The sequence below is a fragment of the Cnephaeus nilssonii genome (assembly GCF_951640355.1).
Source record: "Cnephaeus nilssonii genome assembly, chromosome: 20".
In the NCBI taxonomy this organism is placed as follows: Eukaryota; Metazoa; Chordata; class Mammalia; order Chiroptera; family Vespertilionidae; genus Cnephaeus; species Cnephaeus nilssonii.
This window is the reverse complement of record NC_137091.1, coordinates 35,151,411-35,215,198: the sequence shown is the minus strand read 5'-3', so window position 1 is coordinate 35,215,198 and position 63,788 is coordinate 35,151,411. Positions and strand designations below refer to the sequence as shown.

General features: G+C 52.5%; 4 protein-coding genes across 9 annotated transcripts; all 4 read right to left on the bottom strand.

Annotated features, from left to right (window-relative positions):
• Positions 1–3,797: 3,797 nt before the first annotated feature.
• On the bottom strand, positions 3,798–15,025 carry MAG (myelin associated glycoprotein; the record flags this gene model as incomplete). The annotated part of the gene is made up of 9 exons (XM_079759550.1): positions 3,798–3,962; positions 4,975–5,068; positions 5,788–5,884; positions 6,468–6,755; positions 11,174–11,434; positions 12,609–12,866; positions 12,954–13,250; positions 14,441–14,809; positions 14,980–15,025. 9 exons carry the CDS (start codon positions 15,023–15,025, stop codon positions 3,798–3,800), a joined length of 1,875 nt encoding a protein of 624 aa, XP_079615676.1.
• A 6,624-nt stretch (positions 15,026–21,649) lies between these two features.
• On the bottom strand, positions 21,650–25,044 carry HAMP (hepcidin antimicrobial peptide). 2 transcript variants are annotated; one of them, XM_079800742.1, is made up of 5 exons: positions 24,910–25,044; positions 23,266–23,327; positions 22,753–22,886; positions 21,919–21,978; positions 21,650–21,837 (listed from the first exon to the last, which is right to left on the bottom strand). In XM_079800742.1, the coding sequence occupies exons 2-5, from the start codon at positions 23,291–23,293 to the stop codon at positions 21,733–21,735; spliced, it is 327 nt and encodes a 108-aa protein (XP_079656868.1). In that variant the 5' UTR covers positions 23,294–23,327; positions 24,910–25,044; the 3' UTR covers positions 21,650–21,732. The 2 variants fall into 2 exon arrangements, with proteins under 2 accessions (XP_079656868.1, XP_079656867.1); XM_079800741.1 differs by having other exon boundaries at positions 23,266–24,953.
• A 48-nt stretch (positions 25,045–25,092) lies between these two features.
• Positions 25,093–35,384, bottom strand: USF2 (upstream transcription factor 2, c-fos interacting). 2 transcript variants are annotated; one of them, XM_079800739.1, is made up of 10 exons: positions 34,587–35,384; positions 34,266–34,312; positions 34,039–34,157; positions 33,800–33,919; positions 33,143–33,293; positions 32,935–33,022; positions 32,586–32,644; positions 26,088–26,182; positions 25,853–25,981; positions 25,093–25,759 (listed from the first exon to the last, which is right to left on the bottom strand). In XM_079800739.1, the coding sequence occupies exons 1-10, from the start codon at positions 34,646–34,648 to the stop codon at positions 25,670–25,672; spliced, it is 960 nt and encodes a 319-aa protein (XP_079656865.1). In that variant the 5' UTR covers positions 34,649–35,384; the 3' UTR covers positions 25,093–25,669. The 2 variants fall into 2 exon arrangements, with proteins under 2 accessions (XP_079656865.1, XP_079656864.1); XM_079800738.1 differs by having other exon boundaries at positions 33,719–33,919; positions 34,587–35,366.
• Positions 35,385–35,754: 370 nt separating this feature from the next.
• Positions 35,755–49,767, bottom strand: LSR (lipolysis stimulated lipoprotein receptor). Of its 4 annotated transcripts, none has more exons than XM_079800729.1 (10): positions 49,559–49,764; positions 48,092–48,436; positions 42,815–42,934; positions 40,756–40,812; positions 40,078–40,224; positions 37,309–37,470; positions 37,103–37,162; positions 36,879–37,010; positions 35,981–36,594; positions 35,755–35,893 (listed from the first exon to the last, which is right to left on the bottom strand). In XM_079800729.1, exons 1-10 carry the CDS (start codon positions 49,665–49,667, stop codon positions 35,858–35,860), a joined length of 1,782 nt encoding a protein of 593 aa, XP_079656855.1. In that variant the 5' UTR covers positions 49,668–49,764; the 3' UTR covers positions 35,755–35,857. The 4 variants fall into 4 exon arrangements, with proteins under 4 accessions (XP_079656855.1, XP_079656856.1, XP_079656857.1 ...); XM_079800730.1 differs by having other exon boundaries at positions 37,103–37,159; XM_079800731.1 differs by lacking the exon at positions 40,756–40,812 and having other exon boundaries at positions 49,559–49,761.
• Between the last annotated feature and the right edge of the window lie 14,021 nt (positions 49,768–63,788).

Genomic DNA, 63,788 nt, shown 5'->3' with positions numbered 1-63,788 from the left:
CCAACCAAAGTAGAACTTGGAGGGGAGAGGGGGGAGAGTGCTTTTCTAAATGGGCGCTGGCACCACTGTCGTTTGGCTTTGTAAGGTTCTGGTGTTCAGTTTCTCTTCGTTCTTGATCGGATATGAGCCTTACGAAGGGAGGTTCTGTGGCCTTAACACTCACAACTGATGAAGGCTGGCTGACGGTTAGACTGACACAGTTCAGAAACTAGTACAGAAAGAAAAGTTTAAAACAGACGTACTTCAAAAGAGGAAACTCTGGGATGCTTAAATTAAGCTTTAGAAGCCAAGACAGGCCTGGCCCTCCAGGCTGCACAGCTGAGCATTAAAGCGATTCGTCTTTCCATGCTCGGCCACTCAAGAACTGGCACTTTTTTAAAATAGAAAAATGGGTGTTATTTTTATTTACTTCTTTCTTTTTTTTTGTAAAGTGACTTTCAATCTTCTGTTTGAGGTTCAGGGTGATCCTGTGTCTGCACTTGTGTACAATAATTAGTTTCACTCTCTGATTTATCTGCTTGCAGTTCGGGTGGGCTGTGCACTGAGGATTTCTTCATTTAATGCATTGCCGTAACAATGCTAATAAAATGGCTCTTTCTTTAAAACAAAACAAAACAAAAAAACTGGTTTGGTGGTAATGAACTCCTCTTCTTGTGTAGGAAGCTCTTTATCTGTCCTTTAAATGTAAATGATAGCTTTGCTGGGTAAAGTAATTTTGGTTGTAGGTCCTTGCTTTCATCACTTTGAATATTTTGTGCCAATCACTTCTGGCCTGAAATGCTTCTGTTGAGAAATCAGCTGACGTTCTTATGGGAGCGCCCTTTCAGGTAGCTGTCCCTCTCTTTCTGCTTTTAAGATTCTCTCTTTGGCTTTAATCTCTGCCATTTTAATTATGATGTGTTTTGGTGTGGGCCTCTTTGGGTTCATGTTGTTTGGGGTTCTCTGTGCTTCCTGGACTTGTGTGTGGGGTTTTCCTTTACCAGGTTAGGAAAGTTTTCAGTCATTTATTTATTCAACTAGGTTCTCAGTCCCTTGCTCACTCTCTCTTCTCCTTCTGGTACTTTATGATATGAATGTTGTTATGCTTGATGTTGTCCTAGAAGTCCCTTAAACTGCCCCCCCCCCCTGCCAGCCTGGTTGCCCCCAACTGCCCCCCAAGCCTGGTTGCCCCCAACTACCCCCCTGCTGGCCTGGTCACCCCCAAGTGCCCCCCTGCCAGCCTGGTTGCCCCCAATTGCCCCCCCCCCCCCACCTGCCGGCCTGGTTGCCCCACACAGCCTGCTGTTCGGTCATTACTATTACTGTGGTGGTGTCCTGGACAATTTGCATATTCCTCTATTATTAGTATAGATGTCCTCTTTTATGGTTACTATCAGTTTAAGTTCTCACTGAGTTTATCTATTCTTACCCTAAGTTTCTTGAGCATCATTATAATTATTGTTTTGAAAGCTGTATCAGTTAAATTGCTTGCTTCCATTTCATTTAGGTTTTTTTCCTGGTGATTTCTCTTGTTTTGACATTTGGAGTATATTTCTTTGTCTCCCAATTTGGCTGCCTCTCAGTATTTGTTTCTGAATATTAGATAGATCTGCTATGTTCCCAGTCTTGGCATGGTGGCCTTATGTAGCAGGTGTTTTCTGGGCTTGGTGGTGGAATCTCCCTGATCACCTGCACTACGTGCTCTAGGAAACTTGAGAGGATTATGTGAGCCTCTGGTTGAGTCTTGACTGCTGTTGGCCCGTAGTCAGCCCAGCTGACTATGAGGATTGACCCTGACCACAGTGTACGAGCTACTGTGAAGGGGCTGACCCCACATAACAGAATTCATCCCAGCAGCCCTGGTGCCTGCCGAGATCTCTCTTTTGATGTGCTGGTTGTAGAGGTAATTGGGTCATACTCTGATGTGGTCTGAATCCTGCCACCAGGTGTGTTGCTTCTGAGGCCTCTTGGGAGGGATCCAGGTGCAGTTCAATGTCAGGTCCTTTTTGTGACCATCCCTGGGCTACCTGTTTGGAGCTACAATGCAATCCACAGTTTGTGGCTGCCTCTGCTTGGCCTGGGTAGAGGGAGGGGCCACGCTACATAATAAGACCAGCTTCCATTAGCATCCAGCTGGTCAGCAAAGGACCCTAGACACATGAAATCCTAGATTCATCTCCTCCTGCTGGCTGGCTGTTAAGCTCCGTCATGAAAAAAGCCTCTGGGCGGTACCCAAGTTGCATGAAGTAGGTTCTCAGTGAGTGACCAGGTAGGGGCGAGTGGTGTTCACCAGGTACATACAGATTCAAACTCGGCACCAGTGCTGGGTCTGAGGCCACGCAGCGGAAGTCTCAGGATACACCAAGGCCACCTGCCACCTTCCAGGGACCTGTGGACGTTTGTGGTTAGGCAGGGTCTCAGGCAGTCATCAGGGTGAGATCAGCAGAGTTCATCCGGCCGAAACAGAGCCATGTGAAGGGAGGGCTCTGCACAGGATCAGTAGTGCTCTTTGGGTGTGCACGGGGAAAATGGCCCCCGCCCTAGAGCCACCCAACGCAGTCTCTCCATGTGTCTGCCCAAACCATCTCGAGAGTCTTCCAAGAGAGTCTGGACCACAGTCCCAGGTTGTCCACAGCCAGCTGACAAATTTGCAACCTCGACAGGGCGTGGCCCCGGGAAGTCAGGAGGTAGGGTGTGGCTAGTAAATCTCCTATGAGGGTGCCACTCAGGGACTGGCCTTCTTTAAATGCTTGACAGGTTTTATAGAAAAAGAAGAACGGGGTCAAGAGCCTGGCCACACCATTTCCTAGCTTCAGGACCCTGGGAAAATCACCCAGCTTCTCCTAGCCCCAGTGTGTTCATCTTCACAGGGTTATCCTGGGAGTCCCTTCCCAGGACAGCCTGAGCTTCCTGAATGGGCTCAACGCACAGCCGGAGCCTAAATAATGTTTCTTGAACCAAATGGAGTAAAGTTCGAAGACGGAAGTGGCGGAGCGAAGCATGAGTGTGAAGGAAGGCAGTCAAACCAACACAGGCTCATGGAAAGGCCTGGGGTCGCCCCTGACCTCCAGGGCACAAGAGGGCATGTCAGTGAGTGAGGGAAGCCAGCCAGGTGTGGGACAACAGGAAACGGTGGGAACTGTGGCCAATAGGGAGCCCCTAACCCTTCTCTCCCAGTGAGTCACAGCTGTGGGGGTCAAGTACAAGCGCAACCCTGTCAGTTGCTCTGACTGTGGCGGAGGCGGGAATGAGGGTTGTTATGTGAAATGAACCAGAAGTCAAATAAGGCATGTTGTGAGCCAGATCCAGCCCACAGCTCAGAGTGGGAGCAACTTAATGGTGGTTGGCCTGGGCTCAGGGCTAGAATCCCCGGGCCTTGCCCACACCCAGGGCCCAGCAGAGGGAAAGGAGGGGGATGGAAGTCTCCCGCAGGGACAGGTCAGAAGTCATCAGGATCTAGACAGGCATTTGGCTTTGGGGCATTTATTCCATGTCCCTTCAGTATAGACCCCGGGGCCAGGTGTAGGGGAGGAGACCAGGCAGGGGATAGCAATAAATAACACAGACAGACAAAACTCCCCTCCAGACAGATGAGGTTAAAGGAGGTTAGAGGAGAGCCACACTGTGAGGATGTGGTGCTGGCAGGGTAGGGGCAGCTGGGAAGGATGGGGGGCCAGACCCCTAGGACCTTGCTGTCACCTGCTCCCTCCCGCTCCTGCCTCGGCCCCCAGTACTGTGGGGAGGCAGGGAGCCCTCAGCCGGTGTGGGCCAGGGAGGGCGCTGAGAGGGTGGTGGCCACGTAGGCTGCCCCAGCTCCCTCACTTGACGCGGATTTCAGCATACTCGGCCAGCTCCTCTGTCAGGGTGTAGCTGTCCTTGGTGGGTCGTTTGCCCAGGTCCGAGTGAGAAAAGCTCAGGTCCAGCTCTGGGTGCTCCCCCCGAAGGCCCAGAAGCCTCCTCTCAGATCCCAGGCGCCTCTGACTCTATGAAGGGAACCAACGCATTAGAAGGGTCCCGTTCCACCTTTTCCAGATGCAAAAGCTGGCGTCGCCAGCACCCCATACCTCCAGCTGAGTCCCAAAGCCCCATGTGAATCTCTTTTCTCAAGGACCGCCCCCCCCAGCCCAGCCAGCCCCACAGCCCCCACGTCCCACTCTGGAACCTTTTCCCATGCTGATCCCCCTTCACAGCACCCTCCTCATCGCTTAGCCTGAACGTTGCCTACAAATTCAATGTCTTCAGGAAAACTTCAACATAGGAATTTGGGGGGAGGGGGGGAGCACAATTCAATCCATAACATCTTTCCAGAGTAAAGCCACCTGGTCAGATTTCACCTTTCCAAATGTTTGTACATGTCCCCCCTCAATCTTGGTGATCGTGTAGGTGTGGCTTTGGCTTCCCCTTCATGCTTCCTATCCCCCCCTCCACCCCGCCCCCCCCCCCCCAATACACACACACATAAGCCTTTGGACAGACACATAGAACAACGGCCAAAGACAGACAGACAGAAGGGAGTAGCAGTGGGACAGGATGGACAAGGCTAGGAGCGCTGGGCAGGGCAGACTTAACCGGGGACCATCTTGGACTCCTGACAGGGATGCACACATATGCATGACAGCCCCAAGGCCCACCGAGGGCCCAGAGGCAGGCACACTGAGGCCCCCCGGAACCTACCTCCTGGGCGCTCATTCCAGGGTAGAGACCACTCTGGACTATTGGAGAAGGAAATGCTGTCATAGACCTACATGAGATGCTGTCATAGACCTACATGAGGGCTTCCCTTGGGCCTGAGCCCCATAGTCCCCTTCACAGTCTCAGCCTCAGCACCCCTCCCAGCCGAGGTCCAAGCCAGCCCTCCACACTTCCTCTTTGTCCCCGCTGAGGGGCATGGCCTCCCCTCCACCCCTTGGCCTCCCAGGCCTCTCCTAGGACCCCCGTGTCCCTGACATTTAGGGTCTCCAACTAGCCTGGAGCCGCAGGGTTCTTGGCCCTCACCTTCTCCGGTGCCCCCGAGATGCGGAAGTCGCTGCTGAACAGGACTGGGGGATTGTCCCCTGCGGAGAAGCTGGGGCTCTCTGTCACGTTCTTTCTGTTGGGCAGGAAATGCGAGCCCCTGTGGGACTCCCAGGTCTTCCTCCCCCTCCCTTTCTATACCCTCGTCTACCTTAGGAATTTGGCCCAAGGGACCCGAGTTGATCCCACCCATCTCTCTAAGATGGGGCAGACGGGCTCTTCAGTGGCCAGCCCTTCCTGTCCACCACCGTCCACCCCTCCCCTGTTTTGTGGCCCCTGGTCTCTACCACTTTTCAGGACCCCGCCTGGCTTCTCCGGGTTCTCTTCATTTGCTCTGGGTCTCTCTGTCCCTCTTGCTGCCGAGATATGGAGCAGGGAGATTAACTCATTCTCAGTGGAGCCACAAGGAAGAAAACAGCAGCCCGGTGGTGGCAGGTGGGTGTGGTTTGGGCTGGGGAGCATTTGTGCTGCCACAGAGGTGTGTGGTCACTGGCACTTCTGGAACCACCTGTAGGGGAAGCTGGCTTCCCCATCCCACCTCTTGGAGGGCAGGAGGGCAGGGGGAGCGACGGGAAATGACTGGTGGAAAGTGCTTGGCTCGGGCGCGGGCACACGCTGACCTGTAGTGGCTCACGGAAGCAGGACTCCTTTCTCCGCCATCCAGCGGAGCATCCTCCGAGCAGAATGCACCCTCCCACCTACACAGGGCTGCCCTCCCTTGCCTAGCCCGCAGCCTCCCTCCCCTCCGTTAGAGTCTCTCCCCGCCCCCAGGGCCGGCCCCGGTGCGGCACTCACTTTCTGCGCGTCTGGGTAATGTAGCAGACAATGGCAATCAGGATGGCAAAGGCGACCACGGCTCCCACGGGCCCAATCTTAGCCCACATCAGGCGGTCTGAGGACAGAGAAAACCCAGGGGCCCTCAGACTGCTGGTGGGCCGTGAACACGCCTGGGTTCTTGGGAGACAGACTGGGACGTTAGCGACAGTGAAAAGTGTCTGTATAGCTGGCACATCCTTCACTGACTGACTAGCCTGGAGGGCCTGGGACGGCCCAGTACAGTCTAGGCCAGTGATGGGCAACCTTTTGAGCGTGGTGTGTCAAACTTCGCCAAAAAACTGAGCATGACTCGGGGAGTGTGTCACTTTGAGGAAAAAACTAACTCCAAGACTCTAGTCGCAAATGTTTCATCCTCAGGAGCAGCCAATGTTTCACCCTCGGCCTGCGGCCGCGTGTCATCAGAAATGGCTACGCGTGTCAGCGCCGACACGCGTGTCATAGGTTCGCCATCACTGGCCTAGGCAAACTCAGGGCGGCCTCTCCTTCCCGTCCAGAGGGACCGCTTTACCAGACGATCCACCTGCGTAGCCTGACCCAGGCTCGGTGGCTGATGGTCAGTCAGCCTTGGGGAGAGGGGCCTGGACCCAGGAGGAGCCCCCTCTGTCCCTGTGGCTCCCAGCCCCAGCCCCGCCACTCACGGGCTCCCTGGAAGGGCAGCTCCAGGCTCTTGGTGCCGTAGAGGTTGCGGGAGGTGCAGATGACCCGCGGCGGGGCCTGGGCCTGCCCCCGCAGCGTGAGGATGCTGGTGAGCAGGAGGCCGCTGCGCTCCGAGTACACGAACTCCCGCTCCGTCTCGTTCACGGTCACGTTGCGCGAGGGCAGCTCGAAGGCCACAGAGGGCTCCGGGTTGGACTTGACCACGCACAGGCACTGCACCGTGTCGCGGGCCGCTGCGCAGTGGGACTCCAAAAGGATCACAGGAGCGACTGCAGGGGCAGAGGCGGGCGGAGAGGGCTGGAGGCAGCCGGGAGCCAGGACGCCCCGGCTGAGGGCCCGGAGCCCGCGCAGCTGTCCTCGGGGCGAGCTGCGTCTTCTCCTTCACACCATCCCTTTACACGTCTAGCTTTGCCCACCTCGCAAAACTTAAACCGCATCGCGGGCTCCCTGCTCCAACCTATCCTCCACTTGCTCTGCGTCACTTAGAATGAAATCCAGCTTATTCGCCTCGGTCTGCAAGACCCCGCGGGCCCGAGCCGCACTCTGACCTCCGTGTGTGACCCTGAGAGGCTCGTTCCTCCCCGGTCGCACCGGCCTCCTTGCGTTTCTCGCGTTCGTGGAGCTGTTTCCCGCCCAGGTATTTTGATTCTCCCTCAGCCTGGGACACTCCCTGAAGGCACCTTCCCAACTCACTTCTTCGCTCCATGAAGGTTCTACTCAGACCACTCGGATACGCTCTCCTTCTTCTACCACCTCGCTTCACGGACATCACTCCGGTCCCTCATTCCTACCCGGGTTACCCATGGAGACGGCTTGTCTCCCTCTTCCATCAAGACGGGCTCTTAGTCTGTCTCGCTCTGTCGCCCACACTTCAATCGTGTCTCTCGTGCAGCAGAGCTTATGGGGTGGCCTATTGAGTTCTGCCGCTCCCCTTTCAGGCCATCCTGCAGATGGCCCTGCTGACGCTCCGGAGCCCCCTTGCATTCTGGCCCGCCCTCACGAGAGTCCCAGTGCCACTCGAACCCAGCACCACCCTCCACCCAAGATTCTGTCTGTTGAGCTTGGCTGTTCTGCCATTTGTATTTTTTTTTTGAATGGTACAGGTATGATGATTTTCTTTCATTTTCCAAAATATGAAATTATCATCGAAATGTGAATGCTGCTTTTGAAAACTATATATTCTCGTTCCCTCCTGGAGAGCCGAGCACTCCCCTCTGCTCACCGTAGCCTGAGTTCTGGTTCTCAGTTCTGCCCCAAACCCACGGACACAGGGGCCAAGGACCCTCGGCTCGCCAGCCCCACTTCACTAGTGTTTTCAGTTTCCAACAAAAGGATATGCAGGTGACAGTGATGAGCCAGGGAGTCATGGGACCAGATACATGCACAACAGAGATGGTTCTAATCAGAACCTCAATGCGTACACATGTCTAAGTCTAGTAAATCAAAAGTTGAATACCCCCAATTCTGCTTAGGCAGGCATACACCATGCTTGCTCTAGTGTTAACAAATTAACGCACTACAAAATAAACCAATAATGACAAACCTGAACGGACAATAACTAAATTTTTAAAAAACCCTTTCGTTCAAGACTGCACCAGGGACAACGTCTGCACCCTGCCTGCATGTGCTTAGCATTTTCGAAGCTTTGCCAGCAGCCGGGGACACCCCAATCGACACTAGACAAACCCCAAGTGGCCATCTACTGGCTGGTGGCCTCAATCAGGCCCTCAGCATCCTTGGGCCTCCAAGATGGAGTTCTCAATTATGCAAACAGGGACAATGGTCCTTAACTCCCAGGGCCTACAGGAACTCTGAAGATAGGCCCATGGTTGGGCCGTAAAGACAAATTAACATCCGCCCGAGGGCTCCTGATTAGAAAAAGAGAAGCATTCCAGCAGAGGGAGCATGTGAGCAAAGCCTTGGCTTCTGAATGCAGAGCGGACATCCAGCCTGGAGCCCAAAGGGAAGATGAGTGGGAACCGATGAGGCTATCTAAGACTTATGGAACACACAGGAAGTGTCAGATGCTGTGGAAGATCACCATCGTTTCCATAGCTTCATACCCAACTTTGGAGGAAGATACTCTTATCACACTCATTTTCCAGAGGAAATGATTTAGGCTCAGTAAAGGTGAAGTCTCTTGTCGGAGATGGTGCCGTAAGGCAGAGAGAGAGCTGGCATATAGACCCAGGTGGTTCAGCTCTTGGGTACTTGATACCAGTAACATTTCAGTTTTCTTCTCTTAAACTGGTTTGGGGTAAAGCACAACAGTCCCCTCTCCCAATCACATCGTTGTGAGAATAAAATTGCCAATACAGGCAAAAAGCTCAGACTTGTTGCTTGCATATTGCAAACACTCTGTTAAGGGTGAGAGCCTCCTGCAATCCCCAAGCTCTGCTGGGCTCTGGGGTGGGCAGGTAAGGCTGGGAGCCCTGCACAGACTGGGTACCCACCATGGCCAGTGAGCACTAAAGCCAGGTGCTAGGGGACATAGACTTCAGGGCTGAAGCTGCACTCCCAGAGGGAAAGCACTGTGACACAGGCCTTGGAGATGCCCGAGGAGCTTAGCGGGGGGTGGGGGCTGGGGGTTGTTTGTTTGTTTGTTTGCTTGCTTTTCCACGTTTCTTTCTTTTGATTTACTTGTTTTTAATCCAGGTTAAGTGAGTACTTGGGTGCTAAGACCTGCATGGGGAGGTGAAGCAGCCGAGCTTTAACAGCTGGGGCAGCCAGGAATCCAGGAGAATCTTGGCTCTGACCAACCTTCCTAGCTGCATAAGCACGGGGGAAGTCTGACCTTCCTTGTACTTGGTTAAGGACTGATGGTAACACACACCTGCTTCCCAGGGCCACCAGGAGGACCCAGCAAAGCCACGCCTGTAGAGGATGGAATCGTGACCCGGAATAGGCCCTTTCTGACCGTTTGCTGCCACTACTCTTACTATGCAGGAGGGTGGGGCGTGGGGTGACTGACAACGTACATGAGATGGTGTTGTGTGTATGTTCAGTAGGTTCTGACTCTTAAACTTAAGGACCACTGGCTTGGGGTGTGACAGAAAAGAGGGTACATCAGAAGAGGGAAGCTGGACCCGAAGGGCACACGTGGAGAAGACAGTGCCACAGAGCCCATGCATGGTGACCACAATGGATGCTGTGAGTGACCAGAGACTGAAGGGAATGTGGCCAAAGACGAAAGGTCAGCAAAGGAGTGGATGGCCATGGCACTGCCCAGGGAGATGGCACTCCGGGAATGAGCTATAGCTACAACGTACTGATTTGTCACCATACATGCAGAATATCACGTATGGACTGTGCTCAGTACCTTCTGGCAGACTTGTGTGGTGGGGCCCGTTATAAGTGAAGTAATTGAGGTTGAGCGTAGTGAAGTGTGGAGGCTAGCGCCAGGAGGTCAGGTCAGAGCTGAGGAGGAAGCAGGAGAAATGGAAAGACGGAGGTGACATTCCAGAGAGAGTGGCGGAAGGAGAGGGGGTCACAACTGTGACTTGGGAGCTACCACCCAGAGTGGCGGCCAGGTGGGCGTCGGTGTGCGAGTGGTGCTATCCATAGGGAGGATGCTGGAGAGGCACCAGCTGGCTAGTGGAACACTGAGTGTCACTTCCAAGGCGGTTAGCTTTGTACGTGCATCCAGCTCATCTCTCTGGCTTATCCTACCTAATTATAGAGTAATATGCAAATTGACCGTACCTTCACTACACCCACCAGCCACGCCCACCAGCAAACCGTTGCAGGGACGCTGGGGTGCGGCGGAGCCTGCAGGGATCGCAGGAAACCACTGGGGGTCGGCTCCTACGATCCTTAGCAGGGAGGCTGGGTGCGGCCGAGCCCAAGGCCGCCGCCCGGGGCCAAGCCCCGACCCTGAAAGAAGGCAGAAGGCGGTGGCCACAGCCAAGGCCTGGGTCCCTGGTGCCGGCAGAAAACTGGTGCAGGCAGCCAGGTGAATGAAGGTCTATTGCACGAATCTTCGTGCAAACGGGCTGCTAGTATCTGTTTATAAGCTTGGTGTCGTCTTGGTGCCTTTCCCCACCTCTCACAGAGCCACACAGCCCTTTGCACATAACCACTGCTAGACCACTGGCTGCGTTCTGATGTCACGATGCAGGATGAAGTAAGCTTTGGGCACTACAGAAGCGTGGACCCAAACTGCCTGGATTTGAATCTTAAAATTCTGCCATTTCCTAGTCGTGTGACCTTGGGCCAGGGGCACAATGTCTCTGGGCCTCAGCTTCTTTCTCTAGAAACTAGGGTCAGTGATGGAACACTGCCCCCCCCCCCCCGTAGGGATGTCATAAGGATGAAGAGAGTGGGTCCCTACACACAGCTTCCAACAACGCCCGGCGCATAGGGATGCTCCACAAGGGTTAGATGTCATGGTTACTATTCTAGTTAAAGGGGCAGCGGCCACGGGATCCAGGTCCCCCTGGTCAAAAGCGCACTCCAGGATGTGGAGACAGGTGTTCTCAGGTGGGACTGGTATTTTCTTGCTGTGGGTTCCACTTTCCTGCCTTCCCCATCCTTACCTGCTGGTGCAACGTTAACTCTTGGTTGGGACACGTGGGTACCTCCAGTTACCCAGACGTCCCTATTGAACCATCTACCTCAGGTGGAGGGGAGACCCAAGTCAAGCCAGCTCACAGCGGGATGGGGCAGGGGGTGGCGGGGGCATACTCACACTCCACGGAGAGGTTGAAGGCAGTGCCCCTCTGACCATACTGGTTCTCGGCCACACACCAGTACTCCCCATCATCCTCAGGCGTGACAGCCGGCAGCTCCAACTGCAGCTCACTCTCGTAGATGACGGTAGCCAGGATCTGCTTCTCTTTGAAGATGGTGAGAATAGGATCCGGGTTGCTCTGTGTGGAGCACAGGATGGAGACCGTCTCCCCCTCCACAGCCACCACTGTCACGTTCACCGTTGGCTTCCGGGGTGCATCTGGGGGGGGGGGCAGCGCAGGGGCCGATGGTCAGATGCCAGGAGGGACCTCTTCTGCCAGCCAACTTCTACCCCCAAATGTGACCCATACACCCCCCCAATCCAAGCACAGCAGCTCAGAGTGGCTCGGGGAGCCCCAGGCCTGGCTGTCCTGTTCACAAAACAGGGGCTCTGCCGCCAGAGTGCTTGTGTCTGAATCGGGGCCCTGCTCCTTCCAGCCGTGTGTGGACCTATGTCTTAACCTCTGTGGGCCTCGTTTTTTCTTATCTGGAAAATGGGCTTAATGACAGTTCTAACTCCACAGCGGTAACTGAGAACTCAAGTGACAGGCACTGTTCCAGCCTGAACGAGGTGGGGGAAGATCCCTGCCCACGTGGGTAGTGGCCATGTAAGTAAATAAACTATATCATTGGCAAATTTGGGATAAATGCTCTGGAGAAACATAAAGGGAGGGATGGGAAGTTAGGGTGGTTACTGTTTTAACTAGGATGGTGAGGGAAGGCTTCAGTGAGAGTAGAAGGAGGTGGGAGGAGCCAGCCTCTGGGATGCCTGGGGGAAGAGCATTTGTGTAAAGTCGTCAGAAACTGCTGAGTAAACGTTGGCTGTAGCTGTCATTATTATTATCCACAGCCCTGGCATTTTGCCTCAATCAGTATTTGTGAATGAAAAATGAATGAATGACCTCTCCTGGGTTCCTCGCTAAGAATCCTGTCTGATTAGCCCCCTCCTCTGGGGCTCCATAATGTACAGGTGCACACAATGGGCTCGGTCAGGCCTGGGGTCCCCCCTACCCTCCCATTAGAACGGCAATGGGACTCATTTAAAATCCAGATTCCGAGGGCCAGGCCCTGATCTATTCCCAGATCAGCCAGGCTGCCCCAGGAAATGGAATAAAACCAGCTTTCCTGGGTGACAGGGACCACATCTGTCTTCTGCTCCTGTCCTAGGCAGGAGAGTGGTGCAGAGTAGCTGTTCCCTAGATATTTGTGCAAAGAATGAAGGAGTGAATGAATAATGCCTAGACCCACAACCCTCCTCTCCATCTTTCCTCAACCACAGTTCTGTTCCTGATGGCCCCGCCCCGCCCTGGGCAGGGCCCCTTCCCCCCCCCCCCCCCCCCCCGGTCCCCACTCGGCAGGCCAGTGCCAAGCGAGTCCACAGGGCGGCCACTCACACATGACGCTGAGCCCCACGGTGCGGTTGTCCTGGCCATAGGCGTTCTCTGCCAGGCAGGCATAGACGCCGTCCTCCCCGGCGGTCACTTCGTCCAGCTCAAGGAACAGGCTCTCGGCCACGGCCTCCCGAAGCACCATGCCGTCCCGCATCCAGGTCAGCAGCGGCAGCGGGTTGCTGTCTGCCCCGCAGAGCAGGCCGACGTGGGACCCCTCGATGGCCTCCACTGAGGAGTTCATCTCCACAATCACAGGGGGGTCTGAGGCCAACGACACAGTGGGATCAGCAGGCCGGTGCCACGGGCCCCACCCCCAACCCCCCACCCCCGGATGGCACCCAGGCTCACACTTGACGTCCAGACTGGCGTAGCCCTCGAACTGCAGGGTGGTGTTGGGGAAGGAGGCCTGGCAGCCCAGCCGAAGGCCATTGGCCTCCCTCGTGGGCACGAAGTGCAGCAGTGACACCTGCACCCACGTGCCCTCGTCCTCGCGCAGCCGACCCAGCACAGCCGGCTCCCCCAGGCCATCGTGGCCGAGCCAGCTCAGCTCCGGGCGCAGGTCCGGGCAGTTGTCAGGCACCAGGCAGCTGACCTCCACTTCCGTGCCTGCCACCACTTCCAGGGGGACCACAATGTTGGGGGTGTCTACATGGGCAGGGAGAAGGAGGATGGAGGAAGCAGACATCCCCACCTTGACCAGCTCCAATCCTGGTGCCTGGTTCCCTCCCCTTGGATACAGAATTCCCTAGAACGTTCTGTCTGCCCGATGCCCTTCACCCAGCGCCCTCACAGACCCAACCACGGTGTAACAGTAATGAAACAACCATGTGCTGGTCTGAGCCCTTCACAGCGGTGCATCTGCCTTCCAGCCACGCTAGCGGGCAGGTGGCACTCCTTCACTCATTCCGCAGTTGCGGAGATTGAGGCCACAGCGGTAACACTGAGCTTCAAACCTGGGTCATGACACGACAACCTATTCCTTAAGAAGCCTGTCTCCTCCCCATGTTTAATTTGGTTTACTTCCGTGTGTGTGTGTGTGTGTGTGTGTGTGTGTGTGTGTGTGTGGGGGGGGTGTGTGTGTGTGTGTGTGTGTGTGTGTGTGTGTGTGTGGTGGAGTCTCTCTCTGCATCAGGCCTGTCATCCAGCTCTTCTTACAGACTCACTGCTGACGGGAGCCTGAACCTCAGAGCTCCAGGCGGCCGGGCTTCTCGGGCACTTGGCAGTAGGAATGTCTGACATCAAGCCCTGGGCCCTGCTCTGACGGTCAAATCTGCCCCAGAGCTGCATTTTATGTGGCCTACGTTTGGGAATTTAAAAATGTATCTATCTGAACCAGCAGCTAATGTTCAGGAAATTAGGAGAGCACAGGAAATACACAATTCTGGTTTCTTCTTCAAATTCAAACCGCCAAGCAGCAAAAGGCTCTGCATTCCCGCCCAGAGCGGTGAGCAGAGCGGGTGCCACGTCTCTGGGCACTTGACAAGCACTCACTCACTGCGCTTACGTGCTGCCCCTGCCCCCACTGCAGAAGAGGAAACCAAGGCTCAGAGAGGTTAAGTAACTTTCGCACCGTTGCCCAGCGAACGCAGCAATCAAGAGACCTTAGCCCTATCCCCCCCACGCGCCCGCCCACCCTTCCCTTTGAGGGCCATGAGACTGCTTAGGGCCCCGCTTTGCTCATTGCTGTCCTCGGCCTGGTCCGTGTGGGCACGGGCTTTGCACCTCCCAGCCTACCAAACAAGTCCCTGGGTCTGTGCTGGGGAGGACCTCCTGCTACACCCCTGCCTGCCCCAGGGGTGCCCCTGCCCCACTGCTGTGCAACCCCGGGGACTCACTGATGATGTCCAGGACGCTGTGCTCGGAGAAGGTGTACTGGTTGTAGCCCCCTAAGTCCCCGCGGAAGTAGTACTTGCCGCCCAGCTCGGGGCTGAGGTTGCTGAGCAGGAGGGTGCAGTTGCGCAGGCCCAGGTCCCCCAGGAGGCGGCTGCGGCCCTGGAAGCTCTCGTGGACGACTTGGGTGCGTGACTTGAAGACCACGGGGGGGTAGTTCTTCGGGTAGGGGCTGTTGAAGTACCAGACGCCATGCACAACGGCAGGCCGCAGCTCGTCAGGGAAGTCAAAGCGGCAGGGGATGGAGACGCATGTGCCCTCGAAGGCCGAGATGGACGAGGGCATCCAGGCACCCCAGTGACCCCCTCGAGAGGCTGTGGGTGAGTAGGGCTGCTGAGGCCAAGGGACGTGTCCTGACCGAATCACCTGCCCCCATTCTCATCACCTGCCCCCAGCCTGAGGGATCCAGGGACCCACAGAAACGAGCCCAGCCTGCTTGGGGCCAAGGCCCCAGAACCCCAGCCACCCCCTTCCCCGGCATTACCTGCAATCATAATCCAAAACAGGGGCAGTGCTGTGAGGAATATCATTTTGTACAGCGTGTGATGACAGCTGGAGAAGGCACAGGAGGGGTTAAGGGTTAGGGGAAGGGGTTCTTCTAGTAAGGCACCAGGAGGGGGCTTATTCAGACGTAGGCGCTGCTGCTATTAATATTCATGATTACCAACATTTCTATGGCGCTGACCAGATACCCGTCCTCAGCGCTTTACTCTGCTATATTAATTCACGCGATCTCTTTGAGGCAGGTGCAGCTGTGACCCTCATGTTACAACTGCGTTCCAGAGAGGTCAAGTAACCCGTCCACGCCACACAGCTGGCAAGCATCGACTAGGACCAGCCCTATCTGCCCGGCTCCAGGTGTGCCGACTTAACCCCCAACTGTCCTGTCTCTACGTGGTGGTAAGATGCTGACAATGATCCTGGGGACCCTCAGGAAGCAATGACAGAGCCGAGCTGGACCAGCAGCAGGAAGAAGGGGGAGCCCGGAGGAAGGAACCCTGCCCCTCACCTCGGTCTCCCTGAGTTGGGGATGTCTTCTGGCCCCACTTGAAGATGTCAGCCTGCCAACCTGGAATAGGAGTCAGACAGGTGCAAGGGGGCAGGAGCTGGAGCACCCCCGCCCCGCTCAGCACGTGCGAGGAGCTGCTGCCTGCGGTGAGGCTGCCTGCCCCTGGATGCTCGGGCCCCTCCCACACAGCCCAGCAGCTACTCTACATAGGGCCACCCCCCCCCCCACCCCACCAAACTGCCACGGAGAACTGTGGGGAAGGAAAGGGAGTGACAGAGCCTTGTGGGGGGAAGGGGATGAGGTGAGTGGGGGGAGCCCTGGGGGTGGTAGGCAGAGACTCGGGGCCATCAATGACTGGGTTTCACAGCATCAGCATTCCCAACATGCCGTGTGAATTCCTGCCGCCCGCTCCCACCCCACAGACGGCCCCTGCTGTCCCCACCCTCAGCAGAGGCCAGTGCCCAGCACAAAAGGGCCCTGTTCCCTCCCGGGGAGGGTGCTGCTTCTTGGGGGACTCCTGGGGTAGGTGGGGTGAGAGAAGAGACACACTCCTGGCTGGGCTCTATGGGGGGCCAGGAAGGACCAGGGGTTGGGAGGTCAGGAGACCCTCCTGGCTGCTCGGTAGGTCCCCTCAGGGTTGGAGACAGGGTCTCCAAGTGGCTGCCTTTCCGGGCCTCCACCACCCTCTTCCCACAGACACAGATGCACACACCGCCAGACACATGCACATGCTGCTATGAAATAGGATAGATCTAGACCCAGCCAGAGGAGCAGGCTTGTACCACAGACACGCGTGTGGACACCTGGTCAGGACCTACAATGTGAACAGGCACTGAGACCCCTGTGCCCGCAGACTGAGCTGGCACACACAGTCACAGAGGCACACCTGCACTGACATTGGCTCCACGTTCAGGCATGCACGTGGACCTGCCTGCATGCCACGCTCACAGAGACACACGGCTGCACACCCACACTGACGTGTAGCTGGGACAGACCTGCCCGCCCAGACACATACTGATGGACACAGGCAGATGATGGCAGTGATTGTGACCCTCCAGGGCCACAGTGCATAAACGTGCACGGCACAGCTGCAGGAGTGAAATTCACAGGGGCAGTGGGCTGTAGGAAGAGCAGGGCTAAACGTTTTTTTGTTGGGGGTGTGATGGAAAAAAGGTTGACAAACACTAGTGTAAATTCAGACCCACCCAGGGTGGTACACTCACACACACACACACACACACACACACACACACACACACACACCCCTTGTTGTGTGTGCTCCCAGGTGCTGGAACTTGCTCACTCGAAGTCCACTGCCTCACCCCCTCCCAGAGGGCAGGATGCAGGTATCTAACCACCTGGGCATCAGTCAGCTCTTCACCCAGCCCCAGGCCATTTCCACCACATCTGCCCAAACTTGGAAGCCCCAGGGCAGCTGATCCTGCAAACCTCCACCGGGAGGGGTGCTGAGGAGGGCCCTTCTTTCTCTCTCTGCAGTTTCTTCCCAGAGCCCTGTCACTGTCCTGCCATGGTCCCGGCTCATTCCAAAGTCCCCAGGAACACCCCCCCCCCCCATCCTAAATTAGTGGCAGTTCACAGCGACCATCCTCACCTTGCACCTGCCTCGGGGGCCCCTGCTTCACCCTCTCTCTCCGTCAGGGCCCTCTGCTCCCACCCCGTCCCCGGCCCCTCTTGGCCGCTGCGTACTCACCAGGATGCGCCTGTGTCTGCACCCTCTGCTCCTCACGCCTGCTTACACTCCCCTGGCCTCCCAGGGTCTAGGCCCCCACTTGCCGGCCCCTCCTTCCCGTCCCCCCACCCCCGTGGGTGCCAGGGACCGCCTGCCTCCAGGGCCCAGCTCCTCCCTGTCCCCGGGGGAGGGGGGCACAAAGGGGCCCTTGTCACCACTGCTCCACTGGGCAGCCTGATGCCTGGGTTCTACTAGCTCCTTCCTGGAGGGGATGGGGGGCTGCCTCACTTGCTCCCCTCTCCTGCATTGCGGTGCACCCTGGTTCGGAGTCCCTGGGAGGGCGTTCTAGTATCTCTGAGCATCTCAGACAGAAACAGAAGGCATTGTCCTCAGCATCCAGGGAATCTTGGTGGCAATGACAGGTACAGCCCTGGTCAGGAGAGGCAAGAGGCCGGTGTGGGCGGGAGAGGAGACAGGACCTTGCCGTTCCGGGCTTCAGTGTCACCTCCCCCTCCCTTACAGTCACTTCCCTGGTCACAGCTGGTGCCTGCCTCCTGGTCTATCTTCTTCTAGGCTCTTCTTGTCCTCGGAAATGACCTTAGGTATTGACTGTCTCCTCTCCTGAGCACACGACCTCCAGGAGGATGCGGGCTCTGCCTGCTTGCTCCCCATCTTTCCTGCTGGGAGCACGGCCCCTGGCGCAGCTAAGCTTCGTAAGTGCTGGGTGGATGGCATGCGTGTATCCGTCCAATACCCTGTGGCACCTTCTGGCTGGAGGCCCCTGCACCGGTTCCTTCCTCCTGGAAAGCTCCTCTCCCTCGCCCCACGCCCGCTCTGCCCTGGCCAAAGCCACCGAGTGGATGCCACTGCCTCTGGAAGCCGCCTGCCTGCTCACCAAGCCCGAGCCCCTCACTTCACTGGGGCTATCCCTCCACAGCCCTCCGCACATCGCTCATCCGCACATCACTGAGCTCCTTCCCCCCCAGCCAGGGACTTTCCAGAGGGCAGTGTTTCTGTCTGTCTGTCTGTCTGTCTGTCTGTCTGTCTGTCTGTCTGCCTTACTCCCCTAGAACAGAGCCCCCAGGGTATTTGCTGAGGGCTGTGCTGACTCTGAGCAGGGTAGGGACCCTCTGTGGGCAGATCCCGCGTGATCCTCCTGCCATCCAGACCCTTCCATTGGCATGATCTTTGCAAAGTGTGGTGGGAGCTGGCAGCGGTTTGATTGAGGGCAGTAGTGTTTTGACTGTGAGCTGCTCAGTCACTCTGGGGCATCTTCTGTGGGGAGGGAGGGAGGGAGGGAGGAGTGTCCTTCCTCCCAAGGGAGAAACTGGGTGGATGGGGGCTGAGGGGCGGGGAATCCCTCAGACAGGGACTTGAGGAGTGAGAGAAGGCTGGATGGAGGGGGAAGGAGAGTCCCATCCCCACATCAGGCTTGATGATGTCAGACTCTGCCCGTGCCTTTCCCAGTCAGGGACAAAGGCCCATTGAGAACGGGGTGGGGCTTGACCGCCTGGGTCCTGGAGAAGAGAGGGGCCTGGTGCCTGGGCTTTGGGGGAGGACACCGTGACCTGGGATACTCATGTTACAGCCTTCAGTGTCAGCGCCAGCCCCCTTGGTTCATGGGCCTGTGCTGTGTGGGGGTACATCCTTCTGGGTGTGAACTGAAGGCTGTCCCTGAGAGAAGGATGCACAGGCAAGTGAGTCCCATAGACAGCACTGGCAACTGTCACGGAAATCTGAAAACTCCGGTGTCCGGACGGGGGACCGGAGGGCGTAGGCCTGCCTGAAGGGGAGCGGCGCCACTCACATCCAGCCCCCAGCTCTGCCAGACCACAGGTCCTTCCCCTCAAGGCGGGTGATGGTTTGCTAGGGACACTGACCAAGTGCCACAAAACGAACGGCTTAGAAAGTTGATTATCTCACTGAGGGAGGCTGGAAGTGGGAAGTCAGCATTTTGGCATCGTACCTTCTGAGGGCTAGGGGACAGAGCTGTTCCTTCCCGTCAGGCCTCCCCCTGGGCTCGCAGATGGCCACCTTCATGTTCGTCAGGCGTGCTCCCTGGGTGAGGGCCTCCGTGACCAAATACCCCTTTTATAGGACACCAGTCCTCCTGGGTTGGAACCTACCCTCATGACCTCATTTTAACTTAATAACCTCTACAGACCCTCTCTCCAAATAAGGTCACAATCTGAGGTACTGGGATTTAAAACTTTAACTTATATACTTGAAGGAGAGGGACACAGTTTAGCCCATAATGTCAGGAGTTCAGATTTTTATGTGCCATACCTTGCTTTTTAGGTATTAGCCCAACTGTATCTAAAAATACTGTGCAGAGCAAGCAAAGCTCAACTCGGGGCAGATCAAGCCCTCAGGCCCACATGTTTAAAGCTCTCTTGCGTGAAAGCTGGTTCTTGGTCCAGCCAAGAGGCACTTGCTGCCCTCAGCCAGAGTTGTCAGCTTCGTACCAGGAGTCTTCCGAGTGTGCCCCCCCCCCCGCCCCCCACCGCCAGGAGCATCAGTATGGCCTGGAAGCTTATTAGAAATGCAAGTTCCATGGCCTCATCCCAGCCCTGCGGAGTCAGCTACCCTGGCAGTCTGCGCCCTCGCAGATTCTGGTGCCCGCTGAGACGGGAGCACCTCTGCCTCTCTCTAGGACCACCCGGAGAACTTGCTAAGATGAGCAGAGTACTCGGTGTCATTAAATGTACTTAGTCATTTCAGGTTTCCCACCGCCCAGGCATGTATTGAGGGGGTCTGAGTCCTCTTCCTTCCCCTCCATACTGATCCTTTATACTGATGAGGCATTTGACAGTTTCCAAAACCATTTCACTCATTCCTTGCTGAGCCGCTCAACAGCCCAATCAGCTGAGCACTGTAGGGACACTTCTGTCCTTTCACACATGAGGAGGTGGGGTTGGGGGAAGGGGGGAATGGTGGAGGAGAGAAGATGCCTGCTCCATCTTGCAGCAAATAGGAGGGCAGGCTTGCCTTCCTCTCCCGCCCCTTAGTCTTGGTTCAGGAAATCCTCTCAGAGAGGAGCCTCACAGGGCTTCGAAGGCAGAAAGCAGACGTTTGTGGGTTACCAGACTGATCCAGCTCCCAATTGGGTTTAGTTTAGCTCCCAGAGTGTTGATTTTAAAAAATCAAATTCCTTTAATCAGTTGCCAAAATTTTAAAAATCAGAAAGGACTGCCACCTTCTCTTGGAAAGAAGCTCTAGCCATGTTTGGCCTGCCTTTGAGCACTGCAGCCTCCACCAGGAGCCACTTTAGATGGGATCTAGGCCTCCCCACTTCCTGTCCATACACAACACTGAAGCCAAATGGCCAAGCCCCTTTATCATCACACCACTGCTGATGTTTTTATAGGCTAAGAAGATAGTGAAATGCATCTTTGTTTCTATCAAAAGTGGGAAAATCAGATAAATTGAGAGGGATATGGTTTTTAAAAAGAATGTGAACGGTGTTCTCTTCTGTGTGTCATGTACAAAGTGTGTCCTTATTGAGAGATTATAACCTAACTAGAGGCCTGTTGCACAATATTCGTGCAAGAATAGGTCTTCCTTCCCCTGGCTTCACTCCCAGCCACCTGGAGCCAGCAAGTCCTCGCTTCTGTCCAGAGCACCAACCACTCCAGTAGCTCCCTCAGCCGCCCCCTTCCCTCATAGCAGACTTCACACCACTACATTGCCTGCATATGCAAATTAATCTCTATCTTTGTTGAGTTAATTTGCATACTCACTCTGATTGGCTGTAGGCATAGCTGAGTGATGGTTAATTTGCATGTTTCTCTTTTATTAGGTAAGATATGCTCCTGTGAAACAAATCCACACCTCCCTCATTTACTACATCTGTCTGCAAGGCCAGTGGTTCTCAAACATTTTGGTCTCAGGAACCCTTTCTGCAAAATTATTGAGGACTCCAAAAACTTTCATTTAAGTGGGTTATATGTATAGTTGCTTAACATATTAAAAATTGAAACTGGGAAATTTTTAAAGCACAGCTACAATCCACTAGCCATCAGAGTGATGATGTCATCATGTCACAGAGCTTCTGGAAAACCCCATTGCACACTCATGTGAGAATGAGAGTGAAGGAAACTAGTAACATCTTAATGTCTGCCTGTGGGTCCTTGGATGGAGCCCCAAACTTGACTTTGAGAACCCTGGCTAGGTATTTGAGTTTCTCACCCATTTCAAGACTTAAAGAAGAAACTTTGTTTAGTTTTTATTCCCTGCTGTGGCAACAAAAATTTTAGGTCTTATGAAGTGGGGCTTCAAGAAGGGGAAGAACAGAAAACAAATGTCTTTCACCAAGCTTCCTTGCAACCTCGACACACAACAACCCGCACATCCCACTGAGTACGCCCTTACAAGACAGCAGCCAGGCAGGCCTCTGGCACAGGCCTTTGGCAGGGAGAAAGGACAACACTCTGGTTTGGAAAATAAAAGCTAGAACAGTCATTTTATTCTGAGACCATTTACTAAGTGTTAGAGGGCAGCAGGAATAAATAAAGGAGGGAGGGGAGGGCAGGGAGACTCTACGTCTTGCAGCAGATCCCACACTTTGATGGGTAACAGCAGCCACAACAGAAGATGCAGATGGGGAAGTGAGTGTCTCGCCTCCTCAGCCTCTGCAGCCCAGGCTGTAGGAAGGAAGGAAGAGTGAGCAGGCGTGGGCTCAGGGAAGGCGGTGAGGCTCTGAAAGGAGGTCAAGGTGTTCTCACCTTCAAGCCAGCTGTGGCTCCAGCTGTATCCTGGGTCTGGAGGTCTGCAAGCTGTGTTGTCTGTGAAAGCAGAAGGGAATGCTGAGGATGGCATCGCCTCCATCTTGCCCCTACAATCCGTTCCTCACAGATCAGTCGTGTTGTGGCTTTACCCACTAGAAAAGCCTGCAGGGCTCTTCCTGCACTTGGAGGAACATCAGGGTTTGCCTGATTGCCCATAAGCCTCGGCATGTCCGCCCCTCAGTCTCAGCTCCAAGCACCACCACCCACTTCCTACAGCCTCCGATTACCAAGTCCACCATGCTTGCCCCACCTCGGGTCTTAGCTTGCCGTCCCGTCTCACCCTCCAAGTCACAGGTCAAATACCATTTTCTCACAAAACACTCCTGCATGACTGCCAGCTCTTGATCTCCCCTATCCCTCCCCGCCCTGCCCCCACCACCATGGTCACTCTGCATTTTTTTTTTTTTTTGTTAAATGTGAGTAGCATTTACTAAACACCATGATCTTTTGTTTTTTGACTAATTCCCTGACCAGACTGTAAGCACCATAAGAGCAAAAATCTTCTCTCATCTACCTTGTTCACTGCCTGATCCCTTAAGAATAAGACTTTACACAGAGTAGGCACTCAGAAAATGTGGGATTAGTTTGGGACCCCCCAGTCCCTGCCACTCGGACCCCGTCTCTGTATTTTAGGCAGCTGCCTCCGCCTCCCCTTTGCCTGCCTTGCCATCTGCCCAGTCCTGCAGTCTCCATCTGCCCTCAGCAGTCCCCTCCGAGGGCCTGGCTCTCCCATGTGGCTGCCTGCTGGGCCCAGGCCCTGTGGGCTCTCACCTGGTGCCGAGCTGAGGCACTGGCCAGGCTGGCCAGGAGGAGGAGCAGGAGACAGGCAGCCTGGATCCGCACATTCAGTGCCATTGTGCCGTCTGGCTGGTGTCCTGCTGTTAGGTCTAGGACAGCTCTGGTGTCTGGGCAGTTACAGTCGCTTTTATGGGGCCAGAGGCGGGGGTGCTAAGCCCCCTCCCCTTTGTCGTAACTCATTTCCAAGAAGGTAGTGGCGCCGAAAAGGCGGGAGATAAGCGGGAACAGAGTGACAGGGAACAGGGTTGTGTCAACCTCAGCCAGCAGAGGTGTGTACAGGGGGTGGGGCAGATGGGGCCACAGACACAGGCCTCTAGCCAGCCACCTGGGAAACACTTTCCCTAACATGACATCACCTTGTTGATCTCAGAAAAAATTCCCCCTTTTGCCACAGAAGTTGAACAGGTCAATGAGCAGGAGCAAGGTGTCCTCGTTCCCCACCCTTCCTTGACCTCCTCATTCACATGGGGGGTGCTTGTCACTTACCAGGGTCCTCTGGGGTGCCACATACCATTCCCCCAGCTTCGGGTTCTGCTCTGTAGAGAACACTGCAACAGCCAGATGCAGGAGTTTGAGCCTGCATGAGCATGCTCTTTTACAAGTGTCCGAACCTTAAGAAGTGGCCTGGTATCTGGAAAATGTTCCTGTGAACGTCAGACCATGGAAGAGCAGCAACAGTCGTGGCTGCACCTCATGCCCCAGCAGGTGTACTGGCTCACTTGTGTGTTAACCTAGCCAGGACCGCCTGCCCTCAAAGCAGTGCCTGCGGCCCCATTCTGGGCTCTGCACTGTATTCAGGGCCCTCGCTGCCTACTCAGCCCATTTCCAAGGACCTGGCTTCCCAGGCGCTGCTCCCTCTTAGGAGCCCACCATGCCTACCCGGCTTGCTTTCCTCACTTGACAGGAGAGGAACTGAAGGCCAAGATGGGGCTCTGTCACGATCAGAGGCAGAGCTGGCACTCCAGACTAGGCAGCCTGACTCTGAGGCCTGTGCTCTTATCACCAGGCTTTCCTGCCTCCCCCAAACACAGGTCAGTGGGCTGGGCTAGACCTGGCTCATACTGGCTCCACAGAGCCACTGTGCACATCTCGTCCCACCTCCACAGTCAGTGGCATCATGTTGGTATGTGGACACCAGCAATGGGGTATGTCCACCACATCAGCCAACACTACAAACCAGGGTTCTTTTCGGGGGAGAGCTGGTCCCTTAGAACAGCGGCCGCCAACCTTTCGGACCTCACATACCACCAGTGGTCCGGTTGGCGACCACTGCCTTAGAACACCACTGGGCGGGGAGAACCAAGGCTCCTGACTGTTCTGGCCACTACCTGAACCACAGGTAGTGGGTACACAGCGCCCAGAGGACCCACAAACTTAATTCCAGAGATGGGACTTTGGCCATTTGGGCTCTGACTCATAGATCATCCAGTGTCAACCTTACTGGAGCCTGGAGATGCTGCTGCCAAGGAATGAAAACTTCTCCCCTGCCCTGAACTATAGCCGAGCTCATTCAAAAGAGTAAGAATGGGGGCCCTGGGAAATCAAGGCTGCTCCTTGCCATCTGCCTCCCCATTCACACCATGTTAGGCTCTTCCTGCTGCACACACCCTCACTCAAAGAGAGTCTCAAACCGAGTAATGGCCAGGAAAAGGAGACGGGGCTCTCAGCGGGAATAAACCAGTTGGGGACATTTGGGGTACATGCATGGTGAACTCAGCATGGTGGCGCCTGGCAGGCCTATATCCTGGGAGTGGATAGAGTTGCATGGGGGCTGCACGTTCGACCACAGGGAGACCCAGAAGCACCCCCTAACACTGCCTGGTGTCACTACATCTCCGCTCAGGCCAGGTTTCATCATCAGCCAGGGGCAGGGGTCACAGCACAGGCGCCAGAGCCACAGTGCAAGGCGACAGGCTGACGGGCCAAGCCTGGCTTCCTGGCCTTCTGCCTTCCTTGGGGGTGGGGGGCTCAAGGCCAGGCCCCACCATTGGCTGGTGCAGAGGGAAGGGCTTCAGCCCAGAAGGGCAGAGCCAGGAGCCAGAACTGATGACACAGGAGACCCCAGCCTCTCCTCCAAAGACACAGGTCCTTGACCCAACCTCTCCCCGGCCCCCAAACACGTATACACACCTGGGGCCTCAAAGAGAATGATATTCACTCCTTAATTCCTCCAGCCAGCCATGGGTACCGTGCAGTACAGAACGGCAGGAACTGGCACAGAGCCACCAACAGCAGCTGAGGCCCTGCCCTGGTAGAGCTCTGCACAGACCCCATGACCCCTGCCCATACCTGAGAAAGACAAATACGCAAACAGACAAGGCGGGGCCACATGGGGCCAGTTTATTGCAGTTAAATACCTCTCTCTCTCTATTTTTTGTCCATTTTTCCATAAAGAAAATGAAAACACACACACACACACACACACACACACACACACACACACACCCAAAGGGGAGCAGGAATCCAGAAACAAGAGGTGGGGTGGGACATGGCCTCCCTTCTTAGGTCCAGGTCCCAGGGATGGCCCCCAAAGGCTCCCCTCCTGCCCGTAAGCACCATGTCAGCACCTCCAGAGGCCAAAGAGGCAGCGGGATATGGCAGGGCCTCTGTCCTCCTCCCTTTTGCCTCCAGGCGAGACCACTAGAAGTGCTGGGGCTCAGTGGGGGCCAGGAGAAGGGGCAGACAGATGGGGGAGGGAGATCATTTCCACATCCAGGAGAGCAGTGGGTGTTTATCCAAAGAAATGCGTTACTTCTCCCCATTTTTTTTGTTAAAAATCTACTATAAAAAAACGCAGCTGGGGGAGGGGCATCTGTCCCTCTCTGTGCTAAGGGCTGGGAAGGGGGCAGCAGAGGCCCAGAAGAGGGCCTGCCGCGCGACGGGAAGGGCGTCACTGCCGGTTGCTCTCGCCCACCATCTCCAGGTTGTGCTGCTGCAGCTGGGCGCGAAGCACGGCATTCTCATTCTTCAGCTCCTCAATCTGGCAGACATGAGAGGGCACAAGGGGCCAGGGATAGTTCCCTGCACCGTGGGGTCCTGGGTCCTCCACCCAACTCCCAGCCCTGGCACTCACCTGTTGCCTCAGGAGCTCATTGTCCATCTGCAGCCGTTCGGCCTCCTTGAAGGTCTCCTGCATGCGCTGGTTGGTCTGGCGCAGCTCCCGGATGTAGTCGCAGGCCTTTGACAGGATCCCTCCTTTACTCTGGGGGGCGGGCAAGAGCATCAGAGTGAGCACTGCCCCCGGCCTCTGCCTACGGCTCACCCCAGTGGTCCAGGCAGACTTTCTGGGTGGCGCCAGGGGCACTCACCGCTCCTGTCTTGCTGTTGTCTGTGTTACAATCTGGAATGATTTTTGAAAGTTGGACAATCCAGTTGTTGATCTTGTCCCTCCGCCTCCGCTCCACTGTAGGCACAATAGCAGTATCAACAGCTAGGTTTACAGCCCTTTCTGTGCGCCTAGGTGATTTGCCTCCCGAGGCAGGTGCCGGCAGACCCCAGGCTGCTGAGGGAGGGCACGGGCCCTGGGCAGGGTCACACTGCTAGCAAAGCTCGTCAAGATCTGAAGGCAGGCGGCCAGCTTCCCCGCCTGCTTCACATTGCTTCTCAAGAGAAACAAAGAAAGTCAAGCTCCCGAGTACCGTATATACCTTTTAAAGCAGAACAAACCATGGGGGACAGTGGGTTCATTTTGTTTGCCTACTTTTAAAATTTGAGTCAACATTTTAAAATGAGGAAATTGCACATAATAGTTAACATCTTTGGAAAAAAGGAGTTGTGGCTACAGTGGGCATGTACTCTTGAGAGGCAAGAATGGGCCAGAGTCCCTTTACATGGGAACCAAGAGCCCCCGCTGGTCCCCACAGCCCCTGTATTTGATTGTCCAGTCCTCAGGTGTCCCCAGAGTGCTGCGTCTCATGAGTCTTTTTCTTCATCTGTAAGTCACAGTCTGGCCATATCTCCTCCGTTTAAAACCCTCCTCCAGGCCCCGACAGCATGTCCCGCATCTCCTGACTGGTACTTGTGGCTCTCAGGGGCCTGGCCTATCAGGGCATTGGGTAACCCAGGAACAACATGAACCCCATCTTGAAGATCAGGGATGGCAAATTAATGGAAGCTTTCACTTGGAAAATGCCGATTTGTGGTTTTGTTTTATAAAATGCCACACTCCCACACTGCCAGCTAAGTTGGGCATAGCTGCCCCCTTTGGGCAGGGCATGTCTCCTCTCTGGCTTCTCACCTGGCCTGCACATCCTGACTTATGACAGCCGCCTGGGGTCTGCCTCATTGGAGCCCGACACTCCTGGTTTGGGGTCCATGGAAGCAATCTTAGCCCTTCTTTACCTTCCAAGTAGAAGGCATTGTGGGGACAAAGAAGCCCCACTATCCCCAACCCTCAGTTCCCGTGACAAATTCGGGCAATTTGTAGAGAGGGAACTGGGCTAATAAATAGGATTTGGAAAGGAGGGTGAGAAGATACTTGCTCAGGGTTGGGCAGTGTTGATGGGAGATTGTGGAGGGGGCCGAGGGAGGGTGAGAAAGGAGGGGTTGGCCAGTACCTCCTCTGAGGCTGGCACTGCCCCTGACCCTGGTGTTCCCTCAAAGAACTCACTTGGCCACTAACAGACAAATCTTCTCCTGGCACTTGGTTTTACCCACCCATTGCTGACCAGTCCTTCCTACCGCTCAGCGCTCTTCCACTTTGGCCTGGGTGACAACACCTTCCTCTGTGGAGGACTCTCCTCCTCCCTGGCCCCTCCTCCCCCCTCGCTCTCCTCTTTCCTCAGAGACCTCCCTAATATCATAACAAGAATGTGCCCAGTACAGAGCTCCGTCTGACTCCGGCCCTAGGCCCCGTGGCTGTGGTGAGAGAAGAACCTTCCCTTCGAGGACAGCCTCGTCTGTCTTACAGTCTCTGGAACTCAGTGGCCAAAATCTGCAGCAGAGCCAGGAGTGCAGCCCAGGCGCCCACATCCCTCAGCTGCGTGCCTGCTGCATTCCCGAGGTTTCAGCTGAGGAACTCACAGCAGTGGCTGCTTGGTTTCTTTCCTGCCCTCATGCAGTCCCACTCACCAGCCTGGGCACTCAGCTGTAGCAGTAACTCCCATGTACTCCTCATTTCAAGCCACCAGGGGGCAGAGCCAGGGGGTGTGGCACATCTCTAGTTTGCATTTACTTCTTAAAAACATATTGCCACCCAGCAGGAGTGGCTCAGTTAGCTGAGCATTGTCTTGTGCACCAAAGGTTGCTGGTTTGATTCCCAGTCAGGGCACATAACTGGGTTGCAGTTTGATCCCCGGTCAGAGTGTGTGAGGGAGGCAGCTGAATTGATGTGTGTTTTTTTCTCTCTCTCTCCTTCTTCCCTAAGCATGTCCTCAGGGGAGGATTAAAATAAAAAAAGTACTGCCTGCAGTGGCACTCTGAGAGGCTGGAATCCACAGTAAACTCAGTCTCCGTCCTGCTAGCACCGCCGTGCAGTGCATGTGAACAGGTGACAGTGGTACAAACACTCAAGGATATGTGTTATGACTGGAGATTGTGCCAAGTGCGTGGGAAACTCCAAGGTAGAGCAATGGTTTCTGCGTGAGAATGCAGTAGGGTGTAGCCTCAAAGTCTTAGAGAGGAACTATTTGGGCTAGTTTCTGAGGGGAGAAGGCATCAGGCAGACAGGTGTCAAGATCCCAGAAATGGTGACATGGAAATACTTGGGCGCATGGAACAGGGTGACAGGAAAAGGTTGTAAAAATAGGTTGTGAAGACCTCGAATGCCTGCTAAGGAGTCTGGGCCTGATCTCTTACTCTAGGAGTCCAGGCCCTTGAGTCGGGGCCTTTCATTAAGCAGGTAGTGATGTGGTCAGACCTGTGGCTTGGGAAGACCATTTTGGTACATCTGAAAGGGAGGAAGACTAGATACGCCCAAGGCCACATGTATTCCGCAGAAGTGCTTCAGTTATACCCATACAACACTTAAAACACAATTTAGAAGTAAAATCTGCCAGGACAAAAGGGAGAAATGAACAAACTCACAAATATACTTGGAGACATCAACACTCCCCTCTCAGTAATCAATAGAACAAGTAGACAAAAAAATCAGGATAGGAAACCTGAACACTGTCAACCAGCTTGATCTAGCTGACACTGAGGGAACACTCTGCAACAGCAGCAAATTCACACAGAAACTGTCACCAAGATAGACCATCTTCGGGGCCACATAACTAATCTTAATACATTTCAAAGAACTAAAGTTACAGAGTATAATAAAACTAAATTAAAAATCAATAGCAAAAAACATCTAGAAAACCCACACATCAGGAAATTAAGCAACACACTTCTAAATAAACCATGAGTCAAAGAAGAAATCACAAGGAAAACCAGAAAATATTTTTAACTGAAAGATAATGAAAACACAACATATCCAAATGGGATGTAGCTAAAGCAAGTGTTAGAATGAAATTTGTAACTAGGAAGGTTTGTATTAGGAAGAAAGTTTAAAATGATCTTTAAAAAGTAGAAGAAAAAAAACCCTAGCAAATTAAACCCTCAGTAAGTAGAAGGAATGAATTAGTAGCATTAAGCGTGGAAACTAAAGAAATAAAAAAAGCAGGTCCATCTTAAAAAATCAGATTTCACATAAAGATCTGGATTTCTGGCTACTGAAGAGGTTCTTGCAACAGGGGACCCTAACTCTGACACGGCAGCAATGGCCACTGCAAAGGCCGCCTTCAGGCAGGACACACGCCCCAGCTCATGAGGAGGCTGGAGACGGGTCCCACCGTACCAAGAACTGGGGGACAGATGTAAAAAGGAGAAAGGGAAGCTGATCTAAGTCCACTTCAGCACAGAACCTCAGGTTTGGGGGACGAGCGAAGAGGGCAGAGTTGAAGGTGGCCTGGATGCTGTGACGGGTGCCCTTTGCTGCAGTGGGAAAAGAAATGTTGCATGGGAGCCTTTAGGGAGGAGACCGCAGGTTCTGTTGGGACACACTGAGTCTGAGGCGTCTCAAGGACATCCAGAAATGGTACTTGGAGCAAGCAGCTCAAAATGAGTCTGGAGTTCAAGGAAGCCCCGGAGGGACATAGAGGAGGGGCAGGTGTCACCTTTTTGGAGTCACACAGGAGAAAGCCAGCAGAAACCCCTCAGAGAAATACTGAACACCTACAACTGGGGATGGGGCTTTGGGATATTGACAATTCCCGAGCCTAACATTTCACTCTCCTGAGACTGACCTGAGACGGGATGAGACCTTAAGAAACACCACGAGCCGAAGCAGTTTCCCAGCCTTGCGCAATGTGAAGAATCACCTGGGGAACTTGTCAAAATACAGACTCCGGGTCTCCCTCTATCCTACCCATTCAGAACCTGTGAGGACAGCCCTGGAGACCTTGATCGTCAACAAGCTTCCCGGAGCATCTGGGAAGCCCTGCTCTAAGGAGCAGGCTGTGGGAAAGAGGCCAAGGGTGTAGGAGAATCAGAGCAGGTAGAGAATAGGCAGGGGGAATAGGCAGGGTCAGATGTGTACCGCGCAGACAGGGAAGGAAGCCAATGGGTTAAAGGTGGCCCACATACTCTGCAGGTTAGGAGAGGGCAGGTTACAGCTGGAGGGTAAAAGCAAGGTTATGAAAAAGACTTTTTTTGTAGGAGAAAGATTCCAGACTTTTTGCAGGTGGATTAACCGTGTGTCAGGCAAAGAATGAGAGAGTGAGGTAGAGGGTAGCTAGATGGTATCCCAAGAGTGGTTTGCTACAGTCTTACTGGGGGGCACACCACACTGCCGGGGCACTCCCACGTCTCAGCTTGTGCATCCTCACTCTGAGCCTCTGCAGGAGATGGGTTAACATCTTACCGAGAAGAATAAACAGGTGCAGAGATTAAGAACCAGTCTGAGGTCATATGACATAAGCAGTAGATACAGAACTGCTGGGTAGCCTACAGGAGGCCCCTCAAACTTGCCACAACCGAAAACCAAGCTCAGACTCACTCACTCCTTCCCTTTTCAAACCAACCTGACCCCATCATGAAACCTCGCATAGATTCTTCAGCCTGTCTCAGGCCAGACATCTGCAGTCACCTCCTATTTTTCTAGCCTCTGGTATCCCTTACTATCTGGCCTCCATACATAAACCCCTCTGTTAGTTGCCCCTCAAACTACAATAAACATCCAAGAGCAGGGACACTGGGAGGGCCTCTTACAAGGATCTGGCCTGACCAATCTTCCTGCAACTCTGCCAACTTCCTCTTTCCTTTCCTGAGTTCTGCTCTTCTTTATACATGCCAAGTCTGTTCTGACTCAGGCCTGGGTGTTTGCACTTGCTCATCCCTATGCCTGGGACCCTCCCCCAGTACTTGACTGGCCCATTCCTTAAGGTTTGTTCAGGCCTCTGCTCAAATGTCACCTCAGAGGCCTACACTGCCACCATTACCTAGCTTTATCTTCCTTCCTGCTATCTGACGTCATATTGTAGCTTTGTGCAATTTCTGTTTTTCCTACCAGAATAAACACTGCGAGAGCCAAGACCTCGTCTGTTTGATTGCCCATTATCTGAAAACCTAGAACGGGCTGGCACGTTGTATGTACGTGCTGAATGAATGACTCAATTTAGTGATGTCGGATCACAGCTGCAGAGCCCATCCCCAGGTGAAGACCTTTAGGACTGTGGGGTCTCACCCCGACTTTCAGGGCCTTCCTTGACTCTCCTGGCTCCCCTCCCAAGCACTCCACATGGAACCTCTGCAACAACCAAGCTAGTACCCTCCAAAGCAATTTGACTCCTCTCTGCCACCCCCCTTCCTGTGCTCCCTCTGTCTGGCAGGCCCTCCCAGACTACCTCCCTGGTGGTCAGTGCTCAGTCAGACACTAGCCTGAACTCGTAAGCTTTTCTGACACTCTACAACATGCCCCATACCTGGCCCAGAATCTCTCTCCAGGAATTCTTTGCTAAAGGACAGTTGTTTGGGTGTAAGAATTCCCCTGGACTTGAACACTGCTACATCAACCATAGTGGCTACTGATTGAAGGCAGGGGTTGGGTGGGAAAGTAGGGGACAGCAAAAAGGGCCAACTTGGGAACGCAAAGGACAGGAACGCAAAGGACAAATGGGAACAGTTGAATCTGGTGTTTATAAGGGCAGGATGCTCCAGCCGTGGCTAGCCAGAGGCACAGGTTCCCGCAGTTTCATCCTCAGATGTGCCCCCTATCAGACCAGAGTTACTTCTGGAAGCCAGGCAGGCAGGGAAATGACGGACTCAAACACAACAGTTGCCAATGGAAATGAAGGTCCATGGGAGCAGGAAATCCATATGTGAATGTGAAACCTGCCATTTTATTTATTTATTTACTTTTATTTACTTAATATATTCTTATTGATTTCAGAGAGGAAGGGAGAGGGTGAGAGAGAAACATCAATGTTGAGAGAGAATCATTGATTGGCCGCCTCCTACATGCCCACTACTGGGGATCAAGCCAGCAGCCCAGGCAGGTGTCCTGACTGGGAATCAAACTGTGACCTCCTGGTTCATAGGTCCACACTCAACCACTGAGCCACCGCAGCCGGGCGAAACCTGCCATTTCTGATGCTGGCCCTTAATTCAAAACTAGCCAGAATGACAAAACACGTTCCAGTCCATTCATCCTATCTCTCAGTTCCAGACAATGAACCTCCTCCACCTGTTTCTACTTTTCCAGCACTCAACAACACCTCTCTATGTGGAGCATGCCCAGTGACCTGTAACCAAATACAAGGCCTGCCTGGCAGTGCCTGCGAGGCCGAGCGAGGCCTGAGGGTGGCGCGGGGGCTCCACACTGACTTTACCTTCATTGTGCTGAGCTCTCCGTCTCTCATCCCGGGGTGTTCTGGTTCCATCAATTTTCCTAGAAGAGGGATAAAATGGGCACGTGTTACCTCAGGCACCATTGGTCCAAGCATTCATTACGAAGTCAGACTTGAAAATGACCTTTGCAAGACATACTCATATGTAGAAAGAAAGAGGAAATGATACTTTCTTTATACTAAAGAAACGAAAACAGACCAAAAAATATACCAAGTGCCTATTGGGTGCTCAACTGCCTGACTTCTACTCCAGAAAACCTTTCCTTCCTTTGGCCCCACACCAGGCCCTCCCAGTGTCCCCTGCTCCTGGGCCCAGGTCTCCTGCACATACGGGGAGTAGGGATGGGTCCGAGGTGCAATCGTCCTTTGCGTTCCTGTCTGAAGCACGTCCTGGGGCGTCATCATGACATAGAACTGGCCTGTAGGGAAAGCCAGGTTAGTGCTAAAGCTGGGGGCGGAGTCAGAAATGGCTGGGGAGTCCCTCCCTGCTAGGCCTGCTGCCTCCCCTGCCTTCCACCTCGGCCCCTTCCTCCCTTTACCTCCGGCCTGCAAGCTCTGGTCTGTGGTCTGTACCGACACAGCCGTGGTATCTCCCACACTGGACGCTGGGAAATAGGCAAATCGTGCCTCCCCACTGACAGCCTCAGCTGCTGGGCTGCCGCCATTGCTGAAGGGATTTTGGATTACAGCCTGGGGAGTAGGAGGACACAGAGGCCACCCTTAGCCACCTTGTTCCCCAAACCATCCCCTTGCTGCCCTGTTGGGTGGATACTGCATCCTCTATGGAGGGGGGGACCCCTCTGTATCTACTACGCTGCCTATGTCTCAGATGGCCCTGGAACTTGCAGACACTCAGCCATCATTTGGCGAACCAACTGATTTTTGCCTCTGAGAAAGAGACTTTCCTATTACCATGATCTCAAGTCTAAAGAAAGAAAAAACGATGTTCCAAAGATCTTGTCCAAGATTTCACTGTGCAGAACAGGACTTTAACCCACACAGCCTGACAGCCTGAAGGCAGCATCTGTGTTGCACACGCTCCGCCCATTGGGACTCCCCCAAAATGGTCAGTGTCCCCTCTCCATCCCCCGCCCCAGGCATTGCTGAGGACCTACCAGTGGGAAGGGTGCTGCAGGACCTGGGGGCACAGAGGCAGCAGCAGGGCCGGGGCGCTGGGCCGCCCCATCCACACCCACCTGGGTCACAGCCTGCTGCCCCCCAGCAAAGGCAGCCGTAGACACGACGCTGACGGCGCCTGCGGCGTCGCCCTGGCCATCCAGCTGACCATCAGTCACCTGGACTACGCGGTATGTCACCTGCAGGGGGCGGCAGAGCAGCGAGACCAGCGCTAGGGCCCAGGCAGGGACCAGGTCCGAGCTCCTCCCAACCCTCCCAAGCCGACCCTCCGCGGGCCCCCGGCTCCGGCCCCTCTCACCTGCCCTCCATTATTCTCTGTGCGGAACTGGTACTGGATGTTGTGGTCGCTGAACGCCGCCTGCTGGACGCTGGCGATAGCCACCGCCGTCTGCTCCTCCGCCCCAGGGCCGTCCCCGCCTACGGTCCAAGGAGGGTAGGGGCGACGGTCAGCGGTCGCGAGGGCCTGGGCACCCCCAGGGCCCGCCCCGGGCGCAGGCCGCAGCCCGGCGCCGCGCGAGCACTCACCCTCCTGCAGCTCGACGCCCTCCTCGGCCTCGGGTCCTTTGTCGTGGCTGCGGGGAGGGCGGGTAGAGGGGGTCAGGGCCGCCCGCGCCCCCGCCCCTCTGCTCAGGTGCAGGGCCCCCGTCCCGCCCATCCCGCCCGGCCCTTTCGGGGGCTGGGGCACCGCTGGGACCCGGGGCTGGGGCACTAGCACGATCCCCCTCCCTCGCGGCCTCCATTTTGAGCTGGGCCCGGCGGTCGCTCGGGATCATGGCGGCCCGCCCGCCCGCCAGGCCGAAGGGCCGGAGCGGGGCGCGCGGGGGCACGGCCGGCCGGCACCCTTACCTGGCGGCGGCAGCAGCGGTAGCCGAGGCAGCGGGATCCAGACCCGGGTCCAGCATGTCCATGGGGGGGTGGGGGCGGGGGGGGGGCGCGGGGCCCGGGGGAGGGGAGGGGTGGGGAGGGAGGGAGGGAGGGAGGGGAGGGGGCGGGCGGGCGGCCGGGGGGGCCCCGAGCCCGGCGCTCACGCCGCGCGGCAGGAGGGGACGGAGGAGACACGGGAGCCGCTCGCGCTGATCACGGGGACAAACAGTGGGGTCATGTGAGGAGGAGATGCCGCCGCCGCGCTTTTCCTGCAGCCGCCGCCGCCGCCGCTGCCTCCGCCTCCGCCCGCCCTCCTGCCGGCTCGCGGCGGCTCTGGGCTCCGGGACGCAGCGGCCGCCCCCCGCCCGCTGCACGCGGCCCTCGGGCCTCCTTCCCGGAGCCGCCGCCGCCGCCGCAACTTTTTTTTTTTTTTAATCCGGCCCGACCTGGACGGCCGCCGCCTCCTCTGGATCGCCGGCTCGAGCGTCAGCCGCCCGGCCTGGCCCAGTCCCGCGGCGGATCGCTGCGGTAGCGGCCGCCGCTTTCTATTTTTTCCTCCTTTTTTTTCCTCCTTTACTTGAGCTGCGCGCGCGCGGCGGCGGCAGCGCGATCCCGGGCCGACGCGCGGGGAGGGCAGCCCCCGGGGAACGCGCACGCTGTTTGTCTCCGGTGGCCGCGGGCGCGCGCCGGCCGGGTCTCGGCAGGGCGCAGGGTCGCCGCCGCCCCCGGGTTGCCAGGCACTCGCCAGCGGGCCGCGGGTGGAACGCGGGCCCGGATGGAACGCCGGGGGACGAGGCGGGCCGCAGGGTTTGGAGACCGTAAAGTCGTCGAGGGGCGGGGTGGGGGGGTGCGTGTGAATGGAGTGGAACGGGAGTGGAGCGCGCATGCGCGCTCCCGTTTTGGCTAAAGTGCGCGGAGGCGGAGGCCCGGAGCGCATGCGCACGTCTGGACGGGGCTGGGGCGCGCACGCAGGACCGGGCGGAGCCAGCGGGGTACGTACTCCCGGCCTCGGGGAGCGGGAGGCGGCAGAGCGGGTTCGGCCCCTGGCGCCGGGCACAAGTACCAGGAGAGAAGGGGCATGGGACCCTGTGCCGACACACAGGGCAGCTCTCCCAGGTCCCCACCTCACGCAACAAAACAAGCGCTTCCCTCCACTTTAGGCCTCGTGATCATATATTTTATTAGACTTAGAAGAATATCAACAGTTCCTCAAATTAAAAAAAAAAGTACAAAACTACATACAAAACATGAGATCAGACGACTAAACTTTCCCGACTCAGGGCCAAGTTCTGCAAAGGAGAAAAAGAAAAGGGTGTGAGCATATGACTGGAGAGAGTCCGGGAGGGTCTGCAGGCCAGGGCAGGTTGTTCACTCACCTTCTTGAGCCTCCGCTCCCGTGAGGCCTGGGAGTCGGTCTCGGAGTAAGGGGGAGGCGCCGGAGGGTAGTAGGCATCCTCTTCCTCCCGGTAAGGTCTCCTCTCCACTGGCCCCTTCCTCCTCAAGGCCTCTTCCAGAAGCCGGCCATCATATTCGGGGTCCCTGGACCTCTCGTTCCGAGCATCCCGAGAGCGGTGAGAGCGGTTCCTAGGGTCAGCACCAGGGCGGTCTCTAGACCTGAAGTCATCGAAGTGGGGTTCCTGGGAGTGTGGAAAGCCCCTTGGGTCCTCTTGGTCGTAGAGGTCATCACGGCTGCGGCTTCGGGGGTGTGCATAAGCTCGGCCTCTCTTCCCACTATTGGGGGGAGACCTCCTCCCTGATTCAGCAGAGCCTGGCCGCGTGAGGTCATCCAGAGCATCCACAGAGCGAGCCCGGGGACGCCCGGCCCCCCAGCCACTCTTGGGCCGTTCTGCGAGGGGCTCTTGCTCCCATCTCCTTGGACTCCGAGGGGAGTGGCGACCCCATTCCTCATCCATTACTGGGGGGAGGGCAGGGCCGCGGGAAGGCCGCGATCTCCAGTCGTCTTCATGAAGGGAGGTGACTTCACTCATGGCTGTAGGGAAGGGACATGTCACTGACTGCTGGGATGTCAAGACTTGGTGCCAGGAGCTCTAGAGTCCAGCAGTGTTACCACTGGCTCATACTCTCTACAGGGCCCTAGACTTCTCTCATCTGTTAAGGGATGATATGCAGCGTCCCATACAATTCTCACTGGCCATGGTAGGGAAGGAAGTACTATGTCCAGGATTTGCAAGCAAGCATCCTTGGGACAGGTAATCAGGGAGACATGTCCCACCCCCCACCTCTGCAACCCCTTTAAACTCCAAGGTTCCTCACCCCTCTCTACACGGCTGCTGGGGGGCCCAGGTCGAGAAGGGTCAAAGTTGGCCAGTTCTTTCTCCATGTAGTACAGGACTCGCATAGAGTCATCCTGCTGGCTGGCCTGAATTCTGTAGCCACTGCGGACTTCTGGAGACAGGAGATGGAGGTGATCAGTTTGGGTGCTGACCCAGTCCCCCTCCCTTACAGGCATGTTCAGCTTAGTAGCACTTGGTTCTTACCAGAGGTCACACTGCTGTCTGCATCACGAAGCAGGGGTACCTGGGAGCTACAGCCACCTACTGGGGGAGACTGACTGTCAGTGGCTGCTCCCCTGGAGCCAAGTCCTGCATTCCCAGCCCCCTTCCCCTGCCCCTAGTCCCACACTCAGTGCCCAAATGCCCAGCCAATCCCTGCCCTAGTTGCCCCTGGCTCCCCCAGACCTCACCTGAGCTATTCTTGTCGAAGTCTCCAGCGTATCCATTGTAGACAGTGCCCATGGGAATCATGGCTGCCGGGGGTGGGGTCTTGGCAGGAGAAAGGTAAGCATAGGTGCTAGGGGCGTAGATGCTCGGGACGCCTGAGGTGGCTGCTTTGCCAGCAGCATACACTGGTAAGACACACAAAGCATGAGATGGTGCCCTTCCCTGTGATAACGGGACCAGAGGGACATGTGCCTCGACCTTCTCCCCATCCCCAGTTGTGGAGCCTCCCTGGGGACTTGGTTTCTACAGGTCCATCATCATTGAGTCCACACCTCCTGTGTGATTCCTCACGGAGCTTTGAGGACAGGGGTGCACACTGCAGCCTGCAGCCCCAGTCTGGCAGGACATGTTTTCTTTAGCAGGGATGGTTTACCAACATTTGTCGAGGTTTTACATAAAATCCCAACTCTCTAGCCACCTTACCAGAAGATGTGGCCACCGGGGGCCTGCATTCTCAGAGCAAGGGGGGAAGATGCCCCTTTAGGTAAACCCATGAGCTGCACCCACAGGCCAAAACATTCCAGTTGGCAGCCGAGTCCCAGCTTTAGAAAACAAATCATCTAGGGGTAGGGGAATCCCATGCCTGCTCCCCTCTCAGGCCTGCTGGATCCTCCCCATGGAATCTTCCAGACCTCGATGTCATGGGGATTATCTCCAGTGTTTTCAACTTCTGGGCTGTACCCACTTACTCCGCCTTCACTCCTCCTGGTTCTAGGCTTGACAGCTCAAGGGCAAATCCTCCCGCTGCCTTCCTCCCCAGGCAAGAGGCTGGGTTCTGGTGGCTGCTCTTGCAGCACAGTCACTGTGCCTAGGCAAGTTGTTTCTTCCCTGGGCCTCTTAACAAGAAAATGGGGGGGGGGGGGGGGAGTAAGGGAGTAGGGCGTGGAGATAGGCTCAGAAAGGTCCCTTCACTGCTGATTCAGTTGGGGAAGCAAAAGGCTCAGTGGTCTCCCCAGTAGCTCAGGTGACTGGTTGCTTTATAATTTGCTGTGGGGTTTGCTGCTTTCAGATGGCCCAGGAGGCTGTGGCTGTCACTATGGCTGTGGAGTAATGCAGCTCCCGGTAGGGAATTAATGGGGCCTCCATTTGGGATAACAGGGATTCAGAATGGAGAGAATTTGCAGTCCTGGCCCCAGCCCTAACCTAATTTGTGATATAACTGCAAATTTGGTTATAGCCCTTGGGAGTCCCTTTCCAGCTGTGAAATAGACTAACATCCACCAGGTAAGCCAGAAGCTCTCAACTAAAAATGACAAGAAAGGTGACAGCATAAGTCCCCAGAGAGCAGCACATTTTTTTCCAGGGAGTGATATTTTGAGGAACCAGTTTGCCCACCACTGAGCCCTGTGACCATAGAATTAGTCGGCATGGAGTGAGTCACAGCCCTGTGCTAGGGATGCTCACAGTCTTCCCTTAATGCTCACGACACCCCCTGAGGTAGGAGAAACTGCTCTGAGGTGGGAGTGGCAGGGCTCTGATGTGCTCTCTGGCCCTCGGTCACCGCCGATGCCGACAGCAGCAATGTCCAATGGCTAGTGGGTGTGGAACACTTTATGTAGGCCGAATCCTGCACGAAATGCGGCACACACCAGTTTCCCACATTCACCCTGTACAGAGGGCTCTGCCACAGTCCCACTTTACAGAAGAGGAGACGAAATGAGAGGAATTTACTGGGCTTCCAAGCAGGTAAGGAGGCAAGCCAGGCCTCAAACCTCCACCTTAAAAAACGGCTTGTGATTCAACTTTTAACGCAGCTTGGACTGCGTTATACTGGAATCATGTGTATAAGCTTTAAATGTAAGTACACAAACATACATCGGTCTGGAGTACATGCGCCATTCTCTCCATCACCTGTTCACTACTGGCCTAGAAATGGGCAGGTGCATGAGAGGAGCAGGTCCATCCCTCTTTTGGTCTCACGTTCTAGGTGCTCCTCAGGTGTAAAGTTATTTTTTTCTAGCTGTCAAGGTCATCTGTTCATCAACCAAAGATACAGTGAACTTTGCAATGATAAAGGAAAAGGTGGGAGTGTTGAACTTACTAAGGACTAGCAGAGAAGTATGCTTTCATGGCCTATTTTCAGTGCAAGAGACTGGATACACATATGTATGACTGAAAGTGGCCCACATAAACGTCCATGTCAAAGTTGATGAAAACTGCAAAACAACTGTGTGCAGAGGTGCTGGTTCACCCGGACAGTCCCTGCAGGGGCAATGGCGGCAGCGGGAGGAGGGACTCCCTTCCTCCCTTCCTTCCTTCCTTCCCCTCCTGTTTTGTTTGCTTCCTTCCCCACTTCCATTCCCAGCTCTCCAGGTGCCACTCCTGTGCTAGACATGTCTTTAAAAATAGTACCCTATAAAATCCAAACGGTTGTGTGGATGAGGTTTTTTAATTTGCTTAAATTGTGTGATGCTATAAACCTCGTTTGGTTTCTTACCTTTTTCACTTAAGATTTTGTTTTTAAAGGGAGATTTACACTCTAGTGACCGTTTCGTACTATTTGAGTTTTTCTTACCATGCATATAGATTATACTTTCAAAAAGAAAAACTCAAATGAAGAATCAAAATACATGAAAAGTTGGAAGTACGTAAATAAAAATCTAAACCTGCTGGTCCTCCTTGACCCCCTTGCTCCCCAATTGCTCACCTCATAGCCTCCAGACCAGTAGCACCTCCTCCCCTTGGACCCAGGCAAGTTGCTGAATGGGGGTGGTCACTCAAGGGGCACTCACAAGCCTCTGGGCAGCAGCACTTGTCTGGGCAGCAGGGGCACCTGACGTAACAGCAGCAGGTGTGCGGGCAGCACTGACACCAGCAGATGCCCAGGAGGAGGAAGACAAGGAAGACAGCGAGGCAGACAACAACCACGAACAGCCAGTCTGCAGAGAGATGGGAGCAGGCCCTGAGCCAGGAGGCCTGGGTGGGAACAGGGACACAGCAGGGCAGTGCAGAGACGGGTGGGCGAAGCTATCTGCAAAGCTTGTCAGGGAAGCTGTAGCCCTTGCTGGAGTCTCCATGCCAGAAGCTGGGGCGCAGCAGCAGAGGGCTGCCCAACTCGTCTGCAACTCAGGCCAATCCCAAAGGAACTCGCCCTGGACTCAGCAGGGCAAGGCAGAAAAGGAGAGGTGACCTAGCCACAGCAAGACAGGCTGTAGCCTCAGGGACAGAGAGCCAGCTGCCCAGATCCCAAACCCCAGAAGAACACTATAGGCACCAGTCACAGGAGCCTCCTGCTTACACCCCAGGCCCACCCTCAGCCATCCCTGCCCACCCCAAAGCCCAGAGCCAGGTCACTAGGTGCCATGAGTTGGAGTCAGGCAAGGTTAGTGGGGGTCCACAGCGAGCGGCATTTAGGGTAGGGAGAATACTTAGAAGCAGTAAGTGGTGTGTAAGGGCCTCCACCCCCATACCTTCCATGGGCCCCGCCTGAAAACCAGGTAAGAGCTCAGCCACCCCCGAGGTCCTGCCTGGAGGGACAAAAAAGAGACATATTATGCTGGCAAGGGCCAGCCCAGGCTGCCCCTCCCCAGACGCCCAGCTCCAGGCTTACCAGGTGAAGGTGTGCCTGGAAGCATCCCATAGGCTGGTGGCCTAGGAGGGTCATAGCACTTGGCTCCTGCCCTCACCCGACCCCCCACCCACATGGGTGCTGTTTTCCAGAAGGCTTCCATCACATAATCTACCCTCTCTCGCGCCTCAGGGGATTCTGTTGCCCAAAAGGGTCCCCGTACATTTCCCATGAGTTCTGAGGGTGTGAACTGAATTTGAGCACTTTGTCTTTTCCACATACATGGGTCCTACGGCCCCAAAGGGTTGCATCCCATGTGATAAGGACAGTCCTGGTCCATCCAGCCTAATAGGGCCCTTGAAAATATTTTTATTTTTAAATCGGAAGAAAATATATAATAATATCAAATATATAATAACAACAAATGGTTTTTATAGCAAGGTAATCATATATAAATATATATATATGTATATATATATATATGTGTGTGTGTGTGTGTGTGTGTGTGTGTGTATTTCTTTTCTTTTTTTTTAATGCAGAGGAAAAGGCCCATGAAGGCAAAAGTGCCTACAGCTCTAAAAGTTAGTGTGGCCTTGGTTCTTCAGTCCATGAGGGTCCCATCTCGGCCCATGCATTCTGTCCCATCTGCAAGCCTTACGGCCCAGCTAGTGCCTTCCCTCAGGTGCCATCAGTGATGTGTGCCCACAAGCATATCGCAGGGGCATCTATACACCCAGCTCTCCGCCAACCAACCTCTATCCAGAGCTCATCTACTCCGTGCCACGTGCCCCATTGAGGGGCTTTCCCCCATCCAAACCAGCAGTTCTCAAAGTGTGGTCCTGTCCCCAAAGCCAAACTAATTTTCATAACACGAAGCCATTATTTGCCTTTTTCGCTCTCAGTGGAGCTGTCCGGAGGCTGTGTGACATGTGATGACACATCATCACTTTGATGGTAATGGACTATGTCCTTGTGTATCTTGCTTTAAAAATTTTCCAGTTTCAATCTCTACGATGTTAACCAACTATACATATAACCCACAGAAACATAAACAAAAACTCTTTTGAGATCCTCAGTAATTTTTCAGAGAGTAAGTAGGTCCTGAGACCGCATTTTGAGAACTGCTAATGCAGACTGTACATTTTACCAAGCACAAGCAGGGGTTCTCTAGGTCACTGGTGCATGCAGTCTGTCACCCTCATGTGAACTGTCACATGGTCTGAGCACCCTGCAGCATGCTCCCTCATCATGTGTGCTCATTCACACATGTGTTTCCTTGTATCATGCATATGATGACAGTGTGTAGCCCGGCAGCATTTCACATATAGCACATCACATGAGACTATATGTGTTGGCTGAGAACAGAGCATCTGGCTAATGGCAACCTCCCTCCCACACACGGTAGAGGGGCCTCATGGCCAAACAGGGGCTACTGGTGGCTACCCCACCCTGCACCTGGGCATCTGGAGGGGCCTGGCCTGAGGGAAGCACTCACTGTATAAGCCACAGAATGCCATCCCAGCAGGCAGAGGGCAAGGTTCCTGTGCTTTGGCAAGGGCCTCTGGGGTCAGAGTGGCCCTGGAGATGTGACAGAAGGTGGGTCCAGCTCGCTCTCAATTACACACACCATCAACCCTCCTCACTAACTGCCAACCAACTCTGACCATTTCTGTATTTTTTTAAAAATGGGCCAAGAAGAGATCTGGTCCCCCATTCTTTCCGCTCTTAGTTTGGCTGTGGCTCACCTGAAATGTGGGGGGAGGGAGTCTGCCTAGGGTGCAAGGCACAGGTAAGCCCAAGTGACTGATGGTGCCATGTGGGGAGAGCAAAGCAGGCGACAGAGCCCAGAGAGTGAGCGGGAGGACAGGGAGACATGCAGAAGTGGGAGAAGAGACCCCTCTCCCCTCCCCTCCCCTCCCCTCCCCTCCCCTTCCCAGGCCCTCAGGGCCCAGCCCACTCACCCAGGACGATGAGCTCTGCGTAGGCCTCGTTGTTCCCCTGGAGGTCCTGGGCTGAGACCACAGAGCAGTAATACACACCACTGTCCCCCCACGCCGTCTGGTCAAAGGTCAGGTCAGCATCTGCACCGGGAGGAGAGTGTGAAGCCACTGGGGGACATCAGGGAATGGGGCTGCAGTGCGCAGCCAGTTCAAACCAGGCAGTGCTTCCTCCTAGGCTTTGCGTTAAACACCTGACATGGGGTACTCCAAGAAATCTGTGAGGTGGGCAGTGTTACCTTTCCCGCTTCATGAGATGACCTGACCCGCCCAAAGTTGTCCAGCTCATCAGTGGCCTTGACTCCAGAGCCAGCAATTCAGACTTAACAGCCATTTTCTCTACCTCTCACAGCAAAAGTTACTGCCCCCAACAGGAACTACCAGGGAGCCTGGTGTAGGCCCAGGGCATGGGCCCAGGGCAAGGAAGCAGAGGTAGGTAGCTCAGATTCTAGGAATCAGAATACGTGTAGGCAGGAGAAGAAATGGGGTGTGTGTGAGGGAGAAAGACCTGGACCGTCCCAGTTCCCTAGTCCATCCACCCGTCAGCCCCCACAATCGGGTCAGGCCCAGGGCTTGGGGACGCTCAGGTATGAAGCTGCTCGGGGCAAGGAGCCAGTTAACTACACCAATAATTAAAGTCCGTCAGCAGTTCCAGTTTCCTCTGTATGCCTCAGGCCCTAAGTAGTTAAATCCCTTCAGGTATGCACCAGTGTGGGGCGGGGTGGGACCCAGCTGGCAACAGGAACACGCCACAGCCGCCAGCCAGTTTCTTCCCAAAAGCTCTGGTGCCCGGGCCTCCGATGACTTGCCTGCCACACTGCCCCATGTACCCGCTGCCCTTCTCCACGACAGCCGAGGGCAGTAACTGTGTGCCCGTCTGCAGCACCTGGCGCTCACCAGGGCATCAGCCACTTCCAAAGAAATGAAATAGAACCGGAGCCTTCCTCCTTTGGAAAGAAGAGCTCACACCCATAGACCCTCCTTTCAGTGATGTCTACCTCCACCACTCCAAAAGCCTTACCCTGGCCCACAGGCCCTTGGTATGATCTGGCTCCCGGACACACCAGCCTCACCCCCACCAATCTCCTTCACTCGCTACTCTGGCCTCCTCACTGGGCCCGGCATGCTGGCCCACACCTGCCTCTGCTTGCACCTGTGCTAGCACTTCTGCCTGGCACTGTGTTCTCAGACCCTGGCAGGGCTGGTTCCATTCAACTGGCACAGCTCCCGCACCCCCACTGCTACACTGTATCAGCTAGCTTAGAGGCCGGGCACTCCGGACCCTACCCAGGAGAATGTGAGCTCCACACAAGCAGAACCTGCTCTCCGTCAGTCACTGCAGAGTCCCGAGCGCCTGGCACCGGGGGACGGGGAAATGAACCCCTTCCCTCCTAGCGTTGACCTCCCTTAGCTTTTGTAGTCTGTTCCGGCAGTCTGGTTTTATTCACATATGCCCTCAATCCATTCAGCATTTCACATAATTACTGAAAGCATCCTATGTTCCAGGCAGTATCTGAGGCATGTGGTATACTCGGCAGCAACCGTTCTCAAAGTGTGATCCGTGGGTCCTGTGGTTCCCCAAGACCTTTTCAGAGGACCCCAGAGGTCAAAGTTACTTGCATAATAATACTATGATGTTATCTGCCTTTTTCACTTAATCTCTGAATGTACTGTGGAGGATTCCAGAGGCTATATGACACATGCTATCACAAGTTTCTACTCAGCCAGACTTCAAGGAGATGAGCAAAATTATAAAGCAACGATGCAACTTCCATTAAAGTATGTTATCCATATTAACGTATGAAGAGTTTATCAGCTTAAATATTTTTTTGAACTTCTGTTTGCTAGCTATAAAAACAAAATTCTTTGAGGATCTCAGTAACTAATAGTGTAGAGGCCCTAGCCCTAGTCAGTTTGGCTCAGTGGATAGGGTGTCAGCCCTCAGACTGAAGGGTCCCAGGTTCAATCCCCGCCCCCCAACCCCCAATCAGGGCGCAAGCAAGAGGCAACCAATGTGTCTATCTCACATCGATGTTTCTCTCTCTCCCTGCCCCCTTCCACTCTCTCTAAAAATCAAAGGAAAAATATCCTCAGATGAGGATTAACAACAACAAAAAGTACAGAGGCCCTAAAACTAACAGTTTGAGAACCACTGCTATGGGCCACAGATATAAACCCCTGCCCTTAGAGCAGACCTTAACTGGGAGAGACAAGTAAAAAAAGTTAATACATGGCATGTCAGATGGTGGTAAGCAATACAGAGAAAAACAATCAGGCAAGACAGAAAGTGCCAGTGTGGAGGAGGGGGTTGTGCAAGTTTAAGCAGGGTGACCTTCGGAGCAGACATGAAGGAGTGGGGGACACAGCACCCCTCCATGGTCATGTATCTAGCCACCAATTACCGAGTTTCTGCTATGTGCTGGGTTCCTTTGCACATATTCTTTCACTGGGTCCTCATAAAACTCTTAACTACATTCTCCCAAACTTTCTGGACTCCCCAGAACACCATCATTTTCCCAGCCTATCTTTTAAACCAGACACCTCTCCAAACCAGAGCTCCAGGACAGGTCCCTGCCCAGCACCACAGAGGGGGACAGGAACCCCAGGCCACAGTAAAAGCTAATGGCCAGGAGATGAAATCTGGGCTCCTGTGGCCCCGACCCCGGCCTTGATGTGTTTTGTTTGGCTCGCTTGATGTTTCTAAAACCCACAAAAAATACGGATTTACAGCTTCTTTTGATCAATTCTAAGGCCCGGGCCCACCTCCTTCCTGCCAGGCGCGCCCTGTTCCCGGCCTGTATTGTCTGGTCCCGACACCCGGGGCTGGGCATTACTCCCAAGTGTTTTAGGTACAGGGAGAAGGTACTGGTACCCAGTGGGGAACAGAAGCTGAGCCTCCTCCACACCTCTGAGCCTCTGGTTCCGTATCAGCACACAGCAGACAGGGCCCTTACGATCTCGGGGGCCCCATGGGCTCTCTGGCCATGTTACTGAGTGGGGAGGGTGACACCTGGACCCCACATCACCCACAGTAGGGAAGAATGGAAGGCAGTGGGGCCCCACTGAGCTGAGACTCTGAGGGTGAATGAACATTGCAGTTTGCCCAGAACCACTTTCACTTAAAACCTGATGCTGGTGACCCTTGGGACACCACAGGAAAGTCCACTTTTCTCTCCTTTCAAGGCTGAAACGGAGGAAGCTCCTATGGCTACTGGGTTTCCTGAGAGGACGTAGATACAATGGATGCTCACAGCCTACATCAAACATGGGCTGGATCAAGGCCGCTTGCAAGACCTGGGCCTGTGAGGCCTCCAGAGCATGAAGAATCTGCCCCGGCTGGAGCCTGAGGGCCACTCTGGAGTTTTGGACTCAGCAGAGGCATGATTCCAGCCGGCCTTCAAGGGCACTCTCAGTATCTGGGCTGTCCCAGCTGGCCCTGGCGGGAGGGGGAAAGGAACGGGACAGGTTAACCCCCAAGAAGCCCTTTGACCTCAAGAACAGCAGGATGCTTTGGGCTGAACTGCCCATGGAAATTCAGGGCAAGTAGGTCTGGTCTCTCCTAGAAACAGGACTGACAGGCTCAGTCCCTGGAACCTTGCCTTTCGTCCATGGTCTACGGAGTGAGGGAAGGCGTGTGCGCAGGCCCTGGTCTCTTGGGGTCTGCAAAGGGACACTCCCTTCACTCCTCTGCCCCCTGCCCAAGACTAAAACTTTAATCTTGTTTTAAGACAGTAAAAGGATAAATCCATTAAATGGGTGAGCCTTCACCCCTCACCCACGGCTTCCCATCACCTTCCTCTCTGCCTTCTAGACTCTTTTTTTAAAAAAATATTTTTATTGATTTCAGAGAGGAAGGAAGAGGGAGAGATAGAAACATCAATAAGAGAGAATCATTGGTCAGCTGCCTCCTGCACACCCCCCCACTGGGGACTGAGCCCACAACCTGGGCATGTGCCCTTGACGGGAATCAAACCTGGGACCTTTTAGTTCGCAGGCCAATGCTCTATCCACTGAGCCAAACCTGCTAGGGCTGCTTTCTAGATTCTTTAGGACCCAGTCCCAGTCCCTCCTCAAATCACATTTGTAGAGTTCTGAAGGTGTGCACTCCAGATAGCACAACACCCAGGTCTGTTTTATTGTAGCACTTAGTACTCTCTAATATTCTCTTACTCTTCATCTGATGTTTACTATCTACCTCACCCCACTAGCCCATCACCTCCTAGAGGCAGGGATATCAGATGTCCTGATCACCACCCCAGCCTCAGGGCCCAGCACTTAGTAAATGCTCGATAAATACCATCTGAATAGATAAATGAAAGAACTTCCCCACCAGCCCTTCCTTAGTCCCAACAGGCACTTCCCATCATTAGGCAGAATTAAGGTTATGGAAAAGGGCTCCAGGGGCTGCCTGGGTTAAAATCCCAGCTCCGGCTCTGTGTGCTTAGATGAGCTACTTAACCTCTCTGTGCCTCAGTTTTCGAGTGGAAAATGTGGACATAAGGACTCCATGGGAGAATATGTAATGCAAGTCATAGACCTTCTCCATTAAAATCTCTCACCCCACCCTGGTCAAGCAAAGGAGTTACCAGCTTAGAGACTAGACCCAAAGAGGCTTAGAATCGCAGCTCTGTCACCAGCTGGGTGCCCCTGTACAAGTCACTTTGCCTCTCTGGGCCTCTGTAAAATGACAGTAGCAGAATCTACTCACACAATTGTGGGGTCTAAATAAATGAGTTAATCCCCATAAACCTGGAAATACAGCCTGGCACATAGGAGGTCCTTTATAAGTTGTTACTTACAGAAATGTTACTTACTATTACTGGTAATATTAGTATTATAGAACCCTGCCTCTCTCTCCATCACCCACTCTTCTTTAATTCCAAGCACTTGATAGTATGTGTTGTACTTATCTTGTCTCTCACTGGATTGCGAGCTCCACAAGGGAAAGAATTTAATAGTTTTCTTTACTGCTGTATTTCCAAGGCACCAAACAACACCTGGTGTCTGCTAGGTGCTCATTCCATCTTTGCTGTTAAAATGAAGGGATGGAAGGAAGGAAGGAAGGAAGGAAGGAAGGAAGGAAGGAAGGAAGGAAGGAAGGAAGGGTCCTCCCTTTGTCAGTCATTTCAGACACCCGTGCTAACGCGCTTCCAAGTGGGGACTCCAGGTTGCACACAAGGGCGCCTGCGCAAGCCGTCCCCAGCCCCATCCCCTGCTTCTCCCTCGCCCCACCCAACATACTTCCTGTTATGGTGATCCTCCGGCCCTGGTAGTAGTCTCCCAGGGTCACCGCATTGCCCTGCTTAGTGGCCACGACCCTGACAGTGCGCACACTGTCCTGACACTCCACGTAGGGGTTGTAGCCCGGGTTACCAGCTGCCAGCTGGGCATTGAGCTGGTTGTCAACACTGGCTGGAGAAAAGGCATCAGCGACGCGGTCCCGGCAGAAGGACTTGTACTTCCAGATCACGATGGGTGCTGTGGGGGTCGTGGTCAGCTGGTAGGTGCAGGGCAGGGTCACGGGCTGGAAGAGGATCACCACGTGGTAGGGGTCTGACACAGTCACTTGGATGGCACTGGCAGGAGCTGAGGGCAAGAGGAGAGTCAGGAGGGACCACTACGCACAGCTGCTTCCGCCGAAATAAGCAACGACCTTTGTCACCAACGTGACACTGACAAGTGTATGGTTTTACAGGGAGCCTGGCACACACTGTCCCTTAATCCTCAGCTCTGATAACCATACCCATTGTACAGACCCATGGGGCTGAAGTGACAGGTGCAGAGTCAGATGGCCAGACTTCTTGGGACATCCCGTCCACCTCTCTTCCCGGAGTGTGTCCTCTGAACCGCACGGGCCCCTCTTCCCTCGCCCCATTCTCTCGCAGAAAGGGCTCCTCTCAGGCAACTGCTCAAGTGCTGGAGGCCCCACCTCAAAACCATGGTTCCAAAGTACCCCAACTTTTGTGGGCTGGAGGGTTAATTTTGGAGTTGTTCGACCGAACTGCTTTGTCACGGAGTAGCTAAAGCCCAGCCATGTCTCCATCAGCCTCCCATCTCACCCTGCCCAAAGCCATTTCAAATAAACATGCCAGAAGTGCCTGCAGAAAGATATAAAACTCTCCCCCCCGGCACGCCCCCACCCAAACAAACATTCGATCCAGCGAAAACGTGCCAGCAGAAGATGGTTTCAAACCAAGTCCTTCTAGAAGTCCATCCTATCGGACCCTGACGCACAGATCCTTCGAGCCTGAGGGGCCTGGGTGGGGAGTGCCCAATCCCACACCCAGCAGAAGCCTGGGCACTGCGTCTTCAGCTCGAGCGCCCGCTTCCCCACGGCCCTAGGAGACTTAGAAATGTCCGCGTGCGCTCCGGTCCCCTTCCCGGCCTTTCCCGCAGGTGGGGTGGTCCCTTCGCCCCTGCCCTTACAAAGAGTTCCATTCTCCTGGCCGCTCCAGGGTTTTCGGTCCCGGAGTTTCACTTCCTGCTCTCCCCGACAAGGGCGTGGGGCCGCTTCCAGCGCGAACGGGGGAAGTCCCCGCACACCGGTACACGGGGGGATCTCGGAGACCCTGGGGATCGGGAGGTCCCGGTCTTTCCGATTCCCCTCCCCCAGCTCTCCTGCCTCCTCGGAGGTGGAGAACTTCATTCATCCCGTTTCTACAATGCCCTCCCGCCCTTCCGCGGCACCCGGGGCCCCGCTCTCCGTACCTGTGCACCAAGTGCCAAGAAAGAGCCACATAAAGACGGCCGCGCCCCAGCCCGGAGTGCCTGGGTCGGAGCCCAGCACCCAGCTCCGGCCGCGAGCCCTTGGCGCCATCGCGGCCGTCTGGGCACGTCCGGTCCGCGCGTCCCCTGCTGGGTACCCGGAGGGTAGGGGGCGCGGCGCGCACCAAGGCTGGGGGGCGGGGGGTACGTGCTCCTCCCTTTCCCAGTTCCGTTCTTTGTCCCTATTCCAAGCCCACCCTGCCCAGTTCTAGGGATGTAAGGAGCGGAAACGGCGTGGATGAAGAACACTTTCCAGCTTTACGGGGAGAAACTTGCTTGACTCACTGTGTTCCTCCTAGCCACTCCACCCCCTGTGCGCTCTGGGGAATGGATCGGCCCAGGTACACAGAGTGAGAAGAGAGGGTTGGGCAAGGGGGTGGGCGGTGAAAGGGGCTCCTCCACCTCCCTGCCCGGAAGTGGGCTGGCCCAGGTGCGCGCTGGCCCTTAGGGTCGGAACCAAGTGGCCGCCCGCCGGGAGCGCGCCTGTAGACCTGGGGTCCTGTCCGGCCCCCTTCCGCTCGGGCGGAGTGTGACTCACGAGAACTGAGACTCAGCTGGGGTGATTCACCTGTGGAGGGGGCAGGATCCCTGGGCGCACCTGTTCCTTCTCTCCCCTCTCCCCGGCTGGCGATGGACCCGCCTGGATACACCCTGCGAGGCGGGACGAGTGAGTCCCGGTGGGCGAGTTGCTCTTGGGTCTTTCACTTCGTTTTTTAAAATTTACTGATTGACTGATTTGAGAGAGAGGATATGAGAGAGGGAGAGAGAGGGACGGGGAAATAACATCGGTTTGTTGTTCCAGTTATATGTGCATTCTTTGGTTGATTCTTGTTTGTGCCCTGACGGGATCAGAGGGTTTGGGGACGCCGCTCTAACCAACTGACCTGCCTGGCCGGTGCCCTGCCTTTTAACACACTGCGTATGACTTTAAAAAGTAAGCGAGGTTCCTGAAAGAGACGCTCTACCCCTTTTGGGAAGCCCCAGGGAACCAGGCCCAGGAAAAGTTGGAATTCTACTTCCGAAGTTTTCTCCGCCCCCCTCCATTCCCATCTCGGGGTTTGGCCCCCGGGGGCATCGCTTTGCCCCAAGCCAGGCCTCCGGAAACTCGGGCTCTCCAAGGAGCCCAGCGGAGGCGCAGGACTAGAGACGGGTTTTCGGCTAAGATTCCCAAGAACTAGACCACCTGCGCGCTAGGGCGGAGAGGGGCGAGGCCACCGGAGCGCGGGGTGCTCGGCGCGGCTCTGCTGCCCCACGATGGCGGGTAGGGGAAGCGCGTCCCGAGAAACACTGCGCTTCCTACCAGACTCTGGAGATCCCTCACTGGCTGGCCCTTGCGGTGACCAGGGATGTTTTGTTTTAACGTTGTTAAAACTTAAGTAGGATCGCGTACCTCTGCTCAAAACCTCCCTGTGGCTCCCCCTCCCAGCAGAAACCAAAATACTTAACTGTGGCCAGCTCCCTCTCAGACTTCACCCCCTCTCACTCAGTCACCCTGGCCTCCCCTGTTTTGGAATGTGTCTCTCACACTCCCACTCAGGCCCGTTGCCCTCTGCTGGGACACCCTTATGGAAGGTGGCCACATGATCCTCCACCTCCTTTAGGGCTTCACTTAAAGGTCACCTTTGCAGTGACCTCTCCCCTGGCCACTTTATATGAAATTTCAAGATCCTTTCCCAACTTTCACATCCACTTTATAAAAAACATATTTTTGTGGTAAAAATATACATATCAAAATATGTATGTACTAGAGGCCTGGTGCACAAAATTTGTGCACGGGGAGTGGGGGTGTGTCCCTCAGCCCAGCCTGCACCCTCTCCAATCTGGGACCTCTCAAGAGATGTCCCACTGCCTGTTTAAGCCCAAACCCACCGGGATCAGGCCTAAACGGGCAGTCGGACATCCCTCTCACAATCCAGGACTACTGGCTCCCAACCGCTCATCTGCCTGCCAGCCTGATCACCCCCTAACCACTCCCCTGCCAGCCTGATGGACACCTAACTGCTCCCCTGCTGGCCCAATTGCCCCTAACTGTCCTCCCCTACAGGCCTGGTTGCCCCCAACTGCCCTCCCCTGCTGGCCTAGGTAACCAGCCTGGTGACCTTCCTTGCCAGCCTGGTCACCCCTAACTGTCCTCCCCTGCAGGCCTGGTTTCCCCCAACTGCCCTTCCCTGCAGGCCTGGTCCCTCCCAACTGCCCTCCCCTGTAGGCCTGGTCCCTCCCAACTTCCCTCCCCTGCAGGCCTGGATCCCCCAACTGCCCTCCCCAGCAACCCAGGATGCCAAGCCTTTCCGCCCAGCTCCCACTCAGCTCTCCCATCAGGTTTGGCATCCTGGATCGCTGGGGCAATCCAAGATGCCAAGCCTTCAAGCCCATCTCCCACTCTGCTCTGGGGCGATCCAGGACACCAAGCCTTCCCCCACTCTCCCACTCAGCCTTCCCCCCACTCTCCCGGTCGCTGGGGTGACCCAGGACACCAAGCCTTCCAGCCCATCTCCCGCTCTGCTCTCCTGTCAGGCTTGGCCTTCCCGCCCATCTCCCGCTCTGCTCTGGAGCAATCCGGGATGCCAAGCCTTCCCCACACTCTCCCATTCAGCCTTCCCCCCACTCTCCCAGTCGCTGGGGCGACCCAGGACACCAAGCATATTCCCTCCTTATTGGCTGTGGACGTGGCCATTTTTATCGCGAAGTGACGGTTAATTTGCATGTTACTCTTTTATTAGATAGGATCATTTTAACCATTTGTAAGTGCACAATTCAGCATTAATTAAATTCACAATGTGTACTCATCACCACTATACAGGTATGTTCATCACCCTAAACTTTTTCATCATCCCCAATATAAGCTATGTACCAATTAAACAATACCTCTTCATCCTGCCTGTCCCCGTCCCCTGGTTATCTCTATATTACATTTTCTTTATCAAATTGCTTATTCTAGGTACCTCATATAAGTGGAATCATATAACATTTGTCCTTCTGTGTCTGGCTTATCCACTAAGCATAAAGTTTTCAAGTCCATCCATGTTGTAGTATCTGTCACAAAGCTTCGTTCCTTTTTATGGCTGAATAGTATTTCACTGTGTGTATATGCCACCTTTTGTGTATCCATTTATTTGTTGCTAGACACTTGGGTTGTTTTCACCTTTTGGTTATTTATTGTAAGTAATGCTGCTGTGAGTTTTGCTGTACAGATGTCTGCTTTTTTTTTTTTTTTTTTTGGATATATACCTAGGAGTGGCATTCCTATGTCATATCTGTAGGGGAGCTCAGAGATGCAGTATGTCTCCCGCAGTAAAGGCGTGGGGGAAATGTTGGACTCTCTGTTGAACTTTCTGTGACTGTTTAACTCTCTGTAGCCTCAGATTTGGCTGACTCCCCAGAAAGCAGTACTGCCACCCAAAGATAAATGTCAGACCCCAGGAAGGGAGCTGATGAATATCTGGAGTGAGGATAATTGCCTACTGTTATCTGCTAACTTAGAAATGCATTATTCTTTCTGGTAGTCTAGGTGACTACCCACCATGTGGTTTTGCTATTCAATCTCCTATAAAAAATAAAAAAAATAGACCCTGTCCTGGGAAGGGATGGCTCTCTTCCAGGCCAGCCGCCACTGGGAGCAAACAGCTGCTTTGCCCCTGTTTAAAGCTCTTACAAATTTGAATAAGGCTACGTGTCAGTTCTTTGGAATCGACCCTGAATTTAGACTTTTGGGGCTTCCCCCCAACAGTGTTGTAGTTTTATTTTTTATCCTGAGGAACTGCCAAACTGTTTTCCATATTGCTGTACCTTTTACATTATATTACAGCAGTGCAGGAGGGTTCCAAACTCTCCACATCCTCGGACCAACACTTGTTCTTCCCCCTTTCTGGAATATAGCCATCCCAGTAGATGTAAAGTACCTTCTCATCATGGTTTTCATTTTCATTTCACTGAAAACTAATGATGTTGACAATCTTTCCATGTACTTATTGGCCATTTGTATATCTTCTTTGGAGAAATGTCTATTCAAATCTTTGCCCATTTTTTAATTGGGTTGTTTTGTTGTTGTTGTTGTTGTTGTTGTTGTTGTTGTTGAGTTGTAGTTCTTTTATATTCTGAATGTTAATCCCTTGTCCAGAATATAATCTGCAAATATTTTTCCCATTATGTAGGTTATCATTTCACTTTCTTGATAGTGTTCTTTGCTGCACATAGTTCTTAATATGATGAAGTTCAATTTATTTTTTCCTTTTGTTGCCTATGCTTTTAATATTATAACTATGAAGTCACTGTTAAATATGAGGTCATTAAGATTTTCCCCAATATTTTCTTCTAAGAGTTTTATAGTTTTAGCTCTTAAGTTAGGTCTTTGATAAACTTTGAGTTAATTTTTGTATATGGTATAAGGAAAGGGTTCAGATTCATTCTTTTGCATGTGATTATCCAGTTTTCCCATCACTATAGGTTGAAAAGACTGTCCTTTACCCATTGGATAATATTAGCATCCTTGTCAAAAATCAATTGACCGCCGAAACCGGTTTGGCTCAGTGGATAGAGCGTCGGCCTGCGGACTGTAAGGTCCCAGGTTCGATTCCGGTCAAGGGCATGTACCTTGGTTGCGGGCACATCCCCAGTAGGGGGGTGCAGGAGGCAGCTGATCGATGTTTCTCTCTCATCGATGTTTCTAACTCTCTATCCCTCTCTCTTCCTCTCTGTAAAAAATAAATAAATTTTAAAAAATCAATTGACCATATATCTGAGGGTTTATTTATGGATTCTCTAATCCAGTAGTCGGCAAACTGTGGCTCGCGAGCCACATGTGGCTCTTTGGCCCCTTGAGTGTGGCTCTTCCACAAAATACCACCTGGGCAAGTCTATTTTGATGAAGTGGTGTTAGAAGAAGTTTAAGTTTTAAAAAATTGGCTCTCAAAAGAAATTTCAATCTTTGTACTGTTGATATTTGGCTCTGTTGACTAATGAGTTTGCCGACCACTGCTCTAGTCTATTCCATTGGTCTATATCTCTGCCCTTCTGACATCCCTATATTAAAGCTTTTTGTAAGTTTTGAAATGGGAAATGGAAGTCCTCTCATTTTATTCTTCTTTTTCAAGGTTGTTTTGGCTGTTCAGGGTTCATTGTAATTTCATATGAATATTAAGATTTGCTTCCATTTCTTTGGAAAAGGCTGTTGGAATTTTGATAAGCATTGTGTTGAATCTATCTGTATACACTTTTAGTGGTGTTGCCATCTTAATAATGTTAAGTCTTCCTAATTATGAACACAGAATGTCTTTCCAGTTATTTAGATATTCTTTAATATCTTTCAGCAATTTTGTAGTTTCAGCATACAAGTCTTCACTTCCTTGGTTAGATTTATTCCTAAGTAATTATTTTAGATGATATTGTAAATGGAATTTAAAACTGTTTTTCTCTTCAGATTGGTTAGAGCTGTTATATAGAAACACAAGTGATTTTTGTGTGTTGATCTTATACCCTGCAAGTTTGCTAGATTCATTAATTACCTCTGGTGGCTTTCTTGTGGATCGTTTTGGATATATATATATATTACTGTTGTCTTCAAACAGGATTAGTTTTACCTCTTCCTTTCCAATTTGGATGCATTTTCCTTTTTTTCTTGTCTGATTGCTGCGGGTAGGATTTCCAGTACAATGTTGAATAGCAGTGATGAAAAGTAGGCACCCTTCCTTGTCTTGTTCCTGACCTTATGGGGGAAGCTTTCAGTCTTTCACTACTGAGTATGATATTAGTTGTGGATTTCCTATAATACCCTTTATCAGGTTGAGGAATTTTCCCTCTATTCTTAGTTTTCTGAGAGTTTTTATCATGGAAAGATTGGATTTTTGTCAAATATCATTCATCATCAATTGAGATAATCATGTATTTTTTTCCCTTTCATTCTATTAATGTAATGTATCACTTTGATTTATTTTCTTATGTTGAACCACTCTTATATTCTTGGGTAAATTCCACTCGGTGGTGGTGAGTGTGGGAACCACACCAGAGTCCCTGGATAGCCAAGGCTAGAGTGTGGAGACCTTGTTGATAGTATGCCGCATGTCCAAGGCCACTCGGCACCTAGGCTAAGATACCATAAGCAGCTGCAAGGCCATAGCGATCTCACAGCGCGCTGTGCCCTTCTGTGACCCAAATGATTGATGTCACTGTTGGCAACTAGCCTTCTTTGTCTCTGCAGGAATACACAGGTTACTGACCAGCGAGTCTGCTGGAGTGTGAAGAAGTGTGCTGGAGAGACGGAGCCGAGAGCTGGTACCCCTACGATGTAAGGCTAAGAGTTCATAGAGAGCTCAGATATAGCTACCATGTTAACCAGCTAGCGTGTGCTGGGCAGGAGAGAGGAGAAGCTGCAGAGCCAGAGAGCTCAGATACCGCTACGTTGTGAGGCGGTGAGTCTAGGGGACAGCCTGTGGCTGCTCAGAGGGTAGCTGTGGGTACAGAGACTAATGCTGCTTTGTGGGAAAGAGGAGCCAGCTGGTGTTCAGCTCCCTGCCTGTACAAGACTTGCTGTGAAGGACTGTTTTGTCTGATGGCTATATGGCCATTGGCTTCTGCAATAAAGATTCATTCTTATAGTCTCACTAGAGGCCCGGTGCACGAATCCGTGCACCAGTGGAGTCCCTCAGCCTGGGCTGTGGGATCCGGCCGAAACCAGCTCTCCAACATCCCCCAAGGGGGTCCCAGATTTTGAGAGGGCACAGGCTAGGCCGAGGGGCCCCACTGATGCATGATCAGGGCCGGGGAGGGACACAAGAGGTTGGCCAGCCAGGGAGGAACCATGGGACGGTTCCAGGGCATGTCCCGCCAGCTCGCTCAGTCCCGATTGGCCGGACCCCAGCAGCAAGCTAACCTACCAGTCAGAGCATCTGCCCCCTGGTGGTCAGTGCACATCATAGCCACTGGGATTGTTTGTTTAGTTTCTCTTTCTGAGAATTCATTATTAGTATATAAAAATGCCATCAATTTCTGGGTGTTCATTTTGTATCCTACTATATTGACAAATTCCTTTATTAAATCCAGTAGATATTTGCTAGAGTCTTCAGGGTTTTCTGTGTACAGTATCATGTCATCTGCAAATAATGAGTTTTACCTCCTCCTTTCCAATTTGGATGCCATTAGATCGGTCACTTATGCTTTTATATCATTGATGTTTCTATCTCTGTCTCTCCCTTCCTTTCTGAAATCAATCAAAAATAATTTTTAATGGGTGTTGGATTTTGTCAAATGCTTGTTCTGCATTTATTGACATGGTCCTGTGATTTTTGTACTTCAATTTGTTTATGTGATGTATCATGTTTATTGATTTGCAAATATTATACCAGCCGTGCACCCCTGGAATAAATCCCACTTGGTCACAGTTTTTGATCTTTCAAACATTTTGTTGGATCTCATTTGTTAAATTTTTTTAGGATTCTAGCATCTATGTTCATTAGGGATATTGGTCTGTAATTCTCCTAAAGTTCCATTGGCCAGGATTAGGCCCTCTGTGCAGATCCAAAGCAATCTCTAAAAGGAAATGAAATTTCCATGCTTGGCTTAAGCCAAACAGAATTTGCTCTCTAGGACTGAGGAAAGATAATCTTCTCTGACCACAGATATCATTGAAGACCCAAATAAAATCAGGACTTTGTATGCATGAGAGATGTAGAAGAGAATGCTTCTTTGATTAACCAACCATGTCTACCACAGCATCCACTGATGGAATAGTGGTAGGCACTGTATGAGCTACATGACCTTAGGCAAGTTGTTGAAACTTGCTAAGCCTCAATTCCCCCATCTGTAAAACAGGGGCATTGGAACTGTCCATCACAAACTATGACTGTTATAAAGCTTTCAAGAAATTATTCATGTCAAATTCTGGGCACAGTCTGGATTTGGAATAAGACCGTGGTTAGGCCCTGGCTGGTGTGGCTCAGTTGGTTGAATGTTGTCCCATGCACCAAAAAGTCGCCAGTTCGATTCCTGGTCAGGGCACATACCCAGGTTGCGAGTTTGATCCCCAATTGGGGTGGGTACAGGAGGCAAACAATCAATGTTTCTCTCTTATATTGATGTTTCTCTCTCTCTCTCTCTCTCTCTCTCTCTCTCTCTCTCTCTCTCTCTCTCTCTCAAAAAAAGTCAATAGGAATATCCTATATAATAAAAGGCTAATATGGAAACTGTCCCCTCAGAAGTTCAACCAGGAGACTGGGAGTTCGATTGCTCGCTATGACGTGTGCTGACCACCAGGGGACAGTGTGGAACATGGCAGGTGACCAGTGGCAGTGGTGGGCCGCTGAGGGAGCAAGGCAAGGAGGAGGCAGGGAACCTGATGGGCCCTGATCACCAGCCAGGCCCAGGGACCCTACCTGTGCACGAATTTCATGCACTGGGCCTCTAGTATATATATATATTTAAAGAGACAATGTTTAGGATAATGGGAATGTAGCCAAGGTTTTAGTCCCAAGCTCTCGGATCAGTTTCATCTCTTTACCTACCTTCTATTAATTTGGGTCCAGCAACTTCATGTTCTTGTGCCTGGCACATTCATTTACTCCATATATAAAGATTGCTTACTCACTTGCATGAGGCACTAAGGATCCAGGCTACATCCCTGCCCTCTTGGAGCTTACATTCTAGTGAAGATGTATTAATCAGGTTAAGTTAAGTTAGCTGTGTAACAAAGGAATTTTCAAAGCTCAGTGGTTTAATGCAATGTTTTTCTTGCTCATTCTACATGTCCAAAGTGGGTTGGTGGAGAGCTCCACTCCACACAGTCCCTTCAAATGCCATGGATTATGAAGGCTGCACCATCTGAAACATCATTAACTGCTATGGAAAGGGAAAGGAGGATAGTGAGTCGTGCACTGGCAATTAAATGCTTTGGCCTGGGAGCGATCTACACTACTTTTCACTGCAGGCCATTGATTGGAATTAATCACATATCCCCACCTAACTGCAGAGGGACTAGGGAATATAGGGCAGCACATGTAATATTTTCCTCTCCCAGCTAATATGAGTGACAACTGCTTTAACTTTGAGTTATATAAAGTGAGTTATCCTTTCATTTCAACTTGAAGGATTCCCTTTAGCATTTCTTGCAGGGTAGGTACAGTGGCAATAAACTCTCTCAGCCTTTGCTTATTTGGGTATATTTTAATTACTCCCTCATTATTGAAGGACATTTTGCTAGTTATAGAATTTTTGGTCAAAAGTTTTTTTTTCTTTCGGGACTTTGAATATTTCAACCCATTGCCTTCTGGCCTCCAAGGTTTCTTGTGTCTTTCAAGATTGTCTCTTTGTCTTCCAACAGTTTGATTATATCATGTCTGTTGTGCATCTTTTGGGGGGTTTCCTATTGGAGTTTGGTGAGCTTCTTGGATTTCTAGATTCATGTTTTTCATTAAATTTGGGAGGTTTTTGGTAATTATTTTTTCAAATGTAGTTATTCCTGTGGCTTTCTCTCTCCTCCTCTGGGTCTCCCACAATATGTATGCTAGCCTACTGGATAATGTTACAGAGGTCCCTTAGACTCTGTTCACTTTCCTGCAATATTTTTCTTCTGTTCCTCAGATTCAATAATTTCATTTGTCTTATCTTCATGTACACTGATTATGTCTTCTGTTTGCGCACCTCTGTTTTTTAATTTCTCTAGTGAAATGTTAGAGATGGCAGTTGCTCCATCTTCCTGGATCCCTGATGATTATAATGCCAACCCACAATGGACATGGAGCATGAATGATAAATAACCTTTGTTTTTGTAAGTCTTTGAGATTTGGGGAAAGTTCATTACTGTACAGGAGCAAATAGCCTATCTCCAGTAACACAGAAAATAGCATAAGGGGTGGGGTGCTGCTGTTATAAAAAAAATAAAAACACATGGAATTGGCTTAGACACAGCACAAAGGGAACAAGAAAACTTATTTGAAACCAGAGGATGGAGACTGTTGCCTGAGATACTTTGGAAGACATAGAACATATTTAATGAACTGGCAGCTTTAGGGGAAGCTGTTGGCATACAGAACCTTAGGAGTGAATGTTGGCCAAAAACTGGGAAGGCCTTTGAGAAACAAAGTCCAATTAAAACTCAGTTTTGTCAAGGATAAAAAAGCAAGGTTATATCCCTAATTAAATAGTTATTAACCATTGTTAAATCTCTGAATTAAGATACTCCCAGAAAATCCTTAACATATTCTCAGGTAGACAAAATGGCGCAGGAAGGAAGGGAACATCCTGAACAGAACTGTGGATGTGTGTGTGTGGAGGGGTGGGGTTTGCACATGGAGTGGACTGAGAATCCTTAGGTCCCAAACTTTGAGCAACAGCAAGCAGGCTGAGGAAAATGCTCATGTGTCAAGGAGGGCACATCTTCCAGTGCCACCTCAGATGTAGAGGTAGAACCAGCTCCTAGTTTCATTGTTTTGTTTGTGTGTTTTTTTTTTTTTGGGGGGGGGGGGGGTTTGGTATTGTTCTTTTAGAGACTCTCATTTACTTCTGCTTTGATCTTTATTATTTCCTTTCTTCTACTCACTTTGGGCTTTGTTTGTTGTTATTTTTCAAGTTCCTTTAAGTGTAAAGTTAGATTGTTTATTTTAGCTTTTTCTTGTGTCTTGAGGTGGCTTGTGATGCTATGAATTTTCCTCTTAGGACTGCTTTCCCTGTGTCTCACAGATTTGGGGTTGTTGTGTTCTTATTTTCTTTTGTTTCCAGCTATCTTTTGATTTCTTCCTTAATCTCATTGTTAATCTATTCATTGTTTAGTAGCATGTTACTTAGCCTTCATGTCTTTGTGTGTTTTTCTTTCTTTTTTTTCTTATATTGATTTTCAATTTCATACCATTATCATCAGAGAAGGTGCCTCCTCTTGATTTTTTTTTTAAGAATAGTTTGAGAAGGATATCTACTCTCATCATTCTTATTCAACATAGCACTGGAAGTCCTAGCCAGAGCAATAAGACAAGAGAAAGAAATAAAAGGCATCCAAATAGGGAAGGAAGAAGTCAAACTGTCACTTTTTGCAGATGACATGATTCTGTATATAGAAAACCCTAAAGACTCCACCAAAACACTATGAGAAACATTTAACAAACACAGTAAAGTTGCAGGATACAAAATCAATGTGCAAAAATCCATTGCCTTCCTGTATACTAACAACAAAACTTAAGGGGAAATAAAGAAAAAAATAATAATTCCTTTTGCAATTGCAATCAAAAGAATAAAATACCTAGGAATAAACTTAACAAAGAATGTGAAAGACCTATTAGTATATACTGAAAATCACAAAGCATTATTTAAAAAGATTGAAAAAAATCACAACAAAATGGAAAAATATTCTGTGTTCATGGATTGGAAGAATCAACATAGTTAAAATGGCCATATTACCCAAAGCAATATAGAGATTTAATGCAATCCCCATCAAAATCCCAATGTCATTTTTTAAAGAAATCGTCAGATTTGTATGGAACCACAAAAGACCCTGAATACCCAAAGCGATCCTGAGGAAAAGAACGAAGCTGGATGTATCACGCTACCTGCCTTCAAATTATACTACAGAGCTACGATAATCAAAACAACATGGTATTGGCATAGAACCAGACACACAGATCAATGGAATAGAATAGAGCCCAGCTATAAAACCACATGTATATGGACAGGTAATTTTCAACAAAGATACACACAATGGAGTAAAGATAGTCTCTTCAATAAATGGTGCTGAGGCCCTAGCTGGTTTGGCTCAGTGGATAGAGCATCATCCTGCAGATTGAAGGGTCCCAGGTTCAATTCTAGTCAAGGGCACATGACAATTGGTGGTTCTCTCTCATCATTGATGTTTTCTGCTCTCTCTCCCTCTCCCTCCATAAAAATATTTTTTAAAGTAAAAATAAATGGAGCTGGGAAAACTGGAAAGCCACATGCAAATGAATGAAATTGGATTACAATTTGTCCCATGTACAAAAACTAATTCAAAATGGATCAAAGACCTAAATACTAGTATAAGACCCAAAACAATAAGTTACATAGAAGAAAATATAGGCCTACAACTAGGGATTTAAAGAAGCTGCCACGTCTAGACTGGTAGGCGGGGTAACAGGCTGGTCCCACACCCACGTGTGCTGGATAAAAATCAGGAGGGATTTCTAAGCTGCAGAGGTCCCCCCTGAGGAGTGAGGGGTCCCAGCCCCACACCAGGCCCCTCATCCCAGGGTTCCAGTGCCAGGAAGACAAGTCCCCATAATTTCTAGCTGTAAAAACCAGCAGGGAGTGTGGCTGAGTAAAACAGTAGCTACTGGAGTCTCAGGCAGTTCCTCTTAAGGGGCCCATGTACAGAGTTTCTCAGAATTACTCTCTCTGAGCTACAGCTCTGGGGCAACAGATAAAAAGGCACCAGGGACATATGGAGAGGGATCAAATTGTCTAGCATGAGGGTGAGAGCTGGAGGGCAACTTTCTGCCAGACAAAAATGCTGGCAGAGGCCATTGTGCCTTTTCTGAGACCCTCCCCCCCCCCCACACACACACACAGACACACACATACACACAGAGCTGGCAGGTGCCATATCTCAGTCTCCATGAACCTAGCTCACACTGTTCACCCCTCCTTGGTGATTCACTGAGACCCCACCCAACCCAACTTGCAGGCCCACGCAAGCCATTTCCAGTGGTTTTTCCACACAAACTGCTTGCCTTGGCTCCTCCTCCAGACTTTCCTAAAATCTCTCAAAGGTTCACAAATTGGAAACAAGTAGCATCTGGCCTCATCATGCCTTTTACATCTTGTTAAATGGCCCCAGACCCAGCACTAGCAGCAGCCAGCCTTGGTAGGCCTCTCACGGGCACCTTGTAGCCCACCACAAGTAGCAGCCATCTGCAGATCACTCTGTAGTTTGTGCTGGGAGGCCCCAGGCTGACTTTGCATTTCCCAGGAGGCCCCAGACCCAGTGCACCAGTGGATAGCTTCAGTCCATGCCAGATTACAATCCTACCACCTCCACAAATGACACACTTAGGGGTGGACTCGGTGAACACTAAAGAAAGCAAGTTCTCCTCTTTAGAGTCAGTTCCTGCACAGCAGCTTCTGCATTGTAGTCACAGCTGGTCCTCACAGCCAATTGACCTGAGGGTCAATCCCTCCCAGTGATGCCAACAGCAATCAAGGTTCAACTATAGCAGGACAGTGCACACAGCTCACACAGGGACACACTTGGAGTACCCAGCTCGGGTGACTGCGAAGCCTGTGCCATTGGGCCCTACAGGACACCTATAACACAAGGCCACTCTACCAAGCCTGGGAAATGTAGCAGCTCTACCTAATACATAGAAACAAACTTAGGGAAGCATCCAAAATGTGGAGACAAAGAAACAGGTCCCAAATGAAAGAACAGGAGATATCTCCAGAAAAAGAACTAAATGAAATGGAGGCAAGCTAACTAACAGATACAGAGTTCCAAAAAATTGTTATAAGGATGCTCAAGGAACTTAGTGAGAACTTCAACAGCATGAAAAAGGACATAGAATCCATAAAAAAAAAAAGATCAAATTAGAAATGAAGGATACAGTCACTGAAATGAAGAATAATTTACAGGGGCTCAACAGTAGAGTAGATGAAGCCAAGAATCAAACCAGAAATTTGAAACATAAGGAAGCAAAAAACACACAATCAGAACAGCAAGATGAAAAAGGACTCCAAAAAAATGAAGATATAGTGTAAGGAACCTCTGGGACAACTTCAAGCACACCAATATTTGCATCATGGAGGTGCCAGAAGAAGAGAGAGAGTAAGAAATTGAAAATGTATTTGAAAAAACAGTGTCAGTAAACTTCCCTAACCTGGTGAAGAAAATAAACATGCAAGTCCATGAAGCTCAGAGAGTCCTAAACAAGATGACTCAAAGAGCCCTACACCAAGACACATCATAATTAAAATGCCAAAGGTTAAAGACAAAGAGAGAATCTTAAAAGCAGCAAGAGAAAAAGCAGTTAGTTACCTACAGGGGAGCTCCTATAAGAATGTCAGCTGCTTTCTCAACAGAAACATGATAGCCCAGAAGGGTCTGGCAAGAAATATTCAAAGTGATGAAAAGCAAGCATCTACAATCAACATTATGCTACCCAGCAAAGCTATCATTTAGAATTGAAGGAAAGGATAAAGAACTTCCCAAGTAAGAAAAAGCTAAAGGAGT

What these genes read in the sequence shown, in the direction of transcription:
- HAMP (XM_079800741.1), bottom strand. Translation starts at nt 23,368, where the DNA reads ATGCTCATGCAGGCTCAAACTCCTGCATCTGGCTGTTGCAGTGTTCTC. An exon ending in TGGCACCCCAGAGGACCCTG is followed by an intron (nt 22,887 to 23,265) that starts GTAAGTGACAAG and finishes GTAACTGCCCAG; the next exon opens with ACACCAGAGCTGTCCTAGAC. An exon ending in GTGCCTCAGCTCGGCACCAG is followed by an intron (nt 21,979 to 22,752) that starts GTGAGAGCCCAC and finishes CTGCTTTCACAG; the next exon opens with ACAACACAGCTTGCAGACCT.
- USF2 (XM_079800738.1), bottom strand. Translation starts at nt 34,648, where the DNA reads ATGGACATGCTGGACCCGGGTCTGGATCCCGCTGCCTCGGCTACCGCT. An exon ending in ACCGCTGCTGCCGCCGCCAG is followed by an intron (nt 34,313 to 34,586) that starts GTAAGGGTGCCG and finishes CCCTCCCCGCAG; the next exon opens with CCACGACAAAGGACCCGAGG. An exon ending in CAGAGAATAATGGAGGGCAG is followed by an intron (nt 33,920 to 34,038) that starts GTGAGAGGGGCC and finishes CGCCCCCTGCAG; the next exon opens with GTGACATACCGCGTAGTCCA.
- LSR (XM_079800729.1), bottom strand. Translation starts at nt 49,667, where the DNA reads ATGGCGCCAAGGGCTCGCGGCCGGAGCTGGGTGCTGGGCTCCGACCCA. An exon ending in TCTTGGCACTTGGTGCACAG is followed by an intron (nt 48,437 to 49,558) that starts GTACGGAGAGCG and finishes TCTTGCCCTCAG; the next exon opens with CTCCTGCCAGTGCCATCCAA. An exon ending in GGGAGCGGAGGCTCAAGAAG is followed by an intron (nt 35,894 to 35,980) that starts GTGAGTGAACAA and finishes TCTCCTTTGCAG; the next exon opens with AACTTGGCCCTGAGTCGGGA.